The sequence below is a fragment of the Manduca sexta genome, chromosome 18, assembly GCF_014839805.1.
Source record: "Manduca sexta isolate Smith_Timp_Sample1 chromosome 18, JHU_Msex_v1.0, whole genome shotgun sequence".
Taxonomy (NCBI): Eukaryota; Metazoa; Arthropoda; class Insecta; order Lepidoptera; family Sphingidae; genus Manduca; species Manduca sexta.
Genome location: NC_051132.1, coordinates 5,467,471 through 5,539,559, shown reverse-complemented (window position 1 = coordinate 5,539,559; position 72,089 = coordinate 5,467,471). Strand labels below are relative to the sequence as shown.

General features: G+C 33.0%; 4 protein-coding genes, 1 long non-coding RNA gene and 1 other non-coding gene across 6 annotated transcripts in view; 3 read left to right on the top strand and 3 right to left on the bottom strand.

Moving 5' to 3' along the window:
* LOC115443382 (methenyltetrahydrofolate synthase domain-containing protein) overlaps positions 1-8,301 on the bottom strand; it is a 21,140-nt gene extending 12,839 nt beyond the window's left edge. Inside the window, 1 exon segment of the mRNA XM_037439967.1 lies at positions 8,098-8,301. Coding sequence (XP_037295864.1) covers positions 8,098-8,137 — 40 coding nt within the window. The 5' untranslated portion in view covers positions 8,138-8,301.
* Positions 8,302-9,688: 1,387 nt separating this feature from the next.
* Positions 9,689-16,140, bottom strand: LOC115443380 (BTB/POZ domain-containing protein KCTD9). Its single transcript, XM_030168756.2, has 6 exons — positions 15,465-16,140; positions 15,033-15,232; positions 14,671-14,806; positions 14,410-14,484; positions 13,976-14,094; positions 9,689-9,954 (listed from the first exon to the last, which is right to left on the bottom strand). The coding sequence occupies exons 1-6, from the start codon at positions 16,018-16,020 to the stop codon at positions 9,838-9,840; spliced, it is 1,203 nt and encodes a 400-aa protein (XP_030024616.1). The 5' UTR covers positions 16,021-16,140; the 3' UTR covers positions 9,689-9,837.
* Trnal-aag lies at positions 10,648-10,729 on the top strand. The gene has a single exon. It is a non-coding gene; the product is annotated as a tRNA-Leu (tRNA).
* A 14,775-nt stretch (positions 16,141-30,915) lies between the features above and the next one.
* LOC115443381 lies at positions 30,916-32,423 on the top strand. Its single transcript, XR_003938612.1, has 2 exons — positions 30,916-31,110; positions 31,929-32,423. It is a non-coding gene; the product is annotated as an uncharacterized LOC115443381 (long non-coding RNA).
* A 17,388-nt stretch (positions 32,424-49,811) lies between these two features.
* LOC115443378 lies at positions 49,812-58,000 on the top strand. The gene is given in 6 exon segments (XM_030168755.2): positions 49,812-50,213; positions 50,402-51,529; positions 51,686-52,757; positions 52,760-52,888; positions 53,135-53,337; positions 57,303-58,000. Coding segments are annotated over 5 exon segments (3,159 nt in total). The 5' UTR covers positions 49,812-50,213; positions 50,402-50,431; the 3' UTR covers positions 57,960-58,000.
* A 3,962-nt stretch (positions 58,001-61,962) lies between these two features.
* On the bottom strand, positions 61,963-64,888 carry LOC115443371 (hexosaminidase D). The gene is made up of 4 exons (XM_030168746.2): positions 64,165-64,888; positions 63,797-63,988; positions 63,459-63,571; positions 61,963-63,189 (listed from the first exon to the last, which is right to left on the bottom strand). Exons 1-4 carry the CDS (start codon positions 64,498-64,500, stop codon positions 62,187-62,189), a joined length of 1,644 nt encoding a protein of 547 aa, XP_030024606.2. The 5' UTR covers positions 64,501-64,888; the 3' UTR covers positions 61,963-62,186.
* Positions 64,889-72,089: the final 7,201 nt, after the last annotated feature.

The following is a 72,089-nucleotide window of genomic DNA, read 5'->3' as shown; positions in this document are numbered from 1 at the left end:
GAGCTCGTTGCATTCAGTTCAGACACATTAGAATCGCTTACTCATCGACGTTGCATCATGAGCATTATAGACATGTCGCAGACGAGTAACAGGTAGTACGACTATTTTTTCCATTCCGGTTTTGGTTATTCTTATTCAAGCAAATAAAGTTGAAATGAAGTCATAGTAAAATAAATAAAGGCCTACGCACATAGATGGAATGGCAGAGGATTTAAATTTTTACCAAAGGTTATTCAGACTTATCTAGTAAGAATACGGCATAAGTTCCAATAATTTAAATTGGTTCCGTGGCATCGAAAAAGATTTTTTGACAAGGCTTTGGTGAGCGCATCTCGCAGCGGGATGCTACATCGCACTACGGTACGCATCGGCACGCCGAAAGATGCTGTGACGTGACGCGGTACAAGCGAATTTGCAAATCTTCTTTTAACACTTTATTAGTATGTCAATCTTTGTATGCAATTATCGATAATAGCACCAAATCCTAACCTAGCATTTTGAAACTTTTAAGACAACACTCGTTCAAACTTATCACTGAAATACGTATCAGGCTGCAGGGGCTACCGAGGCATACTCCAACGTGACGCAATACGTCGTGGGATGTCTTGGTAGGCCGCTGGAATGCTACAGTATCTAAGCGCTAGTGTGCGATGACTGGTGGCAAAAATCTCTGCCATTCCGTTCCTGTTTGCATAGGCTTTAAAAATATAGCCGAGGAAATCTTTATAGTCTTGGCGTAAGAATTATTGAAGAATAAATGGTTCTTGACAATTCGTCTGTTTTTTGCGAGGAATAAGAAAAAAAAGGACATTTTAGAAATCTTGTTGAATCCATATGCTTAGAAATCTAGTAGCGCTAACTATCACCCCCTATTGCATGCCGTCTCACCAAACATTAATACGCGGAAGCAGTGATCAAAATATATTTATAAAAAAATATATATGATATTAAATTATTTTGTGATCAACGTTCTGCTAATTCGTATATATCTGTGCCACGAACCAAGAAACTGATTTTCGAGTTACAAATCTAAGAAGCAATACTAAAATAATTAAATTTATTCATAGCACTACCAATGATATTGAAATGTAAACAATTATCGACAAACCAGAAACTGATTATTCAAGACATTATCTCTGCAATATAACTCAAATCAGCAACAAGCGTGGCAATCCGTCAACTATAAACAAACGTATATAAGTACACACTACACAAGTATACGGTTACAATGTACCAAGCACAATGCGCATATCACCTTTGCTGTGCGCGAATTCACTACAATGCGATAATAGCGCACTTTCATGCTCCTCGAACAAAAGGGGCTGAAATTCCGTACAACACTAGATTAGTAACAGATTCCTTCTAAGAGGAATTTATTGTGTTTTAAGCAGTGAGATATGAACCTTATTCTATTGCTTGCAGTTAAGTTCGCTACGTTGTGATTTGTTTTACATTTTTATTATACGATAGGCCGACATCAAAGCAAGTGCATCTTGGTTATGCACCGCTCTTAAATACCCACAATACGCGAAGAATTATGGACGCTAGCCTACTTCAAGTCGAGAATAGGGATTAGAAAAAAAAGGGGGGGTTTCAACCTCCGGAAGAGATTTCCAATTACACTTTCGTTTTCTGTGAGATAATGGTACAACCCTGGTCAAGCGAACCCATTCATGCTGTAGACAAATATGACTACAGAACGGCTCTACCACTTTGAAGATTATAAGATCACTTATAGGAGATTTGATTTTCATGGCCAAGGAGTATTACGTGCGCAAGATACGCGTTTTTGTCCAATCTAAAGTTGCTGCGCTGGAAAAAACTCAGTCTTACTTTTAAAAGTGACAATTCATGACTCATGCTCGTGCAATGCTGTATGCTAGACGGATTAGACTTTCAACAATGCTCATTTTAGAGAACTTGTTTTCTCGACACTTGATTTTAGTTACTAAAAATCCTGAGTAATAATATTTTTAGTACTACGTGTTGGTAACTATAGACACTTGTAGACGTAAAATAGGCAACGTCTTCAGCCAGCATTATGCACCAGAGTCGAATTACATCCTGCAATATGAGAAGCAGCCTTGAAATACATTTATTATCCGCATATTCTCTTATTTAATCGTAAGACCGTGAGACAGGTAAAAGACAAGGTGATCCGGAGAAATATTGAATGTAATTTGCCCCCAATTGATGATCGAATGATGATTTTTAAGAAGGTAGGCAAAAGTAGAAACAGTGATTGGTTTTTTCTAGTGCTTCTATGATTATCAATATATCAACAACCAGAGGATTTGTGGGTGCATTTCCGACATTTAACGGAGAGGAATGGGAAATTACGAGGTGATTTATTGGGCCAGCGGCAATTGCGTTTAGTAAATCAGAAGCTTATAGTGGCGGCATCAACACGGTCGTAGGCGATATTTTATGCATAGTGACTTAGTTATGCCTCTAAGATTAACGTAAATTAAAAAAAAAAATCTTGACTCGTAAGTACTACGAAAAGGTTTGCACAACTGCGAGGTCGCGTTCAAATCGCACTATTCAATGTAACAATAACTTGTTCATATTTTTATTATTGTGTACGGAAATAATATATCGAAATTCTTGTGTGCAAAGGCTCTTAGGGTTTCTTTAACCGTACGTATTCTAAAGTCTGTTGTATACTTTAAAAAAAATTATAATGCATAAAAATATATTATAAAGGTAAGTCACATTTCTACATTATTTCAACAGTTTATGGTACGAAACTTGTATCCGAATAAATATTTATAATTCATTGATAATAAAATACGTAATATGTACTAAACTAAATTACCTATATGTAGTAAATATTTTATGTTTCTTTCAAATCTACGTCTAGGTTTAGTAACCTGCCGATAATTATGAACGATCTAACATTTAAGAATATTGGTTAGACTAAAACCATTTACTTGATGTTATTTAAAACTTGACGTGACCTTAATTATATTGTTTTTTTAATACGTATTAACCCTAAAATATAACAATCACTAGAGAAAATTTTTTTTTTTTTTGAGTTCTGCCTTGTCACCGTGGGCACACTGCTTAGCAATCACGGCAGTCCCTGTGAGGATTTGGTGGGCCCTACCGTTATCACCGAGGATGCCAGCGGACGGTACGCTGGCGACCCACGACTATCCGGTCATAGGGCCCGGGAGGAAGAAGGGAGGGGATAGAGGGAAGGAGGAGAAAAGGAATGAGAAGCTTTCTTAGGATGGTTGGAAGGGAGAGGGAGGGAAAATGTTAACGAGTCCTTATAGGCCTCAATGTGTATTTAGCAACCATGAGGTATACACACTGAACTGTTTGCCTAGGGTCGCGGCAAATATGGCCCCATGCATGGGCTTGCATTTGGTGTGGAGACTGGAGACCAAGCGCATAAGAATTGCCGCGGGGAGCAGTGAAATATTTTAGCAATTGTAGAGTATTTGATTGTTTTTTTTTTTTTAATTCAAATTCTATGATTATCATGCACAATTAATAACTATATTTTGTCATCACACTAGCTTTTGCTCTCGTTTTCGCCCACGTGTAGGAGTTTTCCGGGATAAAGGTCTTGCAATGTATTTTCCCGTGATAGTTTTTAACCTTCCCAGGGTCTTAAACTATATCCATACCAAATTTCATAAAAATCCGTTCGGTAGATTTTCAGATAATCGATCACATACAGACAGACAGCTTTTGGGGACTTTGTTTTATAATATGTATATCGTCGTTGCGCGTGCAATACCGCGGAAGAGCAGTTTGTAAATACCGCGTAACAGCAAAAAGTCCAAAATTGAAATTTCGCGGCTACAGATCCTTACCGCCGATTTGCTTATTCTACTTCTCACACAATTTGAATTAATCAATAAGACACCTCATATTTCAATCAAAACAATACCGCGGAACAGCACTTGTGTTTGAAGTTAGCGGCAAGTCCGCGGTTTTACGGAATGGGCGAACAAGTTTAAACACGATTAGGGCGTGCTCCCAAATAAATATACGCATCATTTCTTGTAGATTATACAACTAAAATAAACGATACTGGAAAATTATCCCAAGAATATATTAATATTCACAGATGGCTGCACAGATCAAAATAGGAATAATATTCTGTCGAATGCGTTGTTGCGTTTAGCTATGACCAAAAACATAGTCATAACTCAAAAATATCATACTTGCAAAAGGGCCACACGCAGATGGAAGTCGATTCGGTGCCCTCGGTGAATTGAAATTGAAAAATCGAAAAATATTTCTACCCTCACAATACGCAACAATCACGAAAGAGGCTAGAAAAGTGCCGAGTCCTTACCAGGTTATTACTCCTGACCATGGATTTACCAAAAACTTTGCTCATAAAGATCACCTCATTTATGAGTCAACTAGCAACCCGCCCCGGCTTCGCACGGGTGCAATGCTGATACTAAATACACTACAGAAAAACTGTGAACGTTGTATATAACAACATAGCGGCCCGCTCTGGCTTCGCACGGGTATAACATAACAAAATAACAGTATTTCTCCACTATTTAATGGATGTTATTATACATATAAACCTTCCTTTTGAATCACTCTATCTATTAAAAAAAAACCGCATCAAAATCCGTTGCATAGTTTTAAAGATTTAAGCATACAAAGGGACATAGGGACAGAAAAAGCGACTTTGTTTTATACTAAGTATGTAGTGATAAGACCGGGTCGTGGGGTGGGTGATCATGTCGTCATGGACGTAAGGGCCCTAAGGTAAAATCTAAGTGGGAGAATCAATTTTAAACTGCACTTTGCAGACAATTTTGTTCCTTGACCCAGGAGACCAAGAAACATATCACCTAACTCTTTCATTAACAGCGTCGGTTCACTATATGACTCCAGAATACCAATGTCTAAAACAAAGTATGATCACCTACAGCAGCTAGAGTGTCATTCCCAAAGACTGTCATAGTTTTTATGATAATTTACCTTATAAATAATGTTCCTAATAACCGAGATCTTAAATGTTGTAATTATTAATCGTTTCAATGGGAATTTAAGAGCTAATAAACGCTATTTTTTATTGTTGATATAATATAAATACTGCTATGTTTAAGACAATAAGAATATAAAAGTATCTGGTAATGATTGCCATATTTAAGTGTCAAAACTTTAAATTATATTATTATTTATTTTGTATTTTTCCAAGAACCTAACAAAGTTTGAAATGCTGTGATTTTTGGAAGATTAAAGAGTGTTCAGTTTATTATTCTTAATTAAGTACACGTAATTGTTTTATCATTATTAGAGAAATTCAAGGATTTTGTGATTTAACAAGTCTAAATTTGGTTAAAAATATATAAATTACGAAAATTATACAAAAAAAATTAAGTTGATATCTCGAGTAAGAGTTTTTCCTTTTTTTCTAAAACGATGTTTTATTTTGTATGTTTTTTGTTCTACAATATTTTGTCATAAAAAATTTAATTCAATAATAATAATATTATAATGTTCTAGCTTTTGCTCGCGGCTTCGCCCGCGTGAAGGAGTTTTCCGGGATAAAAGTCCCACTATATATTTTCCCGGGATAGTAGCCTGTAACCTTCCCAGGGTCTTATACTATCTCCATACCAAATTTTGCTTTCTTATACCACGTCTTATGTCACGTCCCGTTCCGGATAAAAAGTATCCTATGTCCGTCTCCTGGTTCTAAGCTACCTCTCCACCAATTTTCAGCCAAATCGGTTCATCCGTTCTTGAATTATAAATAGTGTAACACCACTTTCTTTTATATATATTATATAGATTATATAGATTTCACTGCAAGCCCGCGTATCTGCTAAAAGTATAGTATTTTTGATGTAATTTGTTGGTACAAAACCGCGTAAGTGACTTTACACGAAATCTAAACAAGTTCTTAGTAGATTTACGTTAAATATCTATAAAATAAGTAACAAAGAAGTTGCTACAACGATGAGTCCTTATTATAATTACAAATTACCGAGTTATTAAGTTTTTTCTTCGTCCTGTAAAATTCTAAAAATGTAGATACGCGGTTTTTACAAACTGCTCTTCCGCGGTATTGCACGCGCAACGACGATATATTACTTCAATAGTTTCTATGTAACTATGTAGTGAACGTTTTTAGCCATTTTACTTGTAGCCATACATCATGGTATAGAACATAACATTATCCCTCAGGGAGTCACGTAGTGACGTCAAACGCGGCCGGCCGGAAAAAGCAAGCATTTTTTTTGCAACATGTGTGCAAAATAACGCGAACTCCACCCTGGGGTGTGTTAAAAACATTTAGAAGAAGAATAATTACCGAATTTTGAACCTAATTATGATTAACATTTTTTGACACATTAAAACTTTTTTTTTTTAATTGACTTAAATTATTTTATATTTTATTTTAATTACATCATTAAATCAATTTCAAAATATCATACAAACATTTACGCTTAATGTTAAAAATATTATTGTCTATAATTTCATTCTGATTAAGGTGGAGTTGTTCACAAGAAAATATTTTAATGTTGCCGGGGAACTTGTACAGAGTGTATTTAAAATTATTGCATAAAGTAATTCTAGAATATCAAGACAATATAGGTAGACATTAGTCATTTGGCTTATGTCATAAATTTTATTGCTGTTTATAGAAATAAACAAATAACATTACATTATATAACTATAGTTGCTGAGACAACATAATTTGATTTACTGTAATAAATATGTGAACTATTTTTTATAATTATTTTCTATATTGTTTATAGAATCTCATGACATTCAGGCCCAGCATTAAGTCAAATAGATCCAGTATTTAAATCTTTATAACATGAATAAATAACTAAACTAATAAAATTGAATGATTTAAAAGTGTGAATTATAGCGTGGGTAGCAGACAAAAGGCAAATACATCAACCATGACCTGTCTTTTAATCCACCCACTTTATTAACAGTGGAATTCACACATTCTATACTTTTTCACTTTTTTTATGGTGCCAATAATATTTTGTTTATTTTTGTTTGTTTAGAGCAAGTAATTAAAAAAACTGGTGTTGCAATGAAATATTTTTTGAACAATGCAATTTGTGTGTATGTAAGAATGTAATGTTCAACATTATTGGCTAATACATAAGTTTTTAAATCCTTGGTTACTGTTTTCAAATGCAACAGGTGTTGGTTGTATAAATATTGCACTGAATGTTCTATGTTAAAAATAAAATATAGATAATAAATTCATTATTTTTTTTAATCATATCTTGAAATGTATATGTAAATATAAAATTAATCAAAATTAATAATTGCAAATTTATTGTAATATCACAGTAAATGAAGTTAAAGATAACAGGTTTCTTTTTTATAAACTTAGTTACTATTTAAGAAAGATAAATAAAATATAATCAAATATATAAGAGATTGTTAATTAGCTTGTGAGGGTAGTTTTGAATTTTGCCAATTGTTCTAGAACATTTCATGATGCTACATACCTTAACTGTGATAATATCAAATATATCATGCTAGCAAACATATTCCTCAGAGACCTTCGCGGCGATGATTCAACGCAAATAGAAAATCATATATGACCTCATGATTAGCATTTAAGTACACAATATCTATACACAGTAGGTAGGTAGTATATTTTATTGCAGCATGCAGTGGCACTTTCTCACAATTTTATCGTCCGCTCATCACGATAGGTTTAAAATACCGTGCTATTTAGCTGCCTAATAAATCAAATGCATTTTTTACCAGAGGTAGGCTGGAATATCTGAGTCACTTTTCACACTCTAATTAACATACCCACTAGTAATAATTACAAGTCGAGGAAACAACCCAAATCGTTTCAAACGATGCACGAAACAATCGTAACTAAGTGAAATTAATATCGCAATGAGCTCTAAATTATATTCATTACTTCCATACTATATAGAAACAGCTATTATTTATACTTATGTGCGGGTACTTTAAAAAACATGTGTAATGAGTGTATCGATGTAAAATTACTCTTTTACACGCTTTCTAACGCGTAACAATAAAATTTTCACCGGAAAATAAATATAAATGAGTGAAATAAACTATTGTTATTCCATTATTTTGAACAACAAATAAGAAACTTACTGGTATCCGCGGCCGTCGGCGTACCGTCTCCGTTCTGCATTGTGATTATTTACCGCAATCAGGAGATTTCTTCAACGTATTTCGATGATCTACACGAAAATCATCAAAATTACTTGGAAAATAGATTCTTTCGCCGGACGGAACCGTCACACACAAAAATAGAACGCGAATAAAAAACAAATGCCACCAACATAGCGGCACAAAAACGGTGTAGAGCTGTGAAAGTATTCATAAAAAGGTTCCTTTCATTTTGTTCATGGTTTGTAAATTATAGTCTTTTTTTATTTTGTACTTAACTTTCAAATACTGTTATATATGTAATAGAAATGGGTAAGATCCAAAGCTTTATTATAATATACTATTTCCACAACCTTTTAGTTTATTTAAAAACGATGCATTACTTACGGAGTTTATAAAATATATCGACTAATTATTAGACTATTTTGCTAATCTCTTTTTCATGTGTACCAACATTATAAAATAAATAAGCTTGTTCTCATTTACAAAAATAAACAACAAAACGTATTCTAATTTTAGATTGTGTATCCGAACTGTGAAAAATGGCGCGAAACTTTAGAAGATTTTCCAAATCGACAGGGTTCAGCGACCTTGCTATTTTATTTCCCACACGTTGTGACGATGCCAGTTTCTTAGATATCTTATTTAACAGGTAAATGTTTGGACTATGGCTTCTTATTAATCTTATTTGGCAACAAAATACCTAATTCTTTACGATTATCTAGTCGTAGTTAGGTAAGTAGGTAGTTAAATAATCGCATCTCGATATATGACACTTTATTAATAATATTATCGTCATGCTTTTAGATTATTTTAATAGAAACTTTCCCGCCATTACACTACAACTCCTGTAAGCCAAGATCAGCAGTGGCACGCATTTTGATACCGAGAGATGAAGCTCAGCGAGTTTCAGGTAACACTAATTTGTCTTTATCCTGTAACAAAATTATTCAAACAGAAAAATAGGGAGAAATTGGAAATATGGGTCCATAGCAAAATGGGATAAAAATAATGAACTGCGGAAGCATCTTAACCTCAATTATACGGACGTTTACAACTAGATAAGTCAATTGTAAAGCTCCACGAATAAATATGAAAGGAAAGGGTCCTATCACATGAGCTGTTAGATTTGAGTACAATAACAGGCATGGCAATAACACCGGAAAGCCCGGAAATTCCGTCTAGTCTCTACAAGGTCCATGTAGTATACAACCTCGGAATATTATTTACATACTGTCAAACATGATGTGGCGCTCATCATGCCAGAGACTACACTCCCAAAGTACGTGATGAGCAGACTGTTAAAACTCGTAATTCATAGCCTTGGCCCGCATTAACTTGGTACATAAATCCACTCCAAGTTCTACACTGGAATTTGTTAATGTCTGTAGTTTTATATTAATTAGTTACTGTTATTCACTTGAGTATCTCCATGTTTAGTTTAATTGTCAATGTAAGTGAATTTATAAATAAATAAATTGTTAAATAGTTGCTATTTCCGAAAGAACTTAACCTCCTCTTTTTAAATTGTATAATTTAACTTCGAATCGTGTACGTTTTAAATAAGAAATCATTAAATTGAAAACATTTTATTAATCACAATAATATTAGAAATAAGAAGTTTAAATTTCATGATATATTCCAATAGTTTTGACACAAGGTTACATAATACTGATATCATTAAATGATTTTAAATAGAATAAATATGTTTGAAGTACCAAATTATCTGATAGTTTGGGACATGTGAAGCGGTGTCAGCATAAGCTCGAACGCAGCATCTTTGAGATTAGCACCGCGCAGATTAGCTTCGTGAAGGTCGCTGCCGGATAAGTCACAACACTGTGGATAAAAAGTAGATTTCAGTTGGTATTTAAGAAAAAACAGAACATGCTAAGGATATGTCATGTAGCGGTGCAAGTACTGTTTTGATTAGCAGAACATTATAGCCAGTGTATTTATTGGACATTATAATAGTTCATATCCAAGATACCAGTGACGAGCGCATTGCGATGTCATGGACTGCTTTATAATCTAAAATCTAGGGCTCTGATACTTATGCCACATTATTTTGAAAGTCCATAACAAACACGTAACACACCCCACAGCGTTTGACATTTGCAATTAGCGTACAGAATATTATTCCACGCTGATTTCACGAGGATAACATTACACAGCCGTGGTGCGAGTACACTGTCATAAAGAATAGGGCTTCTGGGAGGACTGCTTAATTTTATGAACATTCGTAGTACTTTCTTGTAAATTAGCCCGTAATAGCTTGCGGTCTACTGCCATTTTAGTTCAGTAGTAAAAAAACTAATATTTTTATGCTAGTGACTAATTATTTAAAATCACAAACATATAAATAAATTATCAAGTTTATAAATAGCAGCCATTTGTGAACTCGTTGGCGACCGCATTAACATTTTTAAGATCAAATTTTATTTATATATTGAACTATATTTCTTTGGACCTAATACCTATTGTATAGCAGATATTACAATTGAATGGGATAATTCGGGAAGCACATTCATTGGTAGCGTGGCCGAGCGGTCTAAGGCGCTGGTTTAAGGCACCAGTCTCTTCGGAGGCGTGGGTTCGAATCCCACCGCTGCCAGAGTGAATTTTGTTTCATATATTTTAGTTTTAGTTATTTATAGTGACATACAATTATGTTATTGTTACTCTTTATTTTTACGGATGGTATACTAATGTAATCATTTGTTTTTATTACAATTTTATAATTATTATCATACCTTTAACAGAAAGGAATTTAAGAATAAAAGCAAGATGATTGAATGTTAAGTATAGTGGAGCGCCTGGAGGTTTTCACCTCGGATTAGAGTTATAGTGAATGAATTAATACGATCGATGTGGGATATTGTTTTTTAAACTATAAATTGCAATGTTTACCCAAAATTTTTTTGTGCACTCCATTTTTTCAGTGTTAAAAAAAAATATAAAAAATTAATGTTTGACCAAATATTTTCACTTTCAACAGTATTTTTTTTAATTATATGTTAAATCTTACCTGAGTAGACATATAGCAACATTTTTCAAAGATACCTGTGTATAAAAATAGCAGTAGGGTCTCGAACAGTAGAAAAACGTGGAAGGGAGAGCGGAGCGAAAGCTGCTATGTACAATGGAATTTCTCGGCCAGTTTAATTATAAATGAAAGTTACTCTATTGTGTACATTTAAAAAAATAAGGTAATTAATTACGACTAATGAAAAGAAAAAAAAAATAGTACAAAATCTGTTTATTTAAATATATTACACTGTTGTCTACATCAAATAGTTTCTTCTATTTCATCTATCTGTATAATAGGTGAAGTATTGGAACAACTATTTCCGCTGCACTGTAAACATGCTACACTGCAGTATAAACCACTTTTTCTGCATCCACACGCAGCTCCACATCCCTTTTTGTAATTACAAAATAACATTTGCAATAAATTATCCAGAGCAGGTAATTGATTCATTGTTTTTGGGATGTACATGTTATTGGAATACTTCCATCCCCAATTTTCAATAACTACGTCATTTCCTAGCCATATCTGAATTTGTAGGTACACTCTTTTAAGGTGCTCAAACGCTGCATCAGTTGTTGTGATGACAAAAGAACACTCGTATTTTTGGATGTTGCTTTTATGAAAGAATTAAACCTTAATGTATTTAAATCATGAGTTTTAGACGGAGCGCAATATAAACTCAAAATACATGCTACACCTGCTTGCAATATATTATTGGGGTCTTCATTGATATTTTCGTCGTGTAAATCAATCCGTTTCTCAAATTTTTTGGCAAACTTCATTTTTCCTTTATTGAAAAACGCAGAAGTAGTATCACAACCCGTAAAGGCATGTAAAAAAAGAATATGTTCTTTACAATTTGGTAATGATTTTTCTAAACATTTCGATGAAAATATCTTCTGTTGAACTTTGCCTCGGGATGGTTTTAGAAAATATATTTCACGATCTTTATCTACCAATGCCGTTAATATCACTAAGACATCGATATCTTCTGACTTTACACTACTCAGTAAAAGTATTTAAAAATATCAATGAAGACCCTAATAATATATTGCAAGCAGGTGTAGCATGTATTTTGAGTTTATATGGTGCTCCGTCTAAAACTCATGATTTAAATACATTAAGGTTTAATTCTTTCATAAAAGCAACATCCAAAAATACGAGTGTTCTTTTGTCATCACAACAACTGATGCAGCGTTTGAGCACCTTAAAAGAGTGTACCTACAAATTCAGATATGGCTAGGAAATGACGTAGTTATTGAAAATTGGGGATGGAAGTATTCCAATAACATGTAATAACAATGAATCAATTACCTGCTCTGGATAATTTATTGCAAATGTTATTTTGTAATTACAAAAGGGATGTGGAGCTGCGTGTGGATGCAGAAAAAAGTGGTTTATACTGCAGTGTAGCATGTTTACAGTGCAGCGGAAATAGTTGTTCCAATACTTCACCTATTATACAGATAGATGAAGTAGAACAAAATATTTGATGTAGACAACAGTGTAATATATTTAAATAAACAGATTTTGTACTATTTTTTTTTCTTTTCATTAGTCGTAATTAATTACCTTATTTTTTTAAATGTACACAACAGAGTACGTTTCATTTATAATTAAACTGGCCGAGAAATTCCATTGTACATAGCAGCTTTCGCTCCGCTCTCCCTTCCACGTTTTTCTACTGTTCTAGACCCTACTGCTATTTTTATACACAGGTATCTTTGAAAAATGTTCCTATATGTCTACTCAGGTAAGATTTAACATATAATTAAAAAAAATACTGTTTAAAGTGAAAATATTTGGTCAAACATTAATTTTTATAATATTTTTTTATTTAACAATGAAAAATGGAGTGCACAAAAAAATTTTGGGTAAACATTGCAATTTATAGTTTAAAAAACAATATCCCACATCGATCGTATTAATTCATTCACTATAACTCTAATCCGAGGTTTTACGGTTTTGAATGCTCCAGACACTCCACTAGTAATCTTTGTCAATTATTATGACCCACAATATTGGAATTCTTGTTATAATAATAATAATAATAATATCAGCCCTGTAGTATATACTTGCCCACTGCTGAGCACGGGCCTCCTCTACTACTGAGAGGGATTAGGCCTTAGTCCACCACGCTGGCCTAGTGCGGATTGGTAGACTTCACATACCTTCGAAATTCCTATAGAGAACTTCTCAGATGTGCAGGTTTCCTCACGATGTTTTCCTTCACCGTTAAAGCGAAAGATAAATTCATAAAGAATACACACATGATTTTTTAGAAAAGTCAGAGGTGTGTGCACTTGGGATTTGGACATTTGTCTTGGCAGTTCGTCCTACACCCAACTAGGCTATCGCCGCTTAATTCTTGTTAGTATCTTGTAAATTTTTAGGGACACTGAAGATATTTGGGGATTGGAAAAAAGGGTGATGGAAATTATTAGGGCTTTTAGCAAACTCTCCAAGGTATAAACTAATAAATATATTATAAATTAAATAAGAAATAAGACTTGATAACAAGCCAGTTGTACAACTTACAACTATGACCACATAAGGATAAAAGATATTTACATCTCAATAATTAGCCCAATGTCTTGACTTATTCACTCATAAATTAATTTACAAAAATTACAAATTAATATAACATTTTTATACAGATAGGATTTTTCAAAATTATGTTATAGTGAAGTGCAATACGATCTAATGAGTTTGTATATCATGCAGAATGACAAGGAGGGTACAAAAGTAGGAAAAAAGAGAGTGCACTTGGTCTGGGAAGGTGGTATATTCATGTCCAAAAATAAATTTATGGAGTGTTGACTTAATTACCTCCAAATCGGCTCCAGCAAGCACTGCTGCTCTGAGATCACAGTTTTGTAAGTTAGCATTTTTTAGAGTGGCCACTCTTAAGTTCACACCAGCCATGTTGCTACCTTCTAGATTAGCACCTGAAATATAAAACACAAACTTTATTATAAGAGTACTGAACTGGGGTTCTCTTTTAAGGCAGCCAGTAAAACACATTAATTATTGTGCCTCCAGCATTTGCTAAATATTCTGCTTGTTTGAATGTAATTTTCCTAGTTAAAGATTTCCAGTATGGACTTTCCAAGATAGAACAGTAGAATTAATACTGTTAATCACAGATTTGGTTCATCCATGTGTCAAATTCCATTAAAAATTCATTAATACAGTTCTACTTTATTTGTAACATGTATCCTAACTTAATTTCCACATTTATAATAATGATGTGATTTAAATACCTTTTAAATTTACTCCTTCCAAAACAGCCCTTGACCCTGCAGGATCTTCCATGTTACAACCTTTTAAATTTGCACCTGGAACAGTTTATTTTTTAAATTACTTTTTGAATTCTTTTAAATCACTGTAGATATAAAAGAGCATTGTATATGATACCCAAATCACAAAAATATTATTTCAACTACTTTACCTACAAAATTAAATTAGTTTTTAATGGATACATAATATTTTTCCTCCTACCTAAGTGCAGTATTTCATCTTACCTTCCATATTTGCACACAAAGCCTTGACTCCAAGTAGTTGAGTGCCCTCTAAGTTAGCATGGGATAAATCAGCTCTCTCCAAACAACAGTGGGATAAGTTCGCCCCACTGAGATTGCACCTGGACAGGCAAGCATACTGTAAAAAATAGTCAATAGAATTAATTTAGTGTATGCTTATATATTATACATGTAATTCAAAATAATATTTATCTCAGTGGTTGTTCAGAAAATGAAATCCATATTTTTACAATATATTAAATAGTTATTATGTAAAATAAATTTGAATTTATATTTTTATAGATATTTGTTTGAGGTATATCAAATTATTTACTCATTTCAAATTATAATTTGAGTTTTCATACCTTAAAATTAATGTACTTCAAGTCCAACCTATTTAAATCTGCTCCTGCTAGGTTGACTCCTTGGAATCTCAGTTCAGAATTAGTTGGTGTCATGATTATGGATCTTGCGACATCCATCCTTGTTAATGGTCGGTCACTGCCACTACTGCTGTTGGGCTCATCTACCAGTTTACTTAGATGTGGGATCATTGATTCTATCCCTGAAATATTGGAAAGATAAGTAACATATTTAAATGAAAAATTATTAGGTGACCTATTCTGTTGTTTGATTCCACTAACCTTATAATAAACGCTTTGTTTAAAATGTACTTCTGGCATAATCATTTACACACATAATATTGAACAAAGTAACAAATATTAAGGGTATAAATTATTAATCCCAAAAAATGTTAGGGACTTATGTTGAGAGATGAAATATGTATTGAAATTTACCATAAAATATAGCTTCCTCAATCACACCTTTAGGATTAACATGCTTGTCTAATATTACATTGCCATGCCTCAAATAGTTAAGTATAGGTTCGAAATACACTGGACTCCTGTCTATTAGGTAGGCACCAGTAGAATCTGTTATACTAGGGTTCATTAAATACATATTATTATCATCTGCAAACATCCTGGCCAGCATGGAAAGTGGCTCTTTTGCAAGCAGAGTCGACCGCGAAGTAGTAAAGTGCTGGCCACCAACATTTAAGGTAATCCAATCAGATACAGACTTAGATTTGTCACTCAAGTCCATTTTTTTCATAGCTACATCGATTTTATCGCCAGCATTTTTAATTTCTACGTTAATGTATAGTTTTTCCTCATCCCTCACGACTCGCACGTCAAGTAATTCACAACCGTTTGCAGTGTACAACCTTACGTTTTCCTCCTTCATTTGAAAGTGTTTTATCACTTGTGATTTTAAACTTTCCATAGTCTCCTCGACGGCGATAACTTTGCCATTTTCCTCGCTTCTGTCCTTATATACGTACACACGTTTCATAGTTTAAATAATATCTTCAACTTGATAATTATAATGTTATGTCAAGTTGTTACTTTGGCGAAAACGAACGTTTTCCTTTGTGTAAATGTTTGGCTCCATCGATTTAACCAAACGCCAATGTCAGCTGTCAGTTGTCAACTGTCACTCAATATTTGTTCACATGGAACAGGCTAAAGTTTGGAACTACACTGCCAAGTCATAAGTTGCAATTTGTGTTAATGTAAAAATGCTACTATCATTTTCACGAAAATTTGACGTAACATGAAAACATAAAGATAATTGATATTATTATTTACATTATACCCTGGACTAAAAGATAGGATTTGACTCCCTCTCCCTTACCCACTCTGAACAAAAGCTAGGTAAATTCACCAAGACCTCACATTTTTTGCTGTTTTTTGACTTTAGGTTTATAATATGTAAGTACTAAAAGACTTTTTGTAATTATTATTCTTGAGGTTAACATTGCACATCCTGTTTACTCAATAGGTAAATACAGAGAACAGACTTCTATTATATCGTACTTATATTATATACGTAATATAAGTAACTTACCTAATATTGAGTCAATATTATTTACTATCGCTTGAGCATAAATCCAATTCCTGGGAATTGAATTCAAATACTTACTGCATTTATGGTCGTACAACTAAAATGCTCTGCGAACGGATCAATAAAATTATCAACAGCACTTTATTAATTGGTACTAAGAATAATGTATATTATCGAGGTTTCATTACTTTAAAGCTTTAAACAATATTCAGGTCACAATATTATCAAATCGACTTATCATTTGCGGTTAAAGGATATAAACATTGGTTATTATAATTTATACTTATTCCAAAAATACTGGTAACTATAACGGGTTTATTATTGTCTGTGTGGAAGTCGTAAATGAATTGCCTAGCAATGTAAATATCACACATAATACTTTACAGAACTATTACTTGATTTTCTACCCGGTTCCACCAGGCCGGCATAATTGTGTCGACTATCGAGGGGTAATCATTTCTTGTCAGTTGATATTCTGTTCGATCCAACTCCACTTACGATCAGGATCACGTGCTGTGGAGTCACTTGGCCGTGCACGTATAAAAAAAAAGACTCTTTTATCCTTAAAAGGCAAATCACCGAGCCCGTTGACTATGACTGACCATCCCCAATTATTGATATCTCATCCTCTGCCAGTGACCGTCCTGAGCGTTCTTAACCCGTTAGTGGGTTGCCCTCACCATGGTCGCTTAATTTTCAAGGGTTACCCTAAACTAACCCTAAAGTCCAGTGTGTTTGTACTACCCTTCTCAGGCTAACAGACAGACGAAGTTATGTTAAAAACAAATGTCTGAATCTTAATGCCGAAAAGTATATAGATTATGGAAGTTACACTGAGACGTCACTTATGACTATATCTAGTTTATTACAAGTACTTACTACATAATTGAGTCAGTTTATTTAATAGATTTATATCGGTTGACCCCGAGTCTCGTCTCTGGGTTCCAATTTTTCAGTAGAAATGTCATCACGTGTCGCTTTGCAAACCATCGATGCCCAAAATTTATAATATCCCACTAGCTCTTCAATAGGTAAGATAAAGAGTTTAAAGCATTAGGAATAACTCAGCTTCGTATATGTGTTTTGTTTATTGAATTTGTTATTTAGATTACCCTCTAAATCTAACCTTTTAAAATAACAACACATTCGATTCCCTCCCTCTTCCCACCAGCCAAACTATATGGTATAATCAATTCAGAACTATTTGAGTGCGAAAATATCAGGTTGTTAGGCGCACACTATAATTATAAATAGATCAATAAATTCGCCGTTAAGTATAGATTGATCGTGCACTAAATTACAGATGGCCGTCGTAAAACGCGACCCGTCCTCTGATCTCTTGTGATAAAATATACAACTTCTCTACTATGATACGAGGATTCCAAAAACGAATGAATTTGTTTTGGTATTTGATTTTAAGAGTCTATAGCTTCCGCTATTCACATTCTTCCTGTGTTGTCATAACATTAGCAAAGGGTAAAACGATTATCGGTTATTGAAAGAATATATAAAGAGGTATTTTAGTTGATAGCCCTAAAAAAGATGGCTAATTACAAAAATGTGGCTTTTTCTTAAATAGAGTTATTATGAATTTATAGATATTGTAATAAATGTTGTCCGTTCAACATCACGAAGTTGCTCTGACAGGTTATTTTCAGTTTAGATAATTTTCTCCTTAAGTATTTTTGCTTGTCTTCTAAGTGTAATAGAAATAAATTTCTATGTACCTCTTCTTGTAACAGACCATCCAGATATCAGGGTCAAATCTGAAGCAAATGGTTTTGGCAGGACACTAAATTAGGACTTAATTAATTTTGATAACGCTTCGGCAGAGTGAATAAGCAATCCTAAGCGTAATATATTTAAACACTTCACTTATCTCACTACACTTATCACAAAAGATTTATAAATTACATCTTTATCTACTTCATATCTACCTACTTCCTCGAAGATTAAATTATTCTTTTAAATTCTAGTGCTAGGAATTGACACCCAGTAAGTATGCTCAACAACCAAAGTAAAATATTTAACACTTTTCAAAGACTTCATCCAGTATTGAACTACAACGATGCATAAATTTCAACCCAACCATTCACTGCTGACGTCTCAACAGGCCATGTATCTTACATACAATACGAACCGAAATCTTGGAAATAAGAATTTCAGCGAAATATCCCGATTCAATTTATTCTTGAAGTTAAGGCGCACGTAATAAAACGGACATCGTCTTAGAAGACTGATTGAGATAAGTCGATGAATATTAAAGTGATGCGGTGAATTATTTATTCTTAGATACATAAGTCTGAGCGAAAGAAATATTTTGGTAAATGGTTATTTCATTGTTGACTGAAGATCTTGTGTAACGATTACGTTCAATATCACCAATAGGTATTCAGTCAGAATATATTTTTTATTTAGTATTACTATTTAAATTTTATTATGAAGTATGCAGGCCCGTTACTTGTTGAACCTAACGAATAAATAATATTTTTAATTTACGTTTAGTTTTTATCAGTATATAATTCTTAAATATTTAATGTTTGGAAGAAAGTTTCTAAAAAGTGGTTACTTAAATTAGATACTTATTAATAATAATGATTGGTAAGTTTTTATATGATAATTATGGAAGAATTAATTCTTTGGAATTTCATCTGATGAGTTATTTCGAAATCAGAATGCACTTTCAATTGGCCATCGAAGCAAAAGTAATGAAAATAAATATTTATGCTGGCGCTTTAATATTTTTTTTTACTTAATTTTTATGTAAACAACTGGAGTAGCTTTTCAGTGAATAATTTGGCACGATTTATTCACCCGTTTCGTCGAACTCATCAAAGAAACTCGTTACGCACACATTCATGGAAATCAAATCGGCAAAAGACGGCTTTCAAATGGAGACCGAGTCAGTTAACCTGCAGAGAAGCCGATGACACAACGGAAACTCTGTAACCTCCCATTTTATTTATAAAATCAGTGTCCAACCACGTTGGGCGTCCGCGCACGTCTGAGTATAATATAATAGACACTCATCCGCGAATAACGTGTGGAAACGCGAGTATTTGGGCGCCGGCGCTACGAAGTGCATTGTTTTCGTAGCTTCAGATTTGCTCGGAAACTAAGTGATAGAAACGTGATAAAAATGGAAACTTTGGACGTTCCTCCAACTTACCCGCCGCCTCCTCCGCCGAAGAAGGCGAGGCCAAAAATCACCCTTCAGATACCTGACACGGTGGTACCAGTAACTCCTAGGCTTCAAACTACCAGCTCGATGTACAGGGGCCCTTTAAAATATCATGGAAAAGTTCCTGGCACACCAGCATCACACATATCAGACCCTTATTTGAATCCTTTCCTGCCGATGTATCACAATAAGGCATCGGAGTTCTTATTCAAACAGTTCGAAGGTTTTAAAGACTTCACGATGAACACAGCGAAGAGTGGACTAAGTGCTGGTGAAAAGACAGCTTTTTGGTTCTATAACAAATTAAGACTGTTGTCAAGGAAATGGTTCACGCATTTCTTTTTGACGTTGTGTTTGGTGTTATACAGTATTATGGGTGCAGCTATATTCATGACTTTAGAAGGTGAGTGATATTAATTTTGGAGCGAATATATTTTAATAATATGTATTATACCCATCGGATTTTTCCTAAGAGACGTGCTAATTACGTAGAACTTTGGCAGTAAGAAGGTTTATACTCATAGAGCTTGGCAAGGCTATATTACTGTATCGCAATTCTAACAAATTCAGATCATTATGACACTAGTTCGGTATAAAATTAGTTATAATAGCCAACATTATTAAGATACATAACTAGGTTTAAATCACTTAATCAATATAATAATTTTTCAAATCACTTATCAAGGAATGCAGTGACAATTACAACATTTATTGTCTTTTTTTTTACTACACTCATTATTAATATATATTATATTATTTAATACGTTATATGTTTGTAAAATTATTTTGCTAAGTATTATCTATAACTTGCCGCTTATGAACTCAAAAGTTCCGGTAATCCCGTAAACGTAAATATTTCCCTATAAACAGGATTATAAAACGTAAGTTTGAGAAATCCAAACACGCACACCATTAGATAATATAAAACAATGTCTTAATTTTCCTTGTTCGATCCGAAAGTATTTATTAATATATGAGACTATTTGTAACTATGAGGAAAACAAAACACAAAATAGTTTTTATGAATAGTCGAAAGATTCTTAATTAAAAACAAAAACCGGTCAAAGAAGACACTGGAAGTTTTTTTTTTTTTTATCTTTATTTAAGGAGTTTGGTACTTGAAGTTGCTGTCGGAAAATATATAGGAGATCGAAGTTTGGAGTGCTATGTTGATTTTATGATTTATTTGCATAGGTTTGTTACACCAAATAATAGAAGTTATTAACCAGGTAATATATTGATCAATAGTTTATCACTTTCTTACTTAAATTCAGAACAATAACTAATACTATGTTCAGATGACTAATTAAATATTAGTTATCAATGTTCCTTGTAACTGGTAACATTATTTGCTGGTAAGCACAAGATTTCCTAAACTATTTAACTCTAGTTAATCGAGTTAATGTTCAGACATTCACTCTCTCTATTAACCGAAATTGGTTTCAAAATATCTTGGCAATAAATTAAGGTAAAAAATAAAATATACATTTTATCTTCAACGAGGGTGTACTTAGCATTACTTACAATTAAGTGACCTGCTTGCTTATCCTGTACATTTTAAAATCACTGACTATAACCATCACTGTATGCAGTAAAGTTAATGGTCTTTTAATAGTGAACGAACGCGCAGCACCTTCGCCTAGTTGTCAATTCACTTGCAATATGCCAGAGTGATAAAAGCGTTATTAAGTCTGGCAAACCTGACCATGGATAAAACAACCTTTTAGTCTTCCATTGGTTTGATCTTTATATCATAATCTGTAGGCATCTGTATCGAATTATTGTAAATAAACTTTAATTATTAATTTGACGCGTGTAAATTTTCATATCAAAGACTATTAATTACAAGAGACTGTAAAATGTACTACATCCAAATTGTGAAAAATGATGCACATTTTTAAAAGATATAAAAATAAAGTGTTTACTCCACAAGAGATGTTGCATCTGCCTCGGTGGCGTAGTTGTATTACAGTACGACTGCAGTGCCGAGGTCTTGAGTTCGATCTCCGGGTAGGGAAATGATTTTGAGTTTTTCTACTGAAAATCAGCTCGGAGACTGGAGTTTGTGCCTGATATGAATCGCCATAGCAGGCATTAACCTATCGACGTTCGCCCCCTATCTCATAATTCGACGGAATACGTGTATAGAAAAGTGAGTGCACCAGTTGCGCCACTGCCTAACCCTTTCGGGATAATGCGTGAGTGTGACACATGTTGCATTATTTTAATTACAAACGTATTCACCTTATGAAGTATAAAAAATACAGTAACCATTAGCTAAGGAGAACATATATTAAAACCTATTCAAGTGAATCCAGGAATTGGGTTCAATCAAATATCAATTTAAAATTTATTCTAAAACGGGGGACATTGAATCCTACAAAATTGAGAATAATGCAAAATTATTAAGATTAAAATATATATTTTTATTTGGCAATCTAATCCGCGGTGTTAGTTTACTAGCTGGGTTAGAAGGCTTGGCGGCTTTTAGATTTGTTAGTCTTATAAGTAACGAATGGATTATAAAAGTCGAAATATTATTATTTAAATGTAATAAACTATCTTATATCTTTGTAAATCGATACATATTATGCTCTCTAAAACATATTTCTATTGTACCTGCGCCCAAAACTTTACCAATATTTAATCCAAGCATATTTAGCCTCAATAAATGCGAATATAGTCTAACAAAACTAATAAAAACCAAAGGACACTGAGGTCATTTTGCAAGGGTTTGGCTGTTTGATTAAATTTGTTGTTGACGCCGCGTATGAAACTAAAAGTAGAGGTCGAAAGTCATTTTACATACAATCCGTAGCCCGAAGCTAAGCTTTTTGTAGATAAGAGCTTAAGGCTTGCCTTGAATAATAATTAGTGTAAATTTATTACTTTTCAACAGAATAATATCTGGAATTATACTGAATATTGTTTACGGGGTTGTTTGCGTTTTATCTTCAACTTCTTAAGTAATACAATATTTGTCTTTAGTTTGTTCTGAGTTGCATTGAAATATCGGTTAAGTAGGAAACTTCGCTTCAGAAATCAGTAACAATATCAGTTCACATAAAACTGAAAATGTTGTTATTCTCTTAGCTCGTCTTGTTATGCTTATATTATAAAAAAAAAGAAATTTTTGTGAGTTTGTTGGGGCTAATCTCTTGAACTATGGACCGATTTTGAAAATACTTCAACTAATAGGAATCTACATTATTCCTGAGTGCTATAGGTTAATTTTCATCTCGGTAAAATATTTATCCTGATCTTTTCGCGCAGGCAAAGCTGCAGGCGGAAGCTTATAACGTAATAAATTGATACCAAAATAGATCTAACCAAAAATACTGGTTAAAATGCTAGCAAAATCGGAACGTTTAACAGGACCCATCTCTGTTTTTCCAACAACTAAAACAAACTTTGATTTATGCTTGATAAATTTATCTGTCGACCAAATATAAATAGACATTGTTAATACATTAAAATCTTATCAGGTGGGCTGTTGGCTCGTCTTCCCTCGACAGCATTTGAAAAAAAACAATCCACATAAACCTAATTACTAAACATATTATCTTACCAATAATATTCGAAGAAAGCATTCAATACTATACTGTAACATACATTGTAACGAAACTGTTTTGTGAAGTAAGCTGAAACTATAACTGAAAAATAAAAGTTTTGCAGGTGTTATTCTTGTTTATTCTTTTAGTTATCTTCATAAGCCGAGTTCCATCTATGATCCGAATAAGAAAGTTCGTTTTAAGGCTCTCCTCTGAGTAAACGGCCTCGATAATTTATTCCATACCTTTACGGCGTATGAGTAAGAGTGGGAATATGCACCTTTTTATGATAGTAAAATAAAATTGTGTGCAATTTAAGTGGACATGCATGGAATTTTATTCGCATTTTCATTATGAAATGAAGAAACTAAATGCACATTATAGAAAAAATTTAACAAGCATAGCAAAGATAACATATTATAGAAATGTTATATATTTTTTTTACTTACATGTATTATTAATTTCGAATAGATAGCTTCTAAAAATACGATTAGCATGTCACTTTATTTTTTTATTTGCTGGGGGACGCACCTTAAGATTATGCGATTTGTTATAATACGAATAAATACTTGGCCATAGCCCATAAGAGGTAGGAAAGATGGTATTTGTTACTTCTTGCATCAAGTCAGATTCTCTACTTCATTCGCTTTGTTCGAAGATCTTAGTATCCGCATCAGCGCAATTAATATTTATATTAAGCGCAATTTATTATAACATATCAGAACTAAGCCTATTAATTCCTTCGTACAGATTCTACGAATGTTAAATGTTTAAATAAACAGTAATGATAAAATGGTTTATTCAAATAATCAACAAAAAAAATGATTCAATATTTTTTTGTTTTATAATTATATTGTTATTTGACGACCACCTACATGTTTGTTAACAAAAAATTTATATTAATTCCCACCTAATGCCGGACATGTTAGATATAAATGATATGTTTGAACAATTCGGCATACTGTTATGAAAATGCGCAATGGTGCGTTTATTTCATCAAGAATCAATCATACAGGCGAAACCGAGAGTAAAACCCTGTATAAAATAATAATACAATCGTTGTTTCCCCACAACATAAATTTCAAAATAAGGTTTAACAGTTTAGAATTTTAGAATGTTCGCTCATCGAATTTCAGAGAGTGTGTCGACTGTCGAGGCACCAAGCCGAAATTTAATTTAGGCGGGCCATTCGCCATTTGGTATTCATATGAAAAACTTGCCTCGTTTAAACACTCTAAAATAGTAGACGTCAGATGCTATGTGTTAACTGACTGTTAACAATATTCGGGTAGATACTTTAAACATAAGTTAGGGGTATATACGTGGATTTCATCCCTAAAGGTTAGGCAGAGGTGTAATCACGATACCCACTTTTCGTCGAGCGTATTCCGTCCCATGATGTGATAGGGAGCGAGCCTATCGCCATTTCGGGCACAATTTCAAGATTCTATGATGATACTGAGCAGAACAACCCAATATCACTCGCCCAACCGGCGATTTGAGCCCGAGACCTCAGAGCGGTATGGTATTGTGCACGCTAAACAACTAAGCCAACGAGGACAATTTTATTTTGGGGACCTTATTCCTGAGGCAGAAGCCAATATGCCTTTCTACCATTGTTAACGCTAAAAGAAATCGAAAGAAATGTATATTAATACATATTCTAATGATAACTCTATCGTTACGTTACGATATGTAATTCCCATACATAACGATTAGCGTTAACTATTCTAGAAAGGCTTTGTAGCTATGGCCCCAGGATGGGTTTCTTACCTAATCAGAGCCGCCAACAAAGCCTTGTGATAAATAAAGATATACACATCCGCATAAAAAGTTTATCATTAACATGAAAGCTTGCATTTGTTTTAGAGATAACAGAATACACTAATTGCCTGTTCGATTTGGTGCGCTTGCTTATCTGGCAAAAATAAAACTATCTACAATGTTACAAGTAGATATATATATGACCTTACGTTTTGAATTACGTTTCATTAAAATATGGAGCATATTATAATGAAACAGCCTTTATTTTGTGATAATCATCCTGAAATATAGGTTCGTTAATTTAAAAAAAACGCTTGGAATTTTGAGCTTAGTATTGAGTTACTTAAGCAGCTTTTATTGCATTACCCAAAATGACAGATGCATATACCAACAAGAAAATCTGCACTGAATTACATCATATCCCTACTAGAATAATATGGAAAGTATATGAAGCGATTGTGATACACAATTCGGTTTCTAACGACTCAATTCATTTCCCTGTACATAAAAAAGTATTTTTACATGAATCTATACATAGGTACATATTATGTACATTACAAACGTGAAATAGAATAGAAATTTTGAGAAACAATTTTTCTTCAAATCCCTGAAAAATAAAGTGAATGTGTGAATCATTGGTTCATTAATAAATTATTTATAATCGACTAAAAATAAAATCGCGACACTCAGATTTCCAGAATAGATAATTATAATATGTTTACACCACATCGTGGGAGGTTCATGGTGGCCGCTTGATTTTTAAATGTGTCTAATAAAAAAATGTTTTATTATGTTTTTATTGAGATTCCGTGAAACTGACGATGATTTATTACCATGTCTGTGAACTAAATAAAACAGTTAACTGTACGAATTAGAGAAAGTATTTTGCAATCCAGTTTTAATAGTTTTGTTTGCAAACTGCACGTCATAAATTAGTCTTTTATTTGTCTAATTCGACAGTTTTATGTCTAAGAAAGAAGGAGAGAATGGAATCATTTAGACCACAAACAACAGAAAATGCTTAAAAAAATTATCAGGCTAATATGGCTTGATATCTTATTTTAACTTATTAATGTTATATATTATGCGAAAGATGATTTATATGATAACCTCATAATAGTCGCAGGAGGTCGCTGGATGTGGGCCGCTTCCAATAGGGCGTTTGGAAATCTTTGGGGGGTGGCCCATGTTCAGCAGTGGACATCTTGCGGCTGATGATGATGATTATGCGAAAGTTTGTAAAAATGTTTAGGCGTTTGTATAAGGTGCGTTGGGGTTAAATCGGACGCTTTTTCGACGTGTTAAACAGTCTTCTCGAATTATTTTTTTACAATAATTCTATAGGAGCTATCATAATGAATCATTAACTTAGCTATATGTTATTAAATATACTAAATGGTATATATTTTTTCAATCCCTGATATATAACAGTTAATATTTTATAGGGCTTTAAAAAAGTAGCATACTTTTAGAAATGTGTGAGAAAGATAGGACCTTCACAGGTATAGTTCGGACTACTATCTAAAATCGTCTATGATACAGGGATTCTAAAATCCATAAAAAGAGCATATTCTGATCTAGATATTCATTTATAAACATTCAAAATTTTTTATAAATTTCGTAAGATATTTTTAGAAGCGAACATTGTTTTTTTAATAGTTCTAGGCATACGATCATACCCCACATGAGTGACACTGTAGATATTTTTTAAAATATTCGAAGAAATAGTACATACACGAGTAAATAAACAATAAATAAAACAAATCGACCATTCATCTGAGCTAAAAAAAATACACAATTAGTGAGTTCAGACGTTTTCGTGTATAAATTTTGATAAAAACTTGCAATATTTTACAAGTGCTAGATAGAACGATTTTTATCCGTTCTTTAACGACAAATAATTGTATGTGTAAAGATCGGATCTCAGGGAATATACGTGTTTCGACAAATTTGAATAAACAAGTCACAAGATTTATTTCCTTTATGATAGTATATACCTACAAAAATTAATTGAAAACAGTAAATACTCAATTAAAATTAGGCAAATTCTTGCATGGGGTTAATCCGGATCTGCTAGGGAACGACAAAACACCGATATTCTGTTTGTTAGCACCGTAAACATTATTTACTTGACGGATTCACTCATGTGAACTAGTGGAACGTAGGGTACAAGATGGGGTCGCAGGTAGTGTTGTCCGAAAACAAAAATTATAACACAATTTCGAGTTATTTGATTTATACGATGTTATACCTCCTACGATCTTACCCCAACGCGCCTTACTATATTTATTAGAAGCCTAAAACCAACTGTATGAATTTGGATGAAATAGGCCACACTAGTGTCTACTAGTGTCATGGATTAAAATTTAGGCTACTTTTTGATTTTTTATATAGATGGCGCTGGCGTCGTACAATGTTGTAGCGACTTTTATAGCGGGAAAGTTTTTTCACGAGGGGAAGCAGCAAGCAACACCTAATAAATAATAAAACTGTTTAAATCGCATTCTTTAGTCGTGTTTTATTACAAACCGTAAATACTGTGTATATTTATATTTAGTAAAATAATATTAACACTTTAAACAAACTGCGAACTTTCTGGCAACCCTGACTGAAAAATAATCGGATGTTGCATTTTCTTGGTTCGTTAGACCTGATAGGACCCAGACGATATATATCGATACTTTAACTTTTTATGTAACGATTCTGTAAAACTTAATAAAAGCTGGTAAAATAAACAATCAGTCATATAACATTTTCTCTCGCTACAACAATATTTGGGTATAAATAATTTTAAATATATTTATCGAAAACAAACATGTTGTTGTTGTAAGTATATATAACGAAACGTCTCTTATACATTTTCTTAAAGTTCACAAATAATAATAACGACAAATATCTCCTTATTTATGAAATATTCATAGGGTTGTGAATTGCCTCCGAATAAAACTCACATAATATTATAAATTATATATTAGAGACTAAAATTATGGAAAACTCTGATAAACACGTCATACGGCTATAAAGCTGTGAAAAACTAAATATCGATATTCGAATGTGTTAACAAACTCAATAACTGCCTCTTGTATTTGATTTATACCAAAATACACAAAATATGGGGAAATGGGTTATTTTATTATCTTCACAGATCCATTGCAAGCTATTGTAATCTTACTCACTCGGGTAACAGAGTTCTGTTTGGATTTATCAAAGAATTTTATTTTACGGGTCAGCTACGGATATCGTAAAATATTTGACGATCACTAAATCTTAAGGAAAGTGAATAAAACTGTGCATCGAACTGCCACTATTTACATATAGCACCAATAACGATGCGATTTGCAAAAAAGTTTGCCTTTTCTTATCGTTGCGTAGCGGGAGGGGTCATAACGTAGAGAATATTCTTTATATTCTCTATCGTTATATTACTGTTATGGTTTTATAAGAAAAATTGTACAAGATAGAAAAAAATATTTTTTACTACGTCTTGCTCGTGGCTTCGCCTGCGTAATTGGCTTTTCCCACTACAAAAGTTCTTATAAGATGATAGCGATTATAGCATAGCGCCTCCTAGAGGACGACAGTACGATCTATTTTAAAATCAGGTTAAAGAATTTCATCGTTTTCCATAGGAACAAAATACCGGGATATATAGAAACTGGTGGATGATCCAGGACAAAGTCTACCCAAGTATAAAAATTTTATCCAAATCCGTTCAACTGTTCCTGGGTTTACTTCTAACAAACATCTAGACATTTTCACAAACTATTATAATATTAGTAAGATAAGATCTTAATTTTGAACAATAAATTGACTATACAGTTGTAGATAACTAGGTACTCTTGCAATGTAAACTATGCACCGAAATTGCATTGTAAAATATTTCTTAAAATATCAATATATTTCAGTAACTACATGTTATCATAATAAAACTTTTTGGACGCTTTAAATTTTCCCTCAAGCTGACAGTGGCGATCGCGCACGTGCATGTTATTGTTTAATTGTTTACAATGTTACAACAAACACGAACAAACGTAGTTAGAAACTTGTGCCATCGACGCGAAGTTGCTAATGACTGTCCTACGTGTAACAAAATTGTCATAAACCCTACATTGTTCGCAAAACAATCTATCTTTGTGGACTTTGGCCTCATACTGTTTTTAGTCTACAATCTCGCTTGGTAAATTATGTGAGTAAACTTATGCTGAACGGATTGATTATAAAATTAAAATAAATAATTATTTTCAAATCTTCATTTTTAAAATAGGAGTATTCTTACGCAGTGGCTTTGGCATTCCCGCGAAAGACTAATACATTTCACCCAGTCACTATAACAAGGTTCTATGTTACATATTTTGCACAAATCGAGTTACATAATATACGTCACATTATTCTTTATTAGTAAAAAAATCCGTTAACCCCGAAGGATAAATAAAGGGGGACACGTGGATTTTTGTTTAAAACTTTTTCACCAACATGTAAGGTTTAAATATATTATTTTCCATATAAATTAAACTAAACATAGGATCTTTATTATAGTGAGCCAGCGAAAAGGTAAACAGTGCAAAACAAAAAACTAGCTTCACAGTGTAGGTACTTATAATGATTGTCTCTCGCAACACCATAGAATTTTGGAGAAAACTTTTGCAATGATTTTAGGTTCCTCAGATTGTGGTAACGCTAAAATACTATAAAATAGACCTAAATTATAAATAAATAATTTTTAAGTTTCTCTTAGCTTTGTATATCTCAAAGCAATGCTTTAATAAAGTAATTGTAATTCTAATTTCTCCATATTCATATGTTATTTCAAAACAAAGATCTACGAAGCTCATGCATGAAGCTCAGGGCGCGTGTTTATTTTTGTACGGTACTCCGCCTAAACCTACGGGCCTGGCGTGGCGCAGGAATCTAGTCGGTTATTTATTTTTAATACACGAAACTATGACACATTTAATATTGTTTGTTGTCGAGGTAATAAACTTTTAAGTCAACTAACGTTTTGAAACAAAGAACTAATAGTTTATTTGGTGAAATAAGTATACTATATTCTACAAAATAAAAATGATCTAGGTAGGTTTTTAAAAATATTTCTTAGCCGTTATTAGTTACAAATTATAGTTAATGACTTAAAGGCTATCATTAGTACGCAATACGCACAATCCTGATGACATAATGCTCGGTATTCAATCAATTATTGACACATTGACCTCTTTTACTGAATTCACGTAAATCTTAACCCCTTCGCATTACTATAAGTTCATTGTTAGTTGAAATAATAAACTCAACAATCGTAAATTTAAGAAATGAACACAATAATACTAGCCTTAAAATATATACAATTTAAAAAAATCTAATATTCTTTTAAATGATCGACAACAAAATTCAATGTGCATATAAAAATGCTGTAGTAGATGGAACATTAAGGTACTTTTATATCACATTTATTTTGTGCAATATTCGTAAAATTTAAATGAACTTGCAGTTTCAATAAAATTTATTGAAGGTGACTGTTGAAATATCTATTCCGTTTTCACGCTAGCCAACCAACGTAAATGTGCCGTGAATGATATGTTTGAAATCTTAATGCCTTGTATTATTTATAGACAGAAATGCTGACTTCCAGCATTTTCCTATACCAGTAAAAAAATAATTCATGTTTATCGTGGATTAAGAGAAATAACTTACGAAAAAATAAATTGTTCCATGCTCTACCATATTTTGAAAAAGAAGAACATAAAAAGATGCTAGGTTAAGATTTTCATTTCATCAAAGAATTGTTAGATATTGTTATCATATTTGAACTACTTTTTTAATTCTCAATATATCACATATCATAGGATACGTCAATAAAAAAGAAGCAAACTGTCATCTACTCAAATTCTTTGACTCAAATTTCAATATTGTGTCGTCTAGTCTCAAACACCAAAATGTAATAAAACACGTAAACAAAGCAAATACAATGAAAACGCAACTGCAAAACCTCATAACCTTTTAGGAAAAATATTGTACTATACACAACATTAAAAACAGGAAAAATGCCGAGTGAGTAAAGTCAAAACCTTAACTAGTATTCATAAATAAAGTTTATGTTATGGTAAGTAGAGATATGTGGGTTTAAACGATAATGTCCTCCCTTGGTCTAACACCTTAAGTATCTACCTTTACGTAGAATCAGCGATGTGCAAAAAGCAGGTGGACTCGAGGATATACTCATTTATAACCTCTTATAAAAGGGCTTGATATCGGCTTCGATAGACGTTAGAAATAAATATTGGTGTATTAAATAAGTATATTCTAACACAACATTCCTTGTCACAAGCCAAAATACACAAGTAGAAGACTCAAGAGAACTCTAGTGTTTTGAAATAAAAAAAAAGATTTTTTTTTCATACATAAATTGGAAGTTATAAACTGTAAAAAAATTTTTCAAGTAAAAAGCTTTCTAAGCATCTTCAAAATATTATTTCTGGCCCAAAACCGATACTGACTAACATCTGCGTCATATTATTAAAAAGGACAGTGACCATCAGTGACTCACTAGCGGTTGATTTATTTTGTTATTTTTAAAAGTGTCAGCATTCATACCCATAGGATGGTATGGTTCGTCTATTTGGCGTAGAATAGACAAATAAATAATTATGAAAAGTATCCACTTGCGAATGACTACTTGCCGTCTCCGTATTTAAAATTATATGAAATTTATGCAGATTGCGGAATTTAGTCTTAAGTGTCTAGTGATGTAATATTTTCTGGCATGAGAATCTTTTTTTTTTTACAAAATACACTTTCTGTGATGGTCATAAGCAAATCATGGTTGAGTAATTTTTTTAACGGTCTCCTTAAATACTATTTGTTTGCAGAGTACAAGGAATTCGACCCATGCTTAGGGCGGCGATCTGAGAAATCCTACTCTACTATACTAAAGGAGTTTCTGCAGTTCGCATTCACTCACATCATCCTCTGCGCATGTAGAATCGTTCCTATCGTCCTGTATGGAGCTATAGGAATCTTCTATTTACTATGCGAAGGTTTTTGCTGCGTTGTGTTTTGCACTTGAAGGACATGCATTAGCAAGTTAATGCCAAGCACTGATGTGTTTATGGATTCGTGCAATCCGACTGAACTGCTGAGTCACCATCTGAATCGGTCTATTCCTTGCCTTCCGCATATGCGTGAGAACAGGATCATTCGATCATACTTTATTTCCGTTCAGATGGACGGAGCATGATGAAATTCAATACGTTGTGTCTAGTATTCTATTAAGCAAGTATTTCTATTTAGCGGTTGGTTTTCATTGCTTTGTGACCGTAAAAACTTGTAATAGTAGCAATGATTTTAAATACATTTACAGACTTCATTATTTTATTTTACTACAATATTCCGTAGATAACAGCTTTAATATATTAATATGTTTTAAAAATGACTTCGCGTGTCGTTTCGTCGTATTGCAATAGGAGACATAAATAAATAATTTAACAAGTTGTTCGAATTCTTTTAGTTGTTTACATAATATTACTGTCTACAGAATTCCGAGCGTTCGCAAACATAGAACAGTCTAGTCCGAAATTAGTTACTCGTACGCACGTGGCCCGATTTTCTTCGCGACGCGAGTTGTCAATATAAATATTTCATCAACATATTTTTTTTACTTATATATTTAATTTTCACAAGCACAATAATGTATATTATTTTCTGTTATTTAACTCTAGCTTTGGAATTTCGGAAAATATTAATAATAAAAGCAATGTCCTTTTTTATGGTTCGTTACTCCGAACCAAATTTCATCAATATTATATAAAATATTATTTTGAAAGCCTAACAGACAGTAGCTTTTACATTTATAATATTAGTAGGCATTCCTTATGAGTCCATTCAGGCGTTTCAGCGCGTTGAGCTCGTCCTGCTTATTTTATGACGTCAAAACACCTATTACAATTCGTGGCGTGAATTGTCTGATTATAATAAAGTAGTCATTTTGCTTTGGGAACATGCTTTGAAGAAATCTGATACGAATCTTTTTTGTGATTTTTTCCTGGTGGTTCAAAATATTTGGAAATAATAAAACTGTGCAACCAAATTAACAACCCCTGTTCCCTATTTTTGAAATACGTAAAAATCACGCTGTAATCTATCTTCACAATTAATTATATTATGCGATGATCTGTATAACCTTTCCAATAGTGACAGACGGACATCGTAACCTACTTTAAGACAGATTGATTGATAATACCAGTAACATTTGGAGTAGTTGGTAATATTTATTATTTACACCTTCATATTTATTAGTAACACCTTTATACATCATAAAACTTTGAAAGAAATTATAAGTGGCGACAGTTTTAATACTTATAGATGTTGCATATTAAGTAAATAACAGCCTTGAATTCAATACTGCTATCTGCTCTTTAAGTAGGTATGTATTCTCTCAATAAATTTATTTAGTAAAATATACAATAGTTTCTGTGTATATTTAAAAACTTTAGGACGCCTATTAATTAAAGGGCTCTATGCTTATGTTCTATGGACTCTTATTCAAAAGGCAGAACGATTACAAGTATTTAACGGTGCCGAATACCCAATAACTAAAATCAACAACAAATCGATGAAGGGCCTTACAAATAAATGTCATAATTATACCTAGCACCTACAGCATTTTGTCTTGCTTCCTCTGACGGTAAATGTCATTCAACGGCGAGACAAAACACAAAATAATTCTTGCATTTGTGGCTAAAAAACTATTTTTAGAAAAGCGATTACCTAGTAACCTTAGCAAATGTCCTTAAACTTTTTCCAAAGGATCCATTAACCTTCGTAATCCTTATATCCTTCCACAAACGATCAATCATGCTGCTATAACATCGTTCCGCTTTTTGGAGTGACATCACTTGTTTACCAACCAAGGCATACCATGCCTCTATTCTCAAAGTATTGGAAGACAGAAGGATATCGATCACACAAAAGGAAATTGCAAAATTTGTTTGTTTGTTAATGATTGATGTTGCCTTGAACTTGGTAGACATTGGCATTGGTTAATCAATCATAGTAACCCTTTTGTTGTGCTAGATTTACGGCAGATTTGAAAGGTTTATAGGGAAATTATTGCCAGTTATATATTCGTGAAATATTTAGCTTGAGATAGTAGTAATAAAATTCGCCATAAAATTATTATCGCAAGTGAAATTCACGAAGCGTGTAATCTGGATGTGGGCAATTATTCATATGATTCAGAGAAGTGTCCTACAACAGTAGTCTTGCAGGATTAGGACGTACCAACTACATAATAGATAACCGTCTGTTTCCATTTTATACTCTATCTGGACGGCATTGCGCTTACTATCAAGTGAAGTGCTGTCACTTTGTCGCGCCGGTATAAAAAAAAATATGTCATTAAACAAAAAGGCTGACAAATGTACATTGTGTAAGCTGATGTTATCATGAAAGGTCGCAACGCCTTATTAAAAGGATTTTAAAAATGAATACACTAAAGACTTCGAGGCCGTAGATTCGTGTGATTTGGTTTTGATTCCAGTCCAGACTTTTCTATCCATAGTTCATAACGAGAGCATAGTTGATTTTATTTTAAAGAGGAAAAACCGGTTCATTTAACTAGTTATAAACGAAGAACTTGAGTAAAAATTGACAGAAGTAGTGACGAACAACAAACACCATTTTTCCTAAATATAACACGCTATAAATAATTATGGTTCAGTGTATGTTTCAAAACATTTTTGCGCTGGAATTTGAACTTTGCAATAGAGAAATTCTTCCAAAAATAAATTGCTTCTTGTGTAGGAGACAGAAATGTTTGTAGACGCTACATTAATGCGAAAACATTATACTTTTTCATTAGTAACAAATGTGCAATTAGCATGATTCAATGAATTCGAAGAACTAACGCTTTTCATTATTGACCAATTAGTAAAGTGATTATCAATTTTTTCTTTTTACGACTTCTTTTCTTGCCGATATTTCAGTTAATAATTTATTTTTGTTTCAATGAAATGTTATAAATTATGGCAATGTTAGTACAAAATGTGATTTACGTTGATCAGTATGAATTTATGACCATTCATATTTTAGGCTAATATTTATTCAGTATTTAAGTGCATAAGACAAGAGCCGCTGATTTAATGCACATTTACTTTGAATAATCACACACCTACCGTTATAATATACGAGTAAGCGATGTATAAACAACAGTTTCCGTATCGCTTCTTTGAGAAAATAAACCTTAAAGATATACAGCTGCAACTGATGTTTTTACAATCATGCTATTAGAATACAAGAGAGATACCTAGTCTAAGCTATGAATATTAACAATATTTAATAGGATTCTGCATGACGGGGATACCTCTGTCTAGACAATGGAGAGTAAAAGCTATTTTGTTATTCGTAGTATTCTTAATTAACGAAATGAGGAAAGTATTAATTGCTTACTTATTACACTTAGTGAACTCTAATTTGTTGTTAATGTTTTGCTACTGGCGTTGTTCACTCGTAGCCTATAAAGTGAACATCGATTTTTTGTATATTTATGTTTGCGCTCCGTACCCCGATTGCCTGGTTTACAGATAACATAAATATTTATTTAGACACATCATAACGCCGTATGAACAGCAGCTCTCTCCTTTACTCGAACAAACTTGTGTAATTTATTTAATTTTAATTGTTAGCATTTGATTGAAAGAAGGGGTTAATGGAATGAGGGTTTTTTAAGATTATGATTTAACAAGAATTTAATAGACATGAGATGTCAGCAGTCGTATTGAAAAAAAATATTTTTAAATAATTTTTACTTTCCTGAGTTTAGAAGTATCGAATTTAGACTCTACTTTACTGTGAGTGGGAAACTCAATTATAATGTATTTGCTCTGGATTATTCAGTTTACATTGGAAAGAAAGGAAGCGATATATTGTTAATATCGAAGGCCAGAGCTTACTTTAATACATTTTATTTAAGTTGGTGTAGTACGGAGCAAAGTTAGGTCAGCCGGCATGATATAGCATTGAATTGGTTATCGCTCACATCATAATCTAATTTAGCTCAAGATTCATGAAGACATTGACTTAAATACTAGCCAGTGAATCACATTAAAAAATTTGCGTGGTTGAAATTCAGACATGATAGAATAAAGTAAGTTCGTGCAAAAATTGGGCGCACCTTGAAATTTTAATAACTCTCCCGCGTTTACGACCGTTCCCAGACGACGTAAATGTAAATTGGACTGTAAAATACTTAACTGTAAGTATTAACGTCCGGAACTTGCAACCGTCAATGAGGTGCTGAGATTGAGTAAACTTGAGGATTTAGTGCCGATATATTTTTTATTTACTTTTTAAAGGAAGATTTACAAAGTTTTGTTCTATGAGTGGAATACTCTGAATAGTTTGTAGGGTGATTTCTAGGATTGGGGATATCATAAAGAATAGGCAGCCAAAGAACTGAAGGTCTAATCCAAATAATGACATTTTGCCTGTAAGATTTTGGCATATTATTTATCATAAACATCTGCGGGCGATAAAAATAGACGAAGTATTCTAAGCACCTCTAAAATTTAGACGTCTCTCAGACATTTCGATTGCATACTGGGCCACGAGACAATTTAAATGTCACATCTTATAATAGCAGATCAAAAATGTAACCGTTCGACATTATAATACAGATTCCGAAGCATTTTATAGTCAAGATTTGTTAATTTTTAATTATTTAAAATACAATAATACAATGATAGTCTAACGGTAGAAGAATGTTGAATTTAAAGTCTTATCCAAGTTGGAACGTATCTATATTTTAAAGACCAGGTAGGAGGTACCTATTATGTAAAAATATAAAACACAGACTGACTTTTTACGATTGTTTACTTTTTTCAATTTAAGATTTGGCGCTGCCCAAGTTTTGATTTGTGCGTCCAACTTCGGACTCGTGGATATTGAAAGAAAGTTTTCTGTTTTTAATTTATCGCGATGTTTTCTTGCCGGCTTTGACTCGACTCGAAGGAAATAATCTGAAAGTCTAAAGTCTTGTTTGTACTCATTTAAATACTTTATCATGTCGGGGAAACGGCTGGCTCCTAAATAATTTATTAGCTTGTGTCAATTGAGACTTTAACCAAAATAGGAAAAGCCTTTGTAACTGCATGTAAACTGAGTTACTGCGCTACCCCAAGAGAGTACCTTCTCTGGTACCTTCGTCTGCCAAATATGTATATAAATCGTTTTTTAACAATGGTCGTCTTTATGATATATCTCTAACATTCCTTTTGCATGTAAATGCTGGTACAAATAAATACGGCACATTTATATGAAGTGTGAAGGACGTTCACAGAATTTCTGATTATGCGCGAAAAATAACGAATAGATGTCCTCGAAGTCATTTATGTGACGTGCTTTTTATGTTGAATTTAGTGTGGTTTTATTAATGAAGTAATTTATAACACAAATGACAATTTATTAGCGTAATAATAGTATATTATTGGCTCCTTGGGCATGTTCCTCTTTCACATACTGCAGCAGAATACGGTACCTCATTGTATTATAACTAAAAGAAACCGACTAAGTGCGAGTAGGACTTGGGCACTAAGGTTTTCGTACCCTAAGCACTTTTTGACTTTATTATTACATATTGTGCAAATGTTTTTTGAATGTTCGATATTTCTTAGAAATAATAATAATGCCTGTCGTTTATGCCCTCGTAGTAGTAATGGCGGCAAAGGTAAGAATAACTGAATTACCTCAAAATTTTGCCCTCAACATTATTAAATGAACTTTAAATTTTCCCAACGCTTTCGAAAACAGAAATTCTTTAAGCTGTTTGAAATCCCTTATTCCACCGACCAGAAGTTAGATTTAATTGAAAAATTCTCAGCATACTCTTTTAAAGCACTTAAAACATTTAACTACAAAAACTAGGAATCGTAGTTTCAATAAAATTTCTCTGCACTGAAATGTTCGACAATTAAGTTTATGTTACAAAATGTTTCGTTTCCATTTTAATCGATCTCCACATATTTTATCAGGGAACGTCGGGAAAAATTATCTGGTATGCACTAACGAACTACTTTCTTACGTCAATATAGATACCTTGAACCGAGAATAGATTGTTTATTGTTTAACCAGATTATGTGCAAAGACAGCGAACAGCTCTAACATAATAACATGCAACATACAAGAGAATTTATTTACATACACTCACAACTTTTATACATTACCTGACATATATGTATATGATGATGCATGATAATATTTACACAATTTTTAAACATCAATGTACAAAGGCGGATTTAACGCCGAAGGTATTCTCTACCAGTCAATCTTTGAGTGATGCAGAAATAATACAATATAAATAAAATAAAAATAAAAATAAAAAATAAAAAAATAAAAAAAGCCTTTTATTTCTAGAAATGGTTAGTACAGTTAATTAGTTTTTTTTTTTTTATATTATCGGTTTTCCAGAACCCCTTCACGGGTAAAGGCCTCCTCCAAAGATTTCCAGCGTTCTCTGCTCTGAGCTTTCTGTATCCAATCATGACCTGCTATCCTGATAATCTCATCTTGCCACCTCGTAAGCAGTCTTCCTCTGTAGCGTTTGCCTTGAGGCCCGGTCCATGTCGTTACCCTTTTTGTCCAGCGGCCGTCTTGCAGACGCGCTACATGACCCGCCCATTTCCAGAAATAATACAATATAAGTAGGTGTAATTAATAATAATGATAAAAAAAATAATAATTTGGTATATAGCATAAATATAAAAGTATAATTAAAATAATTAAGACATGGCTCACGCGTTTAATTTTTATAAACGAAATGACGAAACGTGGAAGTCGCTATCTTAATCGCAAGACTCATATATAGTAATAATGCTGCCCAGAACTTTTTGAATTACAAACGTGCATGGTACTGAAAGGCGCTCGGTATTTTGAGATAATAGATGGTAAGTCTCAAAATAGTATTCTGAATACAGACACCGAGGCTACAAACAGAGCATCTTTATCTCTCACTAAAACTTAACTCATATCTTTATGCATCTGGCTTCTCAGATACGGCATGTTATTTCATAATGAAAAGTTCATTAGAGCTGTCGGCTTTGAGAAGTTTGTTACGCGGTGTTGCTCGTATCACAGTGGTCTCACTGAGGTGGGTTACCTCTGGACCCAAGTTGATTTAGTATGTTATGCAAATGAAGCAAAGAGGCCCAATCAAGCGCGGTGTTTATTTTGCGAAAGATCGTTGCTAGTTACGTGAAACGAACCGGTTAAATTTACACACACTAAAGTTTTGTAGTAACTACAAAATAGGGTAGCCAGACTTACTTGCAAATATTGGTTGAATTTGTAATAATAAATAATTGAAATTTCTTCAAAGTGTATGCCATAAATTGTTAGGAGCTGAAATCGATACTTCAACACGATAGTTTGTATAGTGAGCGGCATCATGAGGTGTTTACCTAGAAGTTTAAAGTAAAATTATTCTCAACAAAATACATTTTTAGATTTTAAATAAATGTATATATAATGAAACAAAAAAGCATAGGAAATTGACAAAGGATGGATGAACATTTGCTGTCGAGTTCATATCTAATTAGCGACTGCAAACTGTTTGTAAGTTGTTTAATTTGTAATCCGGATTTGTAAGCTCTTGGGTATTTGGACCCGTCTAACGAACAAATCCCATTAATCAGAAGGAAGACAGACGACTGAAATTAAACTAGAAAACCGGGTAAGTACGTGTTATACGAGGATTCCGACATCAATCACTTCTTTCACGAGACGGTGCATTGTGATTGTTGCTTTTAAATTACAGCTGTAAATCGATTGTAGCCAATTTATTGATGAAAGCATTATTGATATGCGGAAAGCTACATAACGTTTTAGTCATACAACCCGTATTGTTTAAATATGCTGCTTAAGGTGGTAGCTCAAGGTCCATTTTCATACATTTTGTTTCGGCTTTAATCTGGGTAACTAAACAAGTATTGGCAAGTAAAGAATTTAAATTCACGTCTAGTTAGTGATTAGTTCTCGCAGTTGAAGAAAAATGTAAAAATAATTAATAATCATGGATATTTCTGCCTTTAAAATTTCGTCATATTAAATTTTAAAGGCCGAAATATCCATGATTATTAATTATTTTACGTTTTTCTTCAACTGCGAGAACTAATCACTAACTAGACGTGAATTTAAATTCTTTACTTGCCAATACTTGTTTAGTTACCCAGATTAAAGCCGAAACAAAATGTATGAAAATGGACCTTGAGCTACCACCTTAATTATAATTTTGATATGCTTCCACATGAAAACGAAATGTAATTTCTCCAATAGATTTGATTTTAACGTGAATAAATGATTTTTAAAATTTATCTAATAGATACAATTGTAAATAAAAGCTTCTTCGATAAAACTAAATGAAGAGACTGGGAAACCATATTGAATCGGACGCAATGCTCTAGCGTTTGGTTCCATGATTACTACGAAAACAAAACACCACGGTTAAAAATATTTGGTTAAAATGTAGGTTAAGCTTGAAACTATGAATTATTTTTGATGTAAAAATATTGGATGGCAGTCAGCGTTATGTCCATGTATTGAATTTCAATACAAAAATGTTTTTGTAATAGATTTAAATAGTTTTGTAGGTCTTCGTGTGTAGGTGTTGTGGCATGTCTAGACTAGTTTTATTAGGGGGTTACAATGTCATTGGCATATGCGAAGTGGTTTGGTGGCCAGAAGAACCAGGTTAATCCTACAGTCCTAGCATTCGTATCGATTGTAGAGCCACTGCAGATTTTAAAAAGGAGCTTCCTTTTGTTAGCATAAAGACTGATTTTTTAGTATTTCACGTTATAATTAGAATTCTCTAAGGAAACAGGAGTAACCAGGCTCGTTTAAAACAACTTATTTTTACTTTCTTAATCATTTGCAACTTTCTCGATTATTAATGAATCTCTTTTCATCTTTAATTCTGTAAAATTATAAGGATACAATATTTACTATTGCTGTTAAAATGTATGTTAATGTGTTTAATAATCGCCATGCCACATCGCGGTGTTGACGTCGCGCCGTCGCTTCGACGCCGACGCCGTGAGTGCAGAGTTATTTCCTCCATCTGAGCGAAGGATGTGGTACCGACGAGTTCCGATCACACACTGAAAATATTAAAATGGAATTTGAATTGCCATATCGACGTTGAAAATTTGAATTTACTTACCTACGTATATTTTGAGGGAACCTACACTACCAACCCGGACTAGGCCACCGTGATAGGCTAAGTTGTGAACCCTATTTGTGATAGAGAAGGCTCTTATCCGACAGTGGGATATATAATACCAGGCTAGTATTGTAACATGTGTATTATGCATCAATACCCATAAATATATGTGTATTATAGACCAATATATGTATGTGTATATGTTAATTTGCAACGACATGACTATGACACATCGATTTTTCTTTTAAGGGTGATTTCTTCTTCTTTCTTGCCATACTTAGGTATTCTGGACTAGGTTCTCAGCTAGGTCAGCAATTAATAGAATTCATAGTAGTAAATAAAAAAATAGAGGAAAATTTAATACAATATTTAGAGGTATAAAAGTCGTGTTTATTAATTTTAATACAATGTTTGTTCAATCAACTAACGAAAATAGACAAAACACCAACTTTTTCTGACAGTAATTTACACGAAATGTGTTAACAAAAATATATTTTAGTGTAGCTCCGACTTCCGTTACAAAACTCGTGAAGAAATGAAGATGAATTGCTCATCAACGCTTTGAACACAATTCAACGGATTGTATTGCAAAAGTGAATAAAAATGTCTAAAGATTAAACTTGTAGTTGAATTATAACAATAGAATTCTGTCTCAAATACAATTTACGTCTCTATAGATATTTAACATGTTTTAAGTATTAGGAATTTTGTGTCTAATATTTTTTGTAAATGAACAGCACTTACAACAGTTGCCAATTAATAAATATTAGACTGTTCAAGACAGCGTGTTCGGTGTTTATAATGCAGTGTGACAGGATGTCTCTCTTAATATTTCCCGCAGGCTGAAACACCAGCTGTGTTGACATAACAGTTGAGAAGTTTCTTCTAAATTATTTGCTGTATCTTTTAGTTAATAGCTATTCTCACGTCTTTAACTAGGAATTATATTGAACGTGTACAGTATGCTAGTAGTTATTTGTACACACATCACGCCTACGCCAAAAGGGTAGGCAGAGGGGCAGCCATGGAACCCCTTTCAGCGTAAGTGTTCCGTCCCATGATGTGATGGGGTTCAACCTATGGTCATATCGGGCAAAATTCGATCCGGAAACGTAGAGCTGTATCGTATGCTACTGAGGCAGGAAACTATATGTAATTATGCATTATAAAATATTGCAGCGCACTACTTGTTTAATATTGAAAATTGTTAAAGCTATTTTATTATAAATTATCGTCGGACGTTAAAACCCTTAGGCTGATTATGGCTTATTCAGAATTTAACTATAACTTCTATAGCTAAAAAAATTACTTAATCTCATACTTATTTTATATCATAAGTTAAATGCTGTAAGACTGTCAGTGGCAAATCACATAAGTTAAAGCGTTGCCATTAATTTATGAATATGCAGAATCCTCGAAAAACAAACAATACAGTCACATCGTAGCTTCGTATGCACGCCACGTTTGCCAATCCTTCATTTATTATCACGCAGCCACCTCAAGCACGTGGTGTAGCTTAAATGTCTGTGCACACTTGTTGCACGCTATGCCACGCCACTATTATACTAAGAAATTCACCTAGTTCATCTATTCTTATTGGAAACGGCACATCATTTTACAAAGTTAGAACACTAAGATGTTGTATATAAACTCTTGTTAGGTTTATTTAACTTTATGTTTTATATATAAAAATCATATTCTGTCAACTTTTAGTTATATTATGTTATTTATGGAAAGTTAAATATTTATTTGTTAATCCGCTTGTATTTATTAGTTATAAATTGATCCTTTTGAGTTGCTAGAAGAATTATTATAACGAGTACATATTTACTATTCTTACAATACAGTACAGTTACAATAATTGCAATATTTTTTTCGCGAATACTTGGAGTTTGAGATGTTATTTAATTTATGAGTAAAGTTTGAAAATCTATCATGTAAACTATATCCATCAAACAAAACTTAGTCCAATAGTAGTAGCGTATACCGTAAACTGTATAAGTAAGAGTATTATACTCCAAACGGTGTAACCAAAAATGATATTTTATTATAGTTTGGCAAAATAGATTATGTTATATTTCGGTGCGCGACACGTCTTGCCGTTGTGTCGTTCGAACGTGCTATCGCTTAAACTCATCCCCTGTAAGAAGGGTTTGCGGAGATTTTTGAACAAAATATAACGTGCACGTGAGAAAGTGGGCCGATATAAGCATCTTCAGATGACGCTGGTTGGATGGTTATAATTAACTGCAACAGACATAAAACATACATTTAATTATTATTAAGATAAATAGTATTTTTTTTTTGTTTAGCTTAAAGCAAGTATTCAATTTATTCCTGTTTATATTATTCTATGCACTGTTTTTATTTGTAATAATGTTCTTGTATTTAGTTAAAATAGCTTAAAGATGATGAGGTATGATATCCAATTAAGGATCAATATGTTAATTTCGTAAAAAATATCTGAAATCTGAAAAGCTTTCATTATTATGTATAACATTATAGTATAGGGGATATTATCTATTATCGGATATATCATCTGTATAATAAGAATAATTTATTTATCAAAAACTTAAAACAAACAAAAGCACCTTTTAAACCATTTATCTCATGAGTGTTCTCTATTCCGATTAAACTCATTGTGAAGATTTATCTACTTTATGGTAGAAAACACACACAGAGGCTAAATCAAGTTAATGTTTTATTTCTTTATGTTCAGTTAATACATTTTCAAGTGAAGCAAGAAGCCTCCATTGTTACGTAGGAGTCTTTATCGTTTCAATCTTGTATCCAGGCTCATACTCGGGGCAAGGGACATAGCTTTATGATACATTCATACTTCGATATAATGCTAAGTTATATTGAACAAGTATTGTCATGAGACCGGCTAGCTTTCATTTCTTTTATTCCTATTATCATGAAAATATTACCAATAATTGAGTTTTGTTTTGATAAAACAATGTTCAACGAAGTGAATCTTGTGTCCAATTAATTGTAATATTTGAATGAAGCTGCGTTAGATCGTAAATAAAAAAGAAAGAATATTTTTTGTATCAGTTTTGACTTTTGATCATGAAGTTTTTACTTTTAGTAGAATTTTATAATCTGATTTCGTATCTGTGCCTCGGGTCTCACTTTAAATCGGAATGTGCGATATCCTATATTTGATCCAGTAAGGTTGATAGACAAGTTTGAAAGAAAGGAAATAATCTACGCCACTGTTGCACAATGTGGTGTAACTTATCGAGGCAAAAATATAATACCCGTCGTGTTTGCTTGCATGATAAAGTATGTTGTTGTTCTTACAAAATTTTAACTTTCCGCTGAATACATAGATTTTATTTTATAGTAATGTATGAGGTATACGTACTTAACAAGATTTACGATTACACTCCGCTTGTTTATAGGTTATGAATATTAAAAATATATATACTTCTTTTAAATGGGAATCGTCGTTTTATATACTCTGTGTGTATGTGCGAATACTGGTGTTTTGATTCTACCATTGAATCTAAAGCCTGTTGCAAACCTGTGGGTTTTATGAAGATGTACTTATTAATCAAAATGGAGACGGTCGCGTTGACATTGTCTAGCTTTTTCTATGCGTAAATGCTCTAGAAATTATTCTACAGTGTTTGGTATATATTATTAAGATACATTTTTCAAGTACACATATAAGTTGGTACACAATATCGAACCACATAACATTATGTCAGAATATTGTTCAAAAGGAGAAGCTTATACCTTTAACTTCGTGATTCAAACAGTCGTTATGTCGCTCATATCTACCGCTGTAATATTTTAGCAGTTTTCGTTTATATTTATTTTGTTTTCCACAAATTTGGGTCAGTGGGACGGTTTATTTTATTTGTGGAACATTCCTTTGTCAATTTCAGTGCGGGATGATATGTATTGGTATCCAAAAGTCTAACGTGTGTAATGGTTATGTTCATAATGGATCATCCATATTTGTGACCAATTTTATACATTGAGGATAATAAGTTGTTTCGGGAAATTTATTTTAATTAATTGTGGAATTATTGTTCAATTTTGAAATCTTTAATTTAATACCAATTATAATTTTTTGATTCTGTAACATTTATATATATTTGTTCTGAATATAATATTTGTATTGTTCACAGGACCACATGAAGCGAAGTTCGACAAAAACTTGACAGATGTCCGAAGAACATTAGCCGATAAGATGTACAATATTCTTAATAATAAGGCAATATTAGAGGTAAAGTCTCTTTTTTTGTTTTGTCATAAGGGCTACCTTATTATCTATATATTTTGTTCATGTAATTTTCTGCAGGGGAGAGTATTTTTCTAAAGTTCATTTTTTATGACGTCAGTTCGAATTACAACTTTTTTCTTTTGGTTTCTTTAGTGTCCTTTCTTACGTAGTATATGACTCACTCCATGGTGTTACTGAATATGTATTGAGAAATTTTCTCGGACTACAAGCTGCTAACATATTTTAACCGTTAAGTTGATACAACTATCAACATAGACATTATAGATTATTTTCAAGTTTGCACGAATATGACTTGAAAATCCGCGCGATTCTAAAATGGACTTTCTTATTATCTGATTTTTTAGTCTCTTATTATTTTGCGTCTGCTATTATTATTTGATATTGGAAAAATTACCTATAAATAAACGGTGGCAGCCATAATATAAAAGAAAAAGAAGAAGAACCGTTATTTGATGTTTATGAATTCTATCCCAACTTCTTCTAATGAAGTTGTATGTAAGCAAGAAATATGAATTTTGACAGGTGATATGGGTTTGTTATGATGTTTATTTTATTAATTACAGGATCCTTTATTAGACTTCCTAACCGTAATAGAAGAAGATCTGATCCAGTATGAGGTCGAATACACGGAGTGTATGAAGCATCTCAACAACCACGACGTTAAGAAGAAGACTTGGACCTTCTGGAATTCCATGTTCTACGCGGGAACTATTTATACAACTATAGGTTTGTAAATTGAGTACAATTTTTCTTTTGGGTTAAAGCATAACTTAGAATTATTGTAAATAGAGGGTTACAATATTCAATTGAAACATAGGTAAGTAAATTTTTCATAATAATTATCTTATCTATCTTATCTTATTCATATTTTCCTATTTCTTACTAATAATTAATGCAAATGTTATTGAAAACATTTGTTAGAAATAAATGAAACAGTTGAACTATGAACAGATTTGGATGAAATTTGGCACACGGATGGACCATGTCCTCAATTATCATATTATGTAGATTTAATTCCGGTAATTTGTGCCCATGGGAAATATTTAAACTTTAAACTGATTTTTAAGTATATGGCGCTGGCATCGTACAGATAGCGCATTGAATCAATACATTAATTTATAGATTTTTGTTATAGAAAGGCCCAGAACCGGTCCCTATGGCGCTCAATGGGGGAGACCTATGTCCAGCAGTGGACGATTCCCGGCTGAAATGATGATGATAGATTTTTGTCGCAGGAAAGGCTTTTCGCGTTGGCAATGGCGCGAACAATACCTAGTATAAAATGTATTAATCACGAAACGAGCAGGTCCATAACTATAAGCAGTAGCAACGCTAGCTGGAGGTTACCTAACGCTTACCAACATATTTGCTAATATCGAAAAACTTTTTTTGTCCAAGACAACAGCTCCAAACCTATGCTTTACAAACTGCTGTCTCTGCTACAATTACCTCAAAGAGCCGACTTATAGACCAGGGAATTTAAAATAAAATATGTAGCTAACACAATCTCTGTCGACAGCGAATAATGATTTACGCAGAATACTAAATTAGAAAATTCGCATTTCGTATCAAGGGAAATTCAGTTCAATCCAAGTCGTAAATATTAATCAAGAGTTTACAAAACGCTGTGGATTTTACGTGATAAACTAAATATAGATTTAGGGTTTTTACATTTATTTATTAAAAAAAAAATTACATAAATCTAAAAATGGTAATTATTACTTATAACAAAAATGTACTAATTTACAAATAATTCAAGAACACAAAAAATATAGCTAGCGAGCAAAAAAGATTGTGAACGTCCGTCCGAATCAATAATTAATGACAGACCAAAAAAAACTATATCGACGACGCAATGGTCCGTGCGAGCTGGCCTTGTCAAACCAAAGAGGATATAATCCTACGTGTAGCCAAGCCACACCTCCCGATCTTCTAATAATATTTTGCTAATTATAGATATAATCATAGCTTTCGACTTATTCCTCAAAATGTTGGAGCTCAACATGCAATTGCATGTGGCAGTAAAATAACAACCGCATAGTTATGTAATAGATCTAATAACAGTCAAGTCCTGCAAGGGAAACTGAATATGTTATGACGTAAGCAAAAAACAAATATCACAAAATGTTTTAGAATGAAGTATGCGTTGTAATCCAAATAAAATATAACATATAACATGTATTTTCCTGGGGTACAACACAGATGTGGAGTCCAGGGTACGAATACCGGGTCGTTTAGTGATATTGGGTATTTCTGCTTATTATTTATTTATTTTATTTGGACATCCAGTGGTAATTACAATAAAACTTATAACTAAATAAATCATTTAAGAAAAACACGTGTTAAAGGCATCACCTTCAGGCGTCACAGCATGCACCGAATGGAACTACCTATTTAGTTAGGTAATAATATTACAGTTAATACTTAACAAATAAGAAAAACATCAAGGTATATAACAGTAACAAATGTGAGAGGGATCAATGATTGTTATCATCATTTATAACTTTTAAAACCTGAGTTCGAAAAGTTGCCAATGAGTCGCTAAATACACCTATAGACTGGCCGAGAACCCAACCCGGAGTCATGAATTTGTATCCGATATAGCCACAGGCTTGCCACTTATCATAGCATAGGATGGAACACTACAGTGAAAAATGGATGTCCTGGTTGCACGTCCGCCTACCCCTTCGGAGAAAAAGGCGTGATGCCTGAATTTTTAAAATTATATTTTTATAATTTTATATGTTGCACAAAGCGTATATATAAATTAAGCAAAGTAGGTTTGCTAATATCTGGATCCGCAGTAAAGTACGTTAATAAAACACACCGGGTGGGAAGTGACGCCAGCCAAAATCTGAATAGCATTCAGCTTTGAGAGCGGCTTTTTGCTACATTAAGAATACAAGCATTTGCTCGAGACACGGCTTATGAGGTTCATTTTTCCCAGAATATTATGAAATGAAAATGACAATGTTGCTATCTATCATAGAAATAATTAGAATAGTTCAGGAGATTTAGAAAGTATTGTTTACAATTGACAACAACCCTGAACAATAGTAATGCATATTCTGCAATATATATGCTAACGAGAGTAGAGTATGTAATTTCAGTATAGTGATTGTAAAATTGAAAGGTAACGCATGACATTCACAATAGAATTTTGTTGATGTCACTTCAGAATCAATTATTCTTATTTGAAAGACATTAAGGTTCAATAATACCACCTTTATGCTCACAAAATGTTTTAACATAACCTTTTCCATATTCAAAACCTTCTTACATAAATTTTCCTCAATTTTTATATTTTATTTTAAGTTATAAAATTCTGAAATCCATGAACATTTTACGAAGACTAATAAATCCAGCATATTTTACCCTACCAACTCTAGGATATAGAGTATACCTATATCCAATTAATTAGTGCAGCAACCTCTCACCCATCCCGCAGCCATGTCTAGTTAAAATATTAAGCGTTGCACCTAATGGGTATAAGATAACGAGCTTCTATTCTATTAATTTTAATATGATCGTTAAAATGCTGAAGGTTAATTATATTTTAGCTATCTTCTTGGGAAATCTGTGTTATATATTCGAGGCGAACATCTCTTTAGTAATCCGTGAAAATGTGAAAAGGTCCTATAGAGAGTGACATTATGGATTTAAGGACAGTTTGTGCTATCTCACTGGTCACTGGATGGGTTCATAGCTTCGTAGAACAAAGTCGCGGTGAAACGAATAATAAAAATCTCTGTTAAATTTCTACGAGCAACTGAGTCTGCAACATTTTGCTATAATAATGATGATAGGCGCTGCATACAATACATTAATAATTATGCCAGATCTCCTTTCGTCTGCATTCAATATTGTTTGCAAGACTCAAAAGAAACAATTTATTTTTCTCTCTGTAGATGTAACGATATACCCTCTTTGTTCATGCAGGTATACAAAGTCGCTTAGGCATAAAAAATGAGCTCATTTAAAAGTAAATCTGTCTACAATTCTAAGAGTTTCGTATTAAATATATTTTATGTTGTAAGAAAATAAATTGTATAAAATGACTTTATTGTCATTTTATATCGTATAAATGATTTTACTCTACTACATTTAAATATTTTGGAAGGCGACAACAGCAACATTTCATCACATTAATCGTTTATCGATGTTCGTAGTATGAACGATGAGCAAAATCAACACTTTTAAGATTAGATATCAGCTATACTAATTGTGTTAAACTGCATATCCATTTCATTAAGATCTCTAGTAACAACAATATTATGTTCTTTATTACTATACCATGAAGCATCAAGATACACTGGTCAGTATTATTTTGGCGCACAGAATACAGATACATACCGTAGTGAATGTAGGTGTGGTTGTTTTAAAATTGGAACGCTGCCCGGTGCGATTGGCGCTTTTCCGCTCAGTCCTTGCGCGTCTCAAATCGTGAATATTTCGAAAATTCTTCGTCGCTCTCCACAGGACGGTGAAAGTTTCGTAATGATCGAAAATCGATAAAAAAGTGTCTCGTGGTCTGTGATTACAAGGCGTAGAAGATGGATCGCATCACGTTGTCATTGGAAGTTTGTTTACGTCTGAAGCTGAGACGGCCAAAATAGATTCTTTTATTAGACATCTCTTTGACCCCGATTCAATAAAGGCGTTTGTTATCGGGTGCGTTAACGAAAGGTAAGTTATGATTTTATAGATACCCATCGTTGTTGGCTAGCTTTGAATTATTTATGTCATAATTATTGGCAAGAGACAAATGACGCATTGCCAAATGTATACCGATAGCTACTTTTGTTCAATTGAAGAGTTCAATTGCCTCAGTTGACTGTTGGATAGGCTGATAATACAGTCTTATCTTTTTTCAGTTAGTGCAGATATAAGGAGGGATTGTGGGAATGAGTGAAGAGGAGCCCGAGAACTCAATTACCATTACTGTTCCTATTATAAAAACTGAATCCGAAGTACAAACCGAAGGAAGATTAGTGACCAAAACTCCTGATAGAGAAATGAAAGACATGGAGTCTTCACAAGATAATGCAGGCATGTCTATTAGAAAGCGTAGAAATTTATCCAAAAACAGAGGACAATCGACTCGACAACGAGAGAAAACACCTGAACCAGGAAGAACTTTAGCTCCTCATGAAGACACGACGACATCTGATGATGAAGATATGAGACCGATGCGTAATTCAAGGGAAATTGAAGCGGATAATACGTACGAAGAAATGAAACGTCTCGTCCAAGAACAAGCTTGCGTCAAAGATCCAGTCTACGATTTGGATACTGACAAACTTATGGAAGAAAGAGTAGTAGCAGCCAACGAAAGACGGCGCAGAAGTATTTCACCTTTTGCAATTCCAGAAAAAGAAGATACAACTAAATTGGAACGCAAAGGAAGTTTTATAGATCCGAGTACTAAGCTTTTATCAACAAACTACATAGTGAGTCCTAAAGACGAGGAACCTACGCGCCGCAGTTCTCTGGCCTCTGAAACACCGAAAGAGTCAAGGCAATCACTTTCACCACTTCCCATGAGTGGTTCACCAAAAGATAAAGACTTTCCATATTCTTTGCCCTCGACACCTAAAAAGTTAGACGAAATAGTCTATTCTGATAAAAATAAATCAGAAAGTGTTTCAAAAAAACCGCGGACGCCCCTTAAGAGTGAAAATGTTTTCACTTTTGATGAGAAGGATACAAAACAAATGAAGGCCGTAGCCAAATCTTCATCATCATCTGAAATAACGACACCGTCCGGTGAACTTGTCACTAAAGTTATACAAATTGAACGTTCTCCAAGTAGGAAATTACAAACAGACAAAAAACCTATTGTAGAAGTAAGAGAACGAATAGTTAGAACACCGAGCAGAAAATTAACAGCCGAAAATAAACCTACTGTTGTTAAACAAGCTCACAGGCCAAGCAGAGATGAGCCACAAAGCAGAGTCCCGCCTGTTAAACCTGCAAGAAGCAAATCAGCATCAAGATTCGGGGTCAGTTTATACGTAAAAATATTTCTGATTCTAATTGCCGCTTTACTTTTAGCACTATATTTCCAACTGACATAAATTAAAGTTAACAATCATTATGTAAATAGTTCATTAATCTTATGAAATAGGGAGACAAACTAATTTGTAAATAATTTACAGAATAAGACTAGTGAAAGTGAGATGAGTGAGGTGGACCAAGCAATGCAAAATAATATGATCGCTGCTTCTAAGCGCAAAGTGACGGCAACGCCACGGCGGTTTGTGAAACATTCACCAAGAGCAAATAGATCGCAGTCTATGCATAGACCTGAAGAGCTAAAAGTAGTTGATAGAGCTGGAGGAGATATGAGTAAGACGAGCCACGAAATAATAGAATTGATGCAAAAAGCTAGAGCTAGGAGTTTATCTATACCTAAAGACGATCCGAGACTTCCACCTGAGTATAAAGATTATCACAGAAATTTGAAAACTCCAAATAAAACTCCTTCGACTACTCCGAGAAATTTCAGGGGTATATCATGCCCTAAAACAATACAAATTATTAGCGATAGTGAAATATTATCTGGATTAAAACCTGAAGCAAAAGTTGACATAGAACAAGGTAAACACAGCAGACAAAGTTCAGGATACATTGATGCTAGCCAGTCAGAATATACCTCGAGTTGTTATTCATCTTCGCCAAGTGAAAATGAATATGATTTTGATTTATCTGAACGTACAGCGGAACTGACCCGAAAATTAAATATACTGAGTCAAGAAGTTGATAAACGTGAAACTATAGACAGCACAATTTTAGCATCCGATAATAATGGCATGGAAAAACAAGAACCTAAGTCTGTACTTAGAAAGAGGTCATTGGTAGATGCTAAAGCTAGTTCAAGAAAAGACAGTAAAGATTCAGTGGAGGAAAATAAAGTAAGACGCAAAACAAGTAAAGAAAAAATAAAGAAACTTACAAAATCTCGTTGGAAAATCATAGCTAATTGGCAACAATTCAAAATGGAGCAAAAAAAATATTATGAACGAACAATAATGCTAAGAAACAGATGTATTTGCGATTTAATGCTATTGATAATCATGTGTGGGTTAGGCGGTATGATGTTTAAAGCTTTAGAGGGATCGTTCGAGAACGCTTATAAATGTGGAACTAGGAACGTGAAAAGAGATTTTATCGAAAGTTTATGGCGGGGTAGTCATTACTTAAGGGAGGAAGATTGGAAATCGATGGCTCGGAAAAGTTATTTGAATTTGAAAATCAGTTGCATACAGCGCACGAGGCTGGCGTTACATCATACAGCGGTCAAAGGTCTTGGAATTTCATGAACTCTTTCGTCTATTGTTTGACCCTAATAACAACTATTGGTAAGATCGTTTTGTAATTCATGCAACAAAAGAAGTTTCTTGCACAAATTAGTTTTATTATTTTTTGTACAGTTGTTTTGTTTTATTTTACACTAATTTCCTTTAAAATTTTCAGCACGTATTTAATCAATTTGACATACACACACTCTGAAGTTTTTGTTTATATATTTTTATTTTGAACTTCAATGTATATAATTTTCTATATTTATTACTTTACTTTATTAAAAATATTAACTACATTTTCAGGTTACGGTCACATCGCTCCAAAGACGACGTACGGTCGGGTAGCGACCATAGTCTACGCCATTGTCGGGATCCCGTTATTTTTGATCGTGCTCGCTGATTTCGGCAAATTATTCACGAGAATCATAAAGTTCTTCTGGGCTTTCATCAGAAGATTTTACTACACAAGAAGCTGCAGGAAGGTCAGGAGGACCGTGCCTGTTCAGGTGGGTAGAATTTATTTTATGTAAATAACAAAAAAATATTTTACTGGTATATTGTGTACTCAAGTATATACAAAAAGAAAATAAAAATCAATAATTTCGAATTTTCGGAAAATTTAGAACTAACTTTTGCTACTAGATAATTACTAGGTGGCAATGATCATGCAACAGAATACCTACACTATTCGTCATGTTACGATACCCATGTCAATGTATATATCTATCTTAATCCCCGACACCAGTTCTAATTAAAAAACCATACAAATAGAGAATCAACCAGAAATGGCCAGCGGAATATTTTGCGGAATTATTGCGCGACGCTTACACCCTCAACACGTTCGGTTTGGCTGGTAATGATGCGGTTTACCGCGGCGTGTGTCGAACGACATTCACACACAACATTTGTACAAGTCGTTTTCATGGTGGGACGATTGCTAATCCCATAGGAATCATTGCGTAATTCTTTCTACAAATACAGTTATTTTTCGTGGTGTTGGTTTGGGTTAACTTCGAAAAAAGAAAGAAATTAAATTAAAATGAACATAAATGCATGTATTATGAGTGCCAAGATACGAGTATGCCAGTTGCACACTCGCAAGGGTTTTATATCAATCATTTATGTATAAGCTGACTGGGTAGGTCAAATAACTTATGATATAGTTATCTAATTGACCATCGTATTGAAGTGTAATATTTTAAGAGAAAGGCAAATGTTATAGCGAAAATAAAAACTCAGGATTATATAACAAGCAAAGAATGTCACTATTATACTTCGTCAGTAAAAAAATTGGAGTTTGTTCAATTTCATGAAGTCAAAATGTATGAAAAATTAGATAGTATAAATTCTTAATTCTCTGCTGTCATCACTCACCTTGGACTATGACCCTCGGGTCGCAAATGAAAATTTATGTTAGTTTTCGGTTAAAAAATATACCTTATTTGCCAAGGGTCAAAATTAAGCATCAGAACAGGTTAGGTTACTGCGTTGGAACTATACGTAATTTATGCATCTTTCTATAGATATAATAATGCAATAATTGTATCTTCTTTCATTAATTTTGTCCGAAATACGCTTATTTATATAGCTTGTATGCAATACCGGAATTTTAAAAGAAATTCTAACAAGTTTTTTAATTTCTTTGAATAATTAAATAAGATCGTTCGTGTTACAAATGCAATGTGAGAAAATAATTATGCTAACAATTATAAAAACAAGTACTTACATTTAAACAATTTCAGAATATGTGAGAACGTATAATTTGCTTAAAAATAATTAAATGTCTGTCATTCTCATTAGATTATAAAAATATATTTTTACAATGAACGATATCAATAAAGGACAATGCCCAAAACCAGGCTATCTTTGCGTCAGTCATGCGTCTCAACCAAAAATCCACAAAAAATCACCATTTTAATTATTACTTTATGTGTATTTATTTCAGTCATAAGCGAATGGGGGTTTAAAAGATATGAAAAAAAAAGTTGTTTAATTGTTGCAAATAAAACATCCGATAATTTACTGCCAATATGGCGAAATGATACCAATTTATAACAAATTCCCTTCTTAGATGGAATAAAAAAGTAATTATGTACAAAAAAATGTGCTTGTACTTGAATTTATAATATATGTATATTATTTTATAACAATATATTTATTCATCTCAAATATATTGTTATAAAATAATATATTTTACTTAATAATTATGGCCAAGCTCCAAATAGCTGGAAAAAAAGAGAAATATTAATCGTTCCAAAACAAACAAATGGCGACTTGTACTTGCATTGACAGAAATACTAAAGTCAGCTAAAACATGTCTGAACTTTATTTTTAAATTATGAATATATGGGTAGAGATTTTTATTCCACTGGCAACTGAAATTACTGACATTTTGACATTTCAGATTTGTTTGAATGTTAAATCATTAAAATATTATAATATTTATATTATTCCAGATCGGAGTGTTTTTCTTATGTATTTTAATGTTGAGTCGAGAAATCCTCTGTTAAAAAACAACGTGTATAGTGTATGTTTCGAACTTTGAGACGGAAGGCTTTTAGTTAGCAACACAATGTCGTCTAGAACCTAGACCCAGGACAGTTAATCGAGACGGCATACCTCGGCGGTGTATTAACTGCACCTTTGCGGTGCCACAGCAACGACACGTATATTTCTTGGACGAGCTGTCCAGTTTGTAAGTTTTGTAAATTATTATTAACATACCCACAATGTGGGAAAAATCTTGCCAAAGTTAAAGAAAACAGTTTAACAATAATAATAATCTGAACATGTTTACTCAACTTCTACATTATATTTTAGGTTTCAAGGCGGGAATGAGTTTGTGCTGCTTGTTGGAGATCAGCTAATAGAGAGGTTCACAGACAACAACAACATGACATGACCCGACCAGCGCTGCAAGAAGTCATGCACTCACTTCAGGAGTATATATAAACGTGCTGCAGCTATATCAAATTCTTGTTTTTATTTTAGGATGCCAAGAATATATACCTCTATTAAAAATATACATCTATAATATAAAAATATGCATCCGATTTCGTATTTCTCGTTTTATTTTTCTTTCCCTATGGTAATTAACTATTAGCGTAATCAGGCTGTGAAGTGAGTTCCTGGGTTCGATTTCCAGGCCAAGCAACATTATATCTCGGTGTTTCTAACATGAGTTGCCTGGGATCGGAATCCCCCAAAAAGGGTTGGCGTCAGGCATAGGGCGGTCATAAACACTAATCTGAATCTATTCTACAATATGCGTTGACGCCATGTTGGAGTGAGATAATGGTAGGTGGAATTAAAGATTAGGTAATCCATGTAATAGCATAAGTCGTAAGTCAGAAAAATATATAAGTACACAAAAGGTCAGGTAACATAATATGCTCCGTGGAAAAACTAATATTCCGTCATATTATCTTTTTAAGTTTTATTGGAGTTTCGTCTTATCAGATATGTTAGTACCTATCATCTTATGATGGCAATTAAAGCTAAGTGAAAAGAATGTCCAATAATTACTTATAGCAATAACAAGTAGGTTCTGCAATATTGACCTTAATTAGGCACATAGTTACTTTCTGCCGTACATTATTGCAGTCCATACTTAACCTCAAAATAACTGCGTTATAAAAGTTCTGATTACTCCGAACTCCCATCGAATATCCAATTGTTTTCAATTTGTATAAGAATTAGGATATAGTCCCTATAGTTTAGTGAAGGTTTTGTACAGACGCAAACGTAGCCCAACTTTCATACAAAAATGGGCATTCTCCTTTGTAATAAGTTCAAAGCGTTTTTACTTCCTTAATGAAGTATCGAAGTTCAAGACAATAAAGATAAAATTAAATGGATTCTTAGAAGCACAATATTTCATCTGCAATTAATCACAATTTATGATGGACGTTAGCCAATTTAATTTGACATCATAGCTCCATAATAGAATAGTATAATATGTAGGAAATTAAATATGAAATATTTGGAAAGGAAGCGTCAGAAATATTTAGCGTCTTATTATTACAATACAAGAGCCCGTTTCACAAGAATCAAGTAAATGTAATTCACCAATTAACCACCATGTAACGCAGGTATTTTTTTATACTACTCTTTTGTTTACTAGTTATTTGGTATGGTGTATTTGGTCACTCTATATTTTACGATTAGCGATTACTCAAATATTGTGAAACAAGCTCTTAGTATCTTAAAAATATATTTAACAGTATTTGTTTTTATAAACATTTATATACCATGTTAAGTTTTATTGTTATTCACAAAAGTAATATGCTTACAAATTACTTAAAGAAACAGAAACAAAGCAAATTTTCCATTTTTATACAAAAATGAGTAATGATTTCGCCTCAGGCAATGTTGTCTTACATTCTTATGAGCCTTTTGTTTGGGCCTGGCCAAAGCAATTGTTCTCGTGATCAAAGTTATAAATATGAGCTGTAATTTTCTTGGTTTACAGGAGGTAATGAAGGGTCTAAATATTGTTTATGACGTGGTGCGACGGCCATCGCAGATCTTTTCGGAGGAAGATGTAATGCCAGATCATCCGCCACCAGTACAAAGGAGGCCAAGTGACTTACCTCCGCCACTACCACCGAAACCAGGCTCAGCAAGAGATCCAGAAAATGACACGGAACCAGACACACCAGCACCATCAGTGTTCGAAATAGACGATGAATTCAACTTGCCAATATCAGTAGCTATATTCATTCTAGTAGTTTACATAATTATTGGCGCGGTAGCGTATAATTTGTGGGAGACGTGGAGTTTCTTCGAATCATTCTACTTTGTCTTCATATCTATGTCGACTATAGGACTTGGGGATCTTGTACCAGACCATCCTATGTTTATGATGGCTTCTATTCTTTACTTAGTGTTTGGTTTGGCACTAACATCTATGTGTATTAACGTTGTTCAAGTGAAACTGTCTGATACTTTTAAACAAGCGAGTGCTAAGTTAGGAGCAACTATTGGTTTGAAAGTTGCTGAAGAAGATGGTAGTTTAGTTCCAATCACGCCTCCACCAGTCGAAATTGTTCCCGTTCATAAACCAAAGATCGATACAGGGGATAGCAAAAGTAAAGAAGATAATCAAAATGATGCTAAGAATAGATAAAATTCGAATGTGTTCGATGATAAAGGAGCTTATGGAGTAAATGTAAAACAGAAACGTTGAATATAATATTTTCAATGACGGAGTCTATATTTTATAGTAATATAGGTATATACAATGCAAATGACTAGTCGTAGAACGTGGTGCTAATTTAACGTACTGCTGTAAGCATGTTATAAGTGATATTGTTACTAATTTTTATATTTATTATACACGAGTTTATTTCTGTGTGTGTGTGTAAATAAATGTTTTTATTATTTATTCGTTATTTTCTTTACAACTGTCTCGATAGCGTAGTGAAAATGCGTACGCGGTGCGAGTATGACTACCACACTGAGGTCCTGGGTTCGAATCCCGGATCGGGCTAAAAATAATTGTGACTGTTTTTGTTTTATCTTACAAGTTGCCGATGGTACTGCGGCTGTTCTCCCTCGGGAAAGCCGTCTCACCGAATATGAAAAAATGATAATGTTATGTTTAGTAATCATTTTAAATAATAAATGAGAGCACTAATACTAATATTTCTTGTCTACAAAGGCCTTACATTTCGCATTACAACGAATAAATAATATTTCCAGTATTTAACAATGGCACAAAAATTTCAATTACTGGTTAAAACCACCTGAATACAATTCGAATGAGATTTTTATGAGAAACAAAATAGAATGCACGCAAATTGAAATTGTTGGTATTATTTTTTGCCATTGTCAATATTAATCGAAGCGCGCCGTGAGCAGTCTCGATGGCTTAGGAAGAATTTAATCATGTCTGTGTTTAATTCTAAGGCCGAGCACAATACTGTCTTGGTAATCAATATAGCAGTAAGTCAGAAAAGGCGACGTTTGGTGACTGCCTCGGTGGCGTAGTTGTACCTCATGCACGGTCCGGCAGCGCTCTAAGATTCTGGGTTCGAATTCCGTGTCGGGCAAAGTGATATTTGGATTTTTCTGCTCAGTATCAGCCCGGGGTCTGGAATTTTTGCCCGATATGGCGGTAGGCTCGCCCCCTATCACATCATGGGACGGAACACACTTAACGAAAAGTGGGTGCCCTAATTGCACCTCTGCATACACCTTCGGGAATAAATATTTGTTTTTTTTTTGTTTGTTTGTTCAAAAAAGTCGGTTGTGTTCTATGATATGGTAAACTAGATTATCTTATCGCTCTCACTCAAACAAGAAAATGCATTTCTAATTTATGTAGATGTATGAAACCTAGATAGGAAGAAAATTCGTTTAATGTAAATTCCAAATCAGTAATAAACAAATTCGCCGCCTTTGACTTACTGCCCTCTCGATTACCACGGCAGAACGAATGTCTGCGGACTACTTTCATAGACGGTCTCATTCTAATTGAGTCTCGTTGAGAATAAAGACAATGTCTATAGAATCAATGCATCTTGTTCATTTCGTATCATTTTTCAAAGGAACAATGTCTCCGTTCTTTTCATTTTGGTAAATTATAAATTATGCATAATATGAGGCACGAAATATGAAATAAAATATACGGCAGGTGAAATAAGGTATTTCGGTCCTTTTACAAACTTGCTTCCACACCATTCGTGGAACGCCTTATGTTTCATTAGTATTGCACTTTTTAACGTAAATGTTTACAACACCATATTATACTTCTTTATCCAAAACCCAAATGTATTAAAAGCCTGCATAATAGAAGGAATGATTATAATATGCAGGGGGGGATAATGGCTTCAACCCCATGTACTTGGATCACGGATGCGAAGCGAGCCTATTTAGTGACTAAAATTCCGTATTTATGCGTCTCTCGGGAACCATGTCTAGCTTCTGTACCATCTCGTTTAATGGTAGCGTTAAATTGAATCAGAAATCCGTTTGTATTAGAAAATGGTTTCAAATTAAATTTTCCATTGAAACACAACCCGACTACGGCGAAATTAGGGAAAATTGGCGGAATTTTACCGTCCTTTGATAAGAATAGATGGGTCCTATTGTTATTAGTAGCCCATTTCCTGTAAATCGCCTATACTCTTCTAATTTCGGCCTATCTATAGGATGTTATTGTTTTCGCTGCTAGTTTTGTTTTTTCATCCCCGCCGTCGCTCGCTGCTAGCGTCAGGCATTATACTTTGATTGATTACGCCACTATTGAATATTGAGAGCACTCCTTCCTGGTGAGCCTGAATAACATGATTCGTCACTTTACATATTTTTCGAGTTAAATTCAGCTTGTGTCGATTGTGATTTTTAGTTTCTTAATACTTGGTTGTTTGTTTAATATTAAAGCATAATGTATTATTTACATTCTTATAAAATTCTTATATTATTGTTACACAGGTTTCGTTAATAATATCTAATAATTATAACCAACGTAACAGAAGGTAATATAAATCTAATGAGGATAATTGTCACTTGTTAGTAGTATCTTCGTCTCGCTGGAGAACAGCAGTTTTAAATTAGCTATTTTCTAAAATATATTATGTATTATTGGAAATTTGAGAAGTAATATTATTCAAACTCTTGTTGGTAACAATCTACCTGCAAAACCAGTACCAGACATAATTATTATTTTGTTGTATTTCTTCGTAGGTAAATTCAACATTTTGCGTATTAAGTGAAACTGAATGTGCTACATAATATAGAAGAAAAAGTTTTTCTAAATAAAAAAATATATATTTATATGAGAATAACTTGAAAAAAAGCGGTGATAGCCTAATTGGTTGTGGAACGGGCTGCCGAGACGAATGTCCGCAGGTTCAAATCCCAAAGGTACACACATATCTGACTTTTCTAAAAAATATGTGTCTATTCTTTGTTAATTATCCCTTCTTTTAACGGCGAAGGAAAACATCGTGAGGAAACCTGCATACCTGAGAAGTACTCTATAAGAAATTTCGAAGGTGTCTGAAGTCTATCAATCCGCACTAGGTCAGCGTGGTGGATTAAGGCCTAATCCCTCTCAGTAGTAGAGGAGACCCGTGCCCAACAGTGGGACAGTATATAATACAAGGCTGATATTATTAAAACTTGATTAGCCTTTACACCTCACGAAAAATTTAAGTATCAGCAAAATTTAAGCAAAGCTAAGCTCTGAATTTAATCTAGCTGTGAGATAATCTTACCTTATTACTTCAAGTAAAATGTGAAGAAATTTCGACAACCTCCATTCCAATAATGCAATTAATGTGCGTATGTTACAACATTAACTTATTCTTTGTTTAACCAACGTCTCTGACTTGATTCTTTTGTAACATATCTCCTAATGGGATAAGAGCTTACTGTCATCACGAATATGAAACGTAATTTTTCCTTGTATGTTATATAATTAAAGGACATTGTCCTTGTTTTCCTGTTGTTTCTTTTTTAACCCTATGTTATTTGTTTTCGCTATGCTTTTTTAATATTATTGATTATATTTTTTAATATTATATTTAATAGTTTGAAAAGTAATTTTATTTTTTATTTATAAATAGATACAAAATGTAAAAAAATATATGTAATGACATGAACAGAACATGGGCTTCCCCCAAAGATTTCAGTTCAACCTATTGGAAGCAGCCGGCTCTTGCGACTTTTATTAGGTCATCTGTTCACCTCGTTGGTGGACGTCCGACGCTGTCTGTGGCCTCTACTCCAGAACTTTCGTGCTCCATCGGCCATCAGTTCTGCGAGCTATGTGTGCTGCGCACTGCTACTTCAGCTTGCTAGTCCATTGGGCTATGTAGGTGACTTTCGTTCTTCTACGGATCTCCCCATTTCTGATAAGATCGCGTAGATAAGCATTATATGTAAATAATTTATTTTTATAAAACAAAAATATTAATATTATCTTTAGCCCCTATAGGTACTATAATGTGCCACTGAAATGTGTGATCCATAACTGTAACTCAATATAACTACTTAAAGATGTTTGTGAGTGATGTCACAGCTGTTCTTTTCAAAAACTTCGCTAAGATATTGAACAACTTGTACAGTTGTTTGCACCTCACTTATAAAGTTCCAACGGTTGGAGTTACAGAAAAGAACTTGAAAACTCTGAAAGATTAAATCTTTATGTAAAACATTTTCACAATTTCATGACACTACAATTTTTTAAGCATAACCATAAGAACGGAATCTTAAAAAACTATAAGTTTCTGTAATTTTATTGTTGCTCAAGATAACAATTTCTATGGGTAAATATTATAGTGTAATTCACAAAAAATACATGTCTTGTTAAAGCTATGTTCTGGAAACGCCTGAGATATTTTGTAAATTACTTTAATGCAACAAAAAGAGATTTTGCAGGTCTTCGAGGCCAATGTCGAGGTTTCGTATAAGCCCGTAAAGTTTTATACAATTCCTTTAATCGTTTTTTGTTAGCATATGTTTTGAAATTTACGTATTCTTTTGTAAATTCTCTGTCATAGTATTTCAACATAGTTCCATAAAGCATTTTTTCAATATCGATAAGTTCATACAATGTTTCGTTACTCCATTTCATGTGTCTCCTTACATTGTTTATATTAACATAACCCTGTTTTGAATAGTACTCTATGGACTTAAGGCCAATTTTATCATTATAGAAATGGCTTTCAATGTTTTCAGTTGTATGTCTATAACGCTCCAATATAGTATACAGTTCAAGACTATGAAGAGTACACGATGAATAATCCATGTTCTCTATTCCGATATGTTTGCATTTCAAACTTTGATTGAATTCCGTATCTAGGTGTTTCGCGAAAAATCCATCAACACCTAAACTTGTTTCATCGTCATCGACAACGATGCCTGACTGGAATTTCTTAATGAGCAGTAAATTTAAAATAAGACTTGGTAAAGCCAACGGCAGAAGTTCACATGGAGGATCCATGTGGTTATACCTGGACCATCCAGTCAGTATTATTCCTTTGAAATTGTACACTTTATCATCACCACCGAATTTATAATCTAAAATCAGATTCAGCCAGCTAAAATGGTTCATGAATCGGTTTTTCAAATTTGGAATTGTAGCTATTGGCCCGTCAGCGCCTTTGAATGCCGAAGCTATCCAAATATTATCAAATTTCTTCCGATACTTCAATAAGTTGAGATGTGAAACGGCCAAGTTTGGCTTGTAGTCCCAGTAGACCGGTTCTGTTTGTACGAAATTATCGAAGTCTTCCCATTCCATTGGTTTTATTTCACGTAACATGTCGTCCCATATAAGAACAACAGTAGCAGGGCTCAAGAGTTTTACAATTTCAGAAATCAAATTAACGTGATTAACGAAAAGGTCACTGAAAAACAAAATAAATCTTAGTTATCGGCCGACTTTAAAATCGTTCAGTCTGAGTATACTTTGAAATCTAAAGTAATAAAAAAAATCCTTGGGATATTTTCTTATTGGCGTTTCGTACTTTGCCGAGGACGTTTTCTAATTTACAGGATTTATGGATTAGATTTTTTTTATAAGTGAAGGTTACTTTAGAGTAAAATAAGTAATTAGAACCAATTACGGGGTAAATAACATAAATTTAATAATAATATGCATTGTTTTGTAACTTACTTATTTCCAAGTTTTTCTTTTGCACATTGTTTACATTTGTTTATGTGATAAACTTCATCGCAACCGATGTGTATGTATTTTAGTTCTGATATGCTGTTGTGAAAAAATATTATCTGAAACAGATAGATGTAGTTGATAAAATCTATAAAATTTTGTTAAAATTTGTATTTTACGTGTATAACACACATAACAATGAAATTATTAGTTTTTTAATGGTTTTCGTTGTACTAGCCATTCACATTGTATTCAAATCACGTTTTTTTCTGTAATTAAGGTATTGCTCTTGAAATACTAATAAAATAAAAGTCTCAAAATAAGGTCGAAAATGACAAACTTACTTGTCGCAACATGTCCTTAAGTAAGTTCCTACTTTCTTCCTTCGTGGGACAGATGGAGTCAGGATACAGCGGCATTTCTCTGAGGTGCTGGAATTCTTGCAATTTCAACACATGCTCTAAATGGCCAAACGTTTGCACCAACGGTATTATTTCAAATTCCATATTGGTAGCTGCGATGATAAACTTTTGCAGCTGTAATAAGTTGTCTTGATTATAGTTTTTACTGCTTAAGTAGTTTTAGGATAAAAATATTAAAAAAAATTCACTGCAGAGAATAAAATTTACTGTTTACTTTATTTACTTCTTATTATTTCACGCGTAAACAATTAAAAATTGTCATTAAAATCAGGTTAAAAATATATTCTAACCTCTGATCTTCCATAAGCATTCTTAGCGCTTATGTTAATAAGTTTGCCTTCGTAGGGGAACATGTCTTCATACTCCATCAGTAGACCATTCACTCCATGACTCTTAAGTATAGGAAGTAAAGATTCCAAGTAACTTAACTTCGGAGGAGATCCTTTGAAATCTATATGAACAATAACATTCGACAAAACTATAGAGCTCATTAAACCATTTTTCTTCTGGAAAAACCAAATATCAAGTAGAACGTAAAATATAAACAGATACACTGATAAAATAATCACTGTTAGTATGAAACATTTTAGCTTCACAGATCTCATTTTGATTAAGGTTGATCGCATTGCGAATTCTTTAAATATTTTATATGTTCCTTTATATTATCGCTCCCATAGTTCATCAGTGATTTCGATGACCAGTAATAGCAAATATCATAAAAGATTATTTATAACTCAATGAACCGAAACAATCATCTTATTAAAATTTTTAGAAAATATCAAAATTTTATATCGAACTTGACAAGCATAAACTTCATTCTATGACACTTTCTTGAAATATTTATATTCAGAGTTTATATCACTATTCTGAGATATCACTACACATTTTTGAGGAATTATATTTTGTAAAGTAATCAATCTATGACATTTTAGCATAGAGTTCAATATGTAATTTTATGAAAGGCAAAGCTAATTTTTTAACAACATAACAAACCCCACGAAGTTGAAAGGCGTACTGAATAGCAACATACTGCGTAACAGTATTAGCACCCGTACGGCTTCAGTTTCTAGTTTAAGTACATAATAATTAATGTTATCTAGATCGGTAAACATTAGTTACGTCCTACTTAATGGTCGTTAAAAGAAAACAGATGCTAGACAATAGTTCAGTAAACATTTCCTGACTTAATTGAATTGGTAAGTAATCGCAATATGCCGGCTTTGCCTGTCGGAAACTTTTTGTCGAAATATGGCTTTAGTTCGCGGCTTTGCTTGTCGAAAAGTCTTTCTTAAATAAACACCAGGGATTGAGTTTTTTTGGAATTACAAGCATTTATTGACCATTAAATATTTTTGAGTAAAAAAATATTGTCTCGCTGGTTTGAACAATTGCAGGATAATTAAGCAAATGAAGGATGATTTTCGAATTCCCAATGATAGTAATACATAAGTATAAGTCAGTATGACTAGTATGAATTATAATAGTCCGCAGATGTTTTGAAAGCTACCCTACTTGTTAAGTTTTTAAAAAAGTAAATCAGAGAAAATATATGCCAATAAATCGTTAAAGGAATTACTACTGTGAAGTTATTCACTCGGATTTTTTTTTAGTTCAAACATGGTCGGTAAATTCTAATAGCAAATTGAATTTGCCTTCGGACGAGTTCGTTGTATGTTCTTTTTTATGTATTGTTGGTGACGTAACGAAGATGTCGTCTGAAAAGTTATACAAATGGCTAAAACAGTACCAGATTAATTCAGAAATTAAAATACAAACTTTCACCTTGCCCGACTGGGGATTTGAACCTGGAACCTCAGCGTGGCAGTCTCACTACGCACGCAATACCACTATGCTACCGAGGTAGATTTTTAAGTATAACTAAATACTGAAAATAGGATTTCGACCATCTCCTGTGTGTTTTAAGATCTAAAATATATTGTATGGTCCCGATGTTATCGGTTTTTCCACCTAAATATACTGCTTTTGTTCACTGAAGCGATTACACATAATATTTCTTACGTTCGGAAACAATCAAACATAATAGTATTAAATTAATCTATTGGATGTCATTGTGTTTTTTATAGATTCCTGAATGTATTGTGATTCGTAATCCAGACAAGAAAACTTGCACACTAAGACGATCACATCTTATTGATAAAGTTTTGGAATATTGTCTGGAATATCGATTCTTAAGTTCTTTTATGGTTTCGACATATTTGAAAAGTTGTTTGAATTACTATAGAATCGTTCGTTGACCTCTATAAATACATCGTTGATGAAACAAACCGACATACCGATGACATTTTAATTAAATGTTTAATTAAATTTGGAACGAACGCGATAATGCATTCGATTGACATTCATTTATAATTATTTTGGAAATCCCTTTTTTGTCTGCAAAAAGCTGTCTCTTTGTTGGCCTCTTCTCCTTTGCTTTTATGTCGATATGTATAATTAATTTTAAGTATTTGCATATATTATAAATAATTTAATTTTATCATTCCATATTTAAAAAAATATATAATAATATTAAAGCTGTTGAGAAAGCACATTATTTAATAATGATTTTAGTTTTTAATTCTAACAGTATAACATACCGAAATATTGTTTCAAGACTTTAACTCAAGATTTCTAATAACAATGAAGAATAGCAAAACAATTCCATCTAAATATATTTAGAAACAAAACCGTCGAAATCTTCAAAGCAAATAAATTAGACAGATTGAGACACCACAATCCGTGTTGCAAATTATACAATAACTGATAGGACAGCCCTTCAATCCAATCAGAGGAGCCCTCTGAATTCCAGTGTTGTCTTTGCAAATAGAAACAAACTTCTTGAGAAGTCGATACAAGCAATATTCAACACTGTAACATCAGGACTAGTGTTTTTGTTAAAACATTTTGTAACTTTGTGAAATGTTTCGACTTAAGTTGATCCCAAGCTGACCCTGTCCAGATACTTAACTGATTTATTCATTACAATGAAGAGCTGCGTATTGTTTCTAAACTGTAATGGATAAGGCTTTAACTGAGGTTACAGTTGCATTATGATTTATTTATACTTGCACTTTGATAGAGGATTTACACTTTGATAGTGGATTTAAAATGAAATTTCTGAAACAGTTAGCTCCTTTTTTTGTTATACGTATTATTTTGGAAACTCACAAGATGGTTACTCTAGTTCTAGCTAAATATGTTTTGGGTTGTGGTTCTTGCTATTAGAGCTATTAGAAAATAAAGTCTGAATGAAAGATTACTTTTTTTGAGACAAGATGCAACCCTCGTTATCTATAATGAAGAATAGAATTTCTGATTTTGATGAAAAAAGGTTATAAAGTCTACATTTTTTATTACAATGTTATGTGGAAACAAAGATAGATTAATGCTGAATGAAAATCCAAGAAACAAATCATGTAGACAGAATACCTACAAACAAATCTCAATGTTTTCCCTTTGAAAAAAATGTATATACAATATCTATAATTATTCTGTACCTACAGGATAAAATATTACTGATTATATTGAATAATATAAGTGTAGATATATACATCTACAGTATAATAAATAATAATGGACAGTCAACTGCAAGGATGTATTTAGAAAAGAGTATACAGGGGAAATGGCCCCACTATAAAATGTAAATTAAAATGATAATTGAAGCACAACACATAAGTCTATATCATTGATAGTAATTAATAAATAGTTCGTACTTGAATGTGAATTTCAACAATTAATTTTACTATTTAAATGCACATGTAGTATAGTAATATTAGGTTTTTGTAAACAAAAGAAACCAAAATTATTTTGTCTCCCATTCTCCATAATACTAATAACGTACGTAATACACAACCATATTGTGTTACCGGACCGTTTCGGCTGGAGTTAGTTAATTACTGTCCGAAATCTAAAATCATTCTGATAGAGTAACGCGATGCGGGAGAATTGATTGGCTCATGCAAAATACATGAAATTTTGGATATATCGTAACGGTGTCGTAATGAATATAATGTATACATCTTAAAGCATGATTTCCAGTTTTGTAGTTAGTTTAGATAAAATTTAGTAATTATGTAAGTCGTAAAAATTCTATGTGATCTCAACGTAGACTTTACAATGTACCTGAACTGTATCTAATAAGTCCATAAAAATGTTAGTGCCATATAAGTTTGAAGTACATTGTATTTTGTAGCCAGTAGTATAAGACATCCATTGTTTAGTGATAAACGTAGTGCAATGGCATGCAGTGGCAAGATGAGAGGTTTGAGTAAGTGAATCAGTTATTTGACTTTATAAATATCGGCCGTGCAAAGTTCTAAAGAAAACGCGATAATGTAGTAAGTTTTCCTTTCCTAATAAACTAGTTACTGGATCTTTTAAGACATCAGCTAACTGTGGTAGCGCTACGAGTAACTTTATTTCTGACCGAAGTTCAAATATATTTACTGATGCAAATTTTATGGAATCACACACACACAAAATAAATAATTCAATACTATTGGATTTAATTATTTAAATTATGTAATTTTTTTTAGTTGAATATTCTTAAATGACCTTAAGTTTATTCATTGTCAAATTGATTGCTTTAAAAATAAAAGTATGCTGCCAACATCTAATGTGCAAAGCAAAGGGTAATGGTATTTGTTGGAATAATGGAAAGGGCGAGGTTTGTGGGCCACCGACAATACCATTGTTCGCTTACGCAACAGCAAGGCTGACACTTCCTGTGGGCTGGACATCGGTAAAACTACAATCTATTCGGGCACTTCATGCCGTGATAGACTATATCGGATCTGAGTTCTAGCATTAATATTATAAAAATCTTGAATCCATAAACCTAATGTGGAATATTAAAATCGTTTAGTACGTGTAGTAGGGTAACTAGTCTCTTTTCATAGAGGAATACTTAGTGGTTTCATGGAACATTTGATTGAACCCTATCTTTCGCACGGTACAATTGGACTCGGCAATAACTCAACGCCGTAAAGTGGCCTATGATATAAACAGCAGTTTACTGACAACTTTATAGGGGTAGAATTTGGCCACAAAATAAACGATCTTTATTTTACTATGGGCCGCTCGATTGGTTCCTATTTACTTCGCTTGTTTGACGAGTTTCGCTTGTAAAACTTTTGTATGTATTTGGTTTATTTCTCTTGAGAGTACGTTTGGGCACGTGTGTGTTTCATACAATTTGTATAATTGATTAAGTTTGCCGAAACACTGATATTTGACAAATTTATTATTGTTTATTAAACCTGTTTAAAGATTTTTAATGTTTACATATTTATATCAATTATTAATTTGAAGATGAGCTTATATCTAGTATTTATTATAATGTTAAATTAAATAACGTATAATTAATCATATTCATTTTCAGCTTATGAAATGATATCTGTACATAAATAACATGAAACAGTCTTCACTAAAATACGACTGGAGTATTTTAATAAAACAATAGCCAAAAAACGATAAAGAAAAAAATATACAGCAGAATATCAATGAAGCAGAAATGAAAGATAGGTAAAACCTGAAGCTGACACGGCCTCTGTCAAAACCGAGACCTAAAATGCGCTGCAAAAACTAGGTGACCTAACTCCTATTTCTGTCCGCCCTTCAATAAAGGATGGCGAAATATTCGCGACAACCCGTACAGGGCCCTTATTCTGTATGATAGTGTAAACGCGTAACGCGGCCGTGTCATGTTATCTTCGAGAAATGTGCGTGGAATGGTATTCTGTAAGCCAAATGTCTATAGTCCTAAACATGATGCGTTGTGTTACGTGCTTGTTACGCACTGTCAAAATAACGTGCGGGATAGAGAATAAGGCCCCTGGCGTAAAATAAAGTACCCGCACGCTTATCTTTTGTCGTTGGCATGAATATTTCAAACATTGTCGCCTTTTCAACTGTTTTTGTCCCTTATTATCCAGCGTGACTCGACTCCGTATGTAACTGAATTAAGGCGATACGGTTTCGCAATATTTAAAGAGTTTTGATGTGGAGTCCGACATTCATCAGGCTGGTTATTTGCAAGTGGGTTATATGATGGTATTGTATCACTACCAGAGTATGCAGGTACTTATAAGCTGGCAGTAATATAGTGCTTTGCTCTCTTAGAAAAAGGTATTTTTGGCAGTATGTATGTTATGTATAATACCAAAGTTATAATTTCGACACTAAAATAAAACTAATTTTCGGATTTTATTTTTATATTATAATTTTCTCCCGACGTTTCGAAGACTGCAGCCTTCGTGGTCACGGGGCGGACTGTCCAACACTTCAGTCAAATATATAATGTCAGACGGTTATTTTAATGTCTAACATTCGGGTAAACATAAGCAATCATCATAATTTTGAATCTATATTCCATCAATATATCAAATATACAAGATTGCTACATAAAACTTATATCAAATAAAATTAAATAATACTTTCCGCTGAGTCTATACTTAGTCCTAACTTTGCTTAGTGCATTACAGGCGACTTAGTAACAAATTTACGAAATTCCCCCTATCAATCCGTTCTCTCGATCTAAGCTTAACTCGAGTTAAGTGGCCGTAAAATATAAAGTTAAACTTGAGCTAGCTACTGGCCATATGAAATTAGTATGAAGCACTTAGTTATAGTAACTCATCCGGAGTAGTGTTGGTCGAGTGTCATCCTCTGGCGAGGAATTACCTTAAAGGGGAGTCTTCGCCAAATAAATTATTGATGTTACTATAACTTTAACGATAACTAATATAAATATTATAATAAATAAAAAGGTCTCAAGTAATAGTTTAGATTTCAGAAGTTTCAAAATGAGATATTAAATAAATTATCGAATTTAAATTATTTGGGCATTATTTCATTATTTAGGATTATTTGACAGTTTAAAGATGACATAATCGTATTTTATTGTTATCTCTGTATTCCGATAATGACTATAGATTTTAATCTAAATATTAATTTAAAGACATACTACAATGCCGACTGAAATATTATTATTTAATTTCCGTATAATTTGAATGTTAATATTTGATTTACATTTTTGTTTAGTATTTATTATTGCGGAATAGAAAGCAAGTGTTCATAAACATTTCGAAAGCAAATTTTAATGGTTAGTTTTAATACATTACTTTGGAAAATAATAATGCTTGTTAACAGTTTTAACGGAAATTTGAAAGGAATTATTTTAGTTATAATGGAATTAGCGAAGAATTTTTGCTTGAACAGAATTTTATATTTTTTTTTACGATTCTTTTCTATGTCATATTATACCGAATAGATTTTATTATTGTTTAATTAAGAATTATGGTGGATTTTCGACATATCGAATATTTTTGATACATTACAATATGATAAAATTATCTTTTAAATGTATATTATTAGTAAGTTTTTTATAATGTAGTTTCTATGGGTCATCGATAAAAAGAAAAATGGTATATTTAAAACTAAAAATAATTATTCGATTACATAATATCACTGATAGACAGTTGTCTAATACTGGTAGTTACCTGTATATTATGTGTATAGTTATTATATGAATGCCAGATATATAAAATACGGTGGCCACTGATATACAAATTCACGTGTCGTATCTCGTCTATCAGTTTCAAAACTCAGTAAAAGATAACCCTAATTGTGTACCTTAACAAAAGAGGTTTATTAACAAAACCCTAACCAATATTTAATGTTAACAATAAACAAAACTATCCACAACAAACTTCAATTCGAAACAAGTCGAGTACCTTATTGTGAAGATATTAACAAATACACCCGTTCTTGGGTTCACTTATTTCAAACGTTGTCTGGAAAGTTTAGCAAACCGAGTTCGAACTTAGTAAATGGACATCCCCCGATCTTCGGTGATACCAATTAGATTATTTTGTGTTGTGTATTTGAAAATTATTTGGACTTTATTATTATGACGTTTTGAATTATTTAAAATATTTTACGTTATTTTAAAAGTTTGAAGTCGATAGCCGATTACGTCTAAACTGTTAACGGCTTTGAATTAAATTTCGCTCATACATTAAAATTGTTGCGGTTACAGAAACGTTATAAGGGGCCTTATTCTCTATCCCGCACGTTATTTTGACAGTGCGTAACAAGCACGTAACACAACGCATCATGTTTAGGACTATAGAAATTTGGCTTACAGAATACCATTCCACACACATTTCTCGAAGATAACATGACACGGCCGCGTTACGCGTTTACACTGTCATAC

What these genes read in the sequence shown, in the direction of transcription:
- LOC115443380 (XM_030168756.2), bottom strand. Translation starts at nt 16,020, where the DNA reads ATGAAACGTGTGTACGTATATAAGGACAGAAGCGAGGAAAATGGCAAA. An exon ending in TGAGGAAGCTATATTTTATG is followed by an intron (nt 15,233 to 15,464) that starts GTAAATTTCAAT and finishes CCAATATTTCAG; the next exon opens with GGATAGAATCAATGATCCCA. An exon ending in TTGCTGGAGCCGATTTGGAG is followed by an intron (nt 9,955 to 13,975) that starts GTAATTAAGTCA and finishes TTTTATCCACAG; the next exon opens with TGTTGTGACTTATCCGGCAG.
- LOC115443371 (XM_030168746.2), bottom strand. Translation starts at nt 64,500, where the DNA reads ATGCGATCAACCTTAATCAAAATGAGATCTGTGAAGCTAAAATGTTTC. An exon ending in TTAAGGACATGTTGCGACAA is followed by an intron (nt 63,572 to 63,796) that starts GTAAGTTTGTCA and finishes TATCTGTTTCAG; the next exon opens with ATAATATTTTTTCACAACAG. An exon ending in AAAGAAAAACTTGGAAATAA is followed by an intron (nt 63,190 to 63,458) that starts GTAAGTTACAAA and finishes TTTGTTTTTCAG; the next exon opens with TGACCTTTTCGTTAATCACG.